The following is a 72089-nucleotide window of genomic DNA, read 5'->3' on the forward strand; positions in this document are numbered from 1 at the left end:
TCTAAACTCATCTTCGATATTCATTCTTGCCAAGATGAGATCAGGAAGCTAAAAGCAGAAAATCAGAAACTGAGGGAAAGACTCAATTATCTTGAAAAATCATCACCATGTATGTATGATTCAAGAGACAAGAAAGTGAGGCTAAACAATTCTCAAGGATCTAAATCCAGAAAAAGTAATATTTCTGTTGTCTGCTTCCGGTGCAAACAAAGTGGGCACTTTCAAAAGGAGTGTCCGAATACTAAACAGAGGGAGACACTGTATAAAACCAGAAAATCAAGATCAAAGCCTGGATCAAAGTTCTCTTAGAAACAAGAGAACAAGCCCTTCGAACATCATGATCTCACTTCGAGACTAAGAGATGAGTCTAAAAAATTATTTAAATTTTCAAGGGAAGAAAATTCAACAACCAAATTGTGACAACCTAACCGGTTATCATGAATCCTTACTTGTTATCCTTGATAGTATACAGTAAGGATATAGATGTAAATATTTGGGTAAAAATATTTTTAAAATTGATTTTTCAGTTATGAATTTAATTAAAATAATATTCTTAAATATACTTGAGAAAAAGTGCTAAGAGCTTATAAGAGGTAAGATATCTTACTTCATTTTCGTAGAGTTCTGACAGAGTGTCTACCTCTAGTTGCAGTTCTCACAAAACTGAAAATGTCTGGACTATATTGTTTCCTAACAAGAAACTTCGTCTTGAGTCTTCTGATGGCGATTCTGATTCATCTCCAGAGCTTCAACATGATGTTCCCAATGAAGAGATCTCTTCTCTCAATGATAATCTTCTCAAGAATCTCTCACTAAAGTTAGATCTAATTTTATGTGAAGTAAGGAACATGGAAAAAGATTTTAGGAAGGAAGTTAAAGAAGTCAATGACAATTTTGTGAGTATTGAATCAAGACTTGTGATTATTAAAGATGATTGGAATCCGGTAAAATCTGCTGATCCGGTTTCAGTCTTGGAGGAAAACTCTAAAAAGTCGAGCTTAGAGTTTCAAAAATGAGAATAATAGACATCAATTTTTTATTTCTTTCATTGATTGTATTGGTCCATTATGAATAAAATTATTTGATTGGTAATTTTTCTTGTGATAGTTTTCGGTTTACATAGCCTGTGCTTGAATGCTTTTATCTTATTGCTATGTATGTTTATGGGATATTTGATTTCGGTTTTATTACCTTAATATGCGATCTCATATATTGTAAACCCTTGTGGTTTGGGTGACTTTTTGATTTAGCAGGATTAAGTTCTATCCCATGTTGGTAGGCTTTATCAAAGAATCATGAGGGGTTCTGGTAGAAACAATATGTGAAAAAGTCACAATATGTTGAATCGGTTTTGGTTTAGTATAAAAGCATATGTGTTTCGACGGTTTCCAACTTTTGCTTCCAGTTGTTAAAACCGATTTTCAACCTTTCTCTGGTAAAGGTTGGTTGTTGTTATTCTTTTGTTTATGCATAAGGATGACAACATGATGATATTTCGATATCAATTCTACCTGGACGAAGATGCAAACATATTGGAGAAGTGGATGCGAAATTTGAGGTAACAATCTTGTTAGTTAATTGTTTTCCTGTTTAAGAAAAGCCTGAGTTTGTATCATATATATTTATTGCTTATGCTTAACAAAATTTCGGTAAAATTGATATTTGTTCCATGATGTGTGTGTGGATGTGTGTGATTCAATTGATTCCGGTTAAGAAAAACTATTGTTATCTTGCTTTATTGTGTGGTATCAATTGTTTAGGCTTACAAAATTTCGGTACAATTGATGTTGTTTGTGATTCAATTGGTTCCGGTTAAGAAAAACTATTGTTATTTTTTGTTTGTATGGTATCAATTGTTTAGGCTTACGAAATTTCGGTGCAATTGCGGTGCTTTTAATGTGTATGTTGTTTCAATTGCTTCTGGTTGAGGTGAATAATTATGCAAGTTGATTTATGTTAGTTTGTATGAATTATTTATGGCTTAACGAAATAAAAGGTGTACGGTATGAGTTGTTTAGTACAATTCGATTCCGGATAAGAGAAACTAAGTTAATTATGATCTAAGTTAGACTTATCGAAGTGAGGTTTCAGTTATTCAAGTCTAACCGAATGCCTTAGTATTAAGGAATACAATACGAGGTTTATTGCTTAACCATTAAACATTGTAGATAAGACATCGCCATAGTCATTTGAATGCTTATGTGATTATGTATGGGTATGAGGTGATTTCATCCTAGGGAACAATGTTTTACATGTGTTCTAAGTAAGTAAGTTCATAAACTTGTTTGTGAACCGAAAAGGAAACTGACAGGTGTTATTGGTTTTTTTATTCATTGCATATCTTATGAACAACCAATATGTGTGATTGAGTATAACCGCTCACAACTTGTTTGTGTTCTTGGTAGAACTATTCACAAAGGCCTGACTTATGTATCGGTATGACTTTTATTAGTGAAACCGATCTTAAGTAATCACCTGAGATGGTATGATCGGGTTTGTGTTATGTCTGACCAAATTTGGGAAATGGGAACCGATCCTAGTAAGAGGTGCAGTACATCACAAAGGGGAACCGATCCTTGTATGAGGTGCAACAAGGTTTATAGCAGAAAGGGAAACCGATCCTATGGACATGTGCAACACGTTTTTAGGAAAAGGGGATCCAATCCTATGGACATGTGCAACACATATAAGTCAGATACCATATATATGTGGGGAACCGATCCTAGTACCTATTCAACCGAATTTTGGAAAGCTAGTGTGACTATGCACAGTACTCACATGGAGGTAGACCTAAAATTGTTTTGGTAGAACCGTTAAACCCATGATTATGATTGAATGTTTTTTTGATCAATCAAATAGTTCTTGAAAGTCAGATGAACCAATTTTAAACTTGTTTGGAAGTCTGGAAAATCGGTTTCAAGGTTGTAAGTGTGAAAGAGAACTTACAAAGTAAGGATGTCGACATACTTTGAACACGTGTTGTGAATGTTATTTCTTTAATTTTAAGTTCTCTTTCACACTTACAACCTTTCTAGTAATGTGCACAAATTAATAGCCTTTCTAGCAAATTAATCCTTTGTAACAACAGACTTCCTTTTTTGTTGTTGTTACTGTTGTAGCCGCCTATTCGGAGATCAGAGTACCCTAATTAGGAGAAATCTCTTACGGCCACTCAGTTTAACGTCTTCTTTGGGATTGAGAAGCTCTAGCGTGTACCGTTGGTGGGAAACTAGATAATTGCGGTTTATCTTTTGTTTTCGATTGATATGATTGACTAACGGTGGTTAAAATATGATTGCACCTAGTTTGTTTATGCTTGAGGATCTTCTTTTCTGATATAAGATTCACTCAAACTAGTTCAGAGTTTCGACAAGGATCTTTAGACTGTTGTTAGTTCAAAAGACGATCTTGTGATAATCAATTGTTAACAGAATCCGTTCTGGGCGTGATTGATCACAAGAGATTCAAGTGATTGTGTGCAGGTTTTTATTGAAGATTCAAGAAGATTTGAAGACAAAAAAGATATTGAAGATCTGACTTGGGTTTATAATCTTTGGTGTGCACAATACTTGTTTTGGTAAAAGATGATCCAATTAATAATCGGTTTATCCTTGTGGTAGATTGGATTGATTAATTGAGTAGATCGGCATCAACACAATTCTTTGGATTAAGAGTGTTGTTGGCTTAATCTTAAACGAGTACTTAGGTAATTGAACATAAGATAGATCTAAGGACCTGACGAAAGAGTTTATGTTAAGATAAACGGAAGAGCCTTTGTCCAACTCATATCACTTGGTTGAATAGAGTTGATACCAAACAAATTTGTTGTTCCTTTACTTTTTGGAATACGAACCAAAGGAATTATTCCAAGTACTGACTTATTTATAAGTTGGGGGCGTGGGAATACATACGGAACTAGGTGAACTATCGGTTTAGTTGTTTGGTCGCAACTATACGAAGTTAGGGGTAATTTTGTGAAGAGGCTTAATCCTGAGAGTATTCAATTCTGGACAAGGTCCCGAGGTTTTTCTACATTTGCGGTTTCCTCGTTAACAAAATATTGTTGTGTCATTTACTTTATATTTCCGCATTATAATTGTTTTATTATAATTAAAGTAAATTACACAAACGTTAATTCATATTTACTTGATAAGCAATCCTATTGTGTTTGGTCAATTATGAACCTTTGTATCAAGTAAACATACTTCGTTGTTGTATTGTCTCGATATCATATCCATAGATGATCACACGAAGTGTGAACCGATTAGTTGTATTGTCTCGACTTAGTCCATAGACAATCACTTTTGGAGAAAGGACTTATAAGTAGAGGAATGTTTGGGTACCCTCTCCTTTTCAACTGTTATAACATTATAGAAGAATGTTTCAATGATTGAAATGTAGAGTTGAGATTACGTAACCAACTATGGATATAAGAATATATAGTGTGTTCGCACATTAGTGTATAAATCCATGTGCCAGAAACCAAGTGTGTGCATATGTGTGCATACGGTATTGGTGAAGGAGACAGGTTGTGTACGCGTACCAGCGGAAGTTTTCGAAGCGAAAATTTCTGCTGAGTTTGTAAGTTTGCAAATTGTTAAACCAGTCACCTTAGGTATGCATACCTGTACGCGTACCCACGAAAGTTTTCGACCGAAAATTTCTGCTGAGTTTCTAAACTCAAATCCGGTAGCTATGGTATATGTACCCTACGCGTACCCAAGCTGGTTATATTTCTCAAATCGGAAACTCATGAATTTAAAAAATGAATCAATAAGGAATGCAATCTTTGCAAACCGTGGCTATATTTTTCATGAGTTGATTCAAGTGAATCAAACCGATCGATTTTGTTTCAATTGTGTCTATTCATACAAACCTAAGCATTTGAACAACTCTGCAACTAGTTCTTCTGAGTCATTTGAACTAGTTATGTGAAGAAGATGAATATGGTTAATATGGAAGTACTCATATGGCTAACCATTGGTTAACTATTTGTGAACCAACTAAGTGTACACGTTTAGGTACAGTTACTCAAACCTAAATGAAATACATTTCATTTGTGTGTGACAAGCTAAGTTTTAATCTAACTGTTGAAAGATATTAGCTTGGTTAAACCAAGGTAACTTGGATTGCAAACCCTGATTTGAAAAATATACAAAGGAGACATTTAGCAACTGGAAAAACTAATCCCTACACCTCTTGTGTGATACTAGTTGGTTTTGCTAGACTCGATTCTCCTTTAACCTTAGGTTTCTTCTCGAGACCCTGTAGGTTAACGACTGAAAGACTTCATTGGGATTGTGAATCCAGACGAAACTACTTCTGTTGTAGTTGAGCGATCTGATCTTGACATTTTCTATCGTACGAGTTCATTTGAATAATTGACTTGAGATTATATCTCCGATAGGGAAAGATTAAGAAAATCACAAACACCTTCGTCTCATCGTTTGTGATTCCGCAATATCTAGTTTCACAACTGTTTGTGGGTGAAAACTGTTTTTGCTGATTTTGGTAATTTTGGGCGTGTATATGAGAAACAAATCTAAACCCAAAACAATGTACTGCACGGGAGTACTTTTGATTCGAGAGATCAATCTGTACAATCCTGGTCTAAACCAAGAAATGGCCGTTTCAGGATTGCTTCGGTCACAAAGTGAAGGAAAAGGGTTGGTCTTAGGGAGGGAATCGAAGAAAGTGTTGAGACCAGAATTGTTGATTCTGAAGGTGTGGTTATTTACGACTTGTATCAGAAAGTAGAACTAGCTAGCTGACTGAAAAGCTATCAGGTGATTTCTGGATGTTGTATTGTTCTCCTGACCAAAAACCTGTCCTTGGTGAAAATAGGTGAAGCCTTTTTATACAAGTCATATTGAAATGTACCCTGGTCTTGTAGGAAGTAGAAACGATTGAGTGGTGGAAGAATAGGGTAACGTGTAACTGTCAGACATTACGCTTCCACGATGAAGGAAGTGAATTCGTGTAACTGTCAGATATTATGCCTCCATAATGAAGGAAGTGAATTCGTTACACCGTTATTTTTCACCGCCACTAATTGTCCCGCTTCATGACACTTTCTTGTAACAGGCACATTGCACGCTGCACGATGTAAACCACCAAACCAATACCCTGATGAGCATCCCCCAGTTTGTGACATGTTTGATGTATCAAGTGTTTTCTTGGAAAACATGTAGCACCTTGATACGTGTGGCAAGTAAAAGTCAAGGGACTTACCGCGGGAAAATAACATGTGATGTTATTAGGATCGTTTTGGCTGGTCGCCTAAAACTTGCCACAGGCCTGTCAGTTCGGTAGCGAACTCGGACGGCCGAGATTACATCCTGTGAGGAAGGGTGTCCGTTGATTATGGCTACCTTCCGTTGGCGCATGATAAGGGCACGGTGATGATTTGATGTACGCCAGTGGTAATGTGGCACGGCTGGCATGCTCGTGCATGCCAGTGGCACGGTGGTGCAAGTGGCGCCTGGCGTAGCCATGGCCATTAGATATAGGCAGCTGGTCGTCTAAAACTTTCCACAAGTCTGTCAGTTCGGTGGCGAACTTGAATGGATGAGATTGCATTTCATGAGGAAGGATGGTCACTGATTATAGCTATTTTTTTTTGTATAGCAAAGTGGCGCCATTGGCATAGCGACATGCTAGTGGCCGTGGCATAGCGGCATGCCAGTGGCGTTTTGGCGTGGCCAAAGCTAAGATTTGGCTCCGTCGCCAAAGTTAGCTTGGCGGCATGGCCAAATATAGGGGTTGGCGTCGTGGCCAAGGCTAGGGTTTGGCGCCCTGGCCAAAGGTTAGGGTTTGGTAGCATGGCTGGCATAGTTAGCACATGCCAGTGGCACGAAGTAGCGTCTAGCGTAGCCATGAACGCTAGACTTTGGCACCTCGGTGTTGGACCCACATGTGGCGTGGCAAAATTGGCCATGTTGCCGCATCAATCTCAATGCTCCGGAAAACGTTATTTGGCTTTGGTTGGCGTAGCAACTTTGCCCAAATTATGGTCTGGCATGTCGAAACCCTAATTAGTGCGTGTGGCATGCGGCCGAGGCATGGCGATACTTTTGTGCAAATGGCTCCATAGTTATGCCAAAGGAGTTATGGCAAGGTTATAGTGTGGAAATGTCCACAAGAGTAGGGATTGTAGTGGGTGGCTATGATATGACGCCAACCCTAGGGCTTCCTGGGTCCCACACGGCTCGTGGCATGTTGTGGTGTCGAAGTGGCACAATTTGTTCCATGACTGGAAATTAGGGATTTGGTTAATGCATAGGCGTGCTTTTGACCAGAAAACCCTAATCTTAAGCCTTTTCATGGCGTTGGCCACGACCAGGAGGTAGGTTAGCACATATGACGCTATTTATGGCATGTTTCCATGAAGTGGCATGTTACTGCGGCAGAGTGGCATGCCGATCAATATGTTGTTGTGGCAGGGAGCGTTTGGGTTGCCAGTTAGTATGGTGGCGCGGCAGGGTGCGTTTGACCTTTAACGTATGGTGGCAAGTTTAGAGCGACTTGATTGGCCAAGAAAGGGGGCCGGCCAAACATAAGGTGTGGCCACACCTCTAGTGCTTGTAGCGCATTTAAAGTGACCCGATTGGTTGGTAGGAAGGAGAGGGGTCGGCAAGTATGGGCCCAGCCACAACTTATGTACGTGTGGCGAGTTTAAAGCCACCTAATTGGTCGAGGGAAATATGGAAGGTTTTAGGTTGGGGCGTGGCGAATGGTAAGTGGCGCCAAGGCATGGACACGCCTCCCCTTGTTGTTGCGGCTCCCTATTTTCTGGGCAAGGTTTTGCACCTACTAATCCACAGAGGATTAATTACCTAGTTTGCCTAGGCTTACTTTCGACAAGAAAGGTATGCGCAAGGCGCAAAAGTAATTGATTGAATCCTATGTGTTGACATAGAGTTCTTTAAGTTCATTTCCAGAGAGAAGCATGCTTTCTGATCGAATACTTTATGCAAAGACCTTATCCTTGATGTTTGGAAATTCATGCTACTCTGCTGCGAGTGAACACAAATTTTCATGTCATATCAACTTTAAGGGTTCAGTCGGGGAACATAGCATAGAAAGCATTCAAAGAAATTTATATTAAGAGAATATAGGAAACGCGCCGAAATTTACAGAACGTCTGGGATGGTTGCTACATCCGCCAGTCTGAATAGATTTCATGTAATTATATTGAACGACTCAATAAATATGCCAGTGGAGAGGTTAAGACTCATGGCTATGATTCCTTACAGAGTGACGTCACATCAGATGTAAGGTTTTATAATTTTAACCATAAGCTAAAAACCACCGTCAACATTAAGTCCCCTGCTTAGCACGTAACAGTGGCGTTGTTGCGGGGTAAGCATGAGATGGTGACAGACAAGACTAAAATCAAAAAGGCAAGACGTGAAGAGATTGCCAGGGAAATTCGACTAACCTTTGGTGGAAGGCATGAGGAATCCGTGATCCTTGTGGCTTGGAATGGTGAAGTGGCGCTGCTTTGAACGGCGGAGATGGCGCTGCTTTGGCTAGTGAAGATGGTGTTGCTTTGAACAGCGGAGATGGTGCTTCAATCTTGGACGTGCGGAAATGGCGCTGCGGAAAATGGCGTCGCTTGCTCGGAATGGTGGATGGCGCGACTATCTTGGAATGTCCAATGGCGCGGCTAGATTGGAATGGCTGATGGCGCGGCTACCTTGGAACGGTTAACGGTGCGGCTAGCTTGGAATGGCCGATGGCGCGACTACCTTGGTCGTACGGAGATGGTCCCACTTGCTTGGCTACGTTCGTGGCATGGTAGATGGCGTTGATCTGGTTGTGGAGTGGGCAGGGATGGCGTCGTCTAGGAGTGGTGAATATGCATCCATGGACTGCTGGCGTAGTGTTGGCTTGGCCGTGGATATTGGCGCCATGGAACGTCAACACCGTGGGCCCAGCTGCCTTTTTTTTCGTGTGCGTCCCAAAAGAGAAACCCTTCCTTAGTCGAACTCCAAAACACCATGCCTATAAAAGGCGTTTCCTATCTTCCTTACCTTCGTATTGTTGGCTTTGTTTCCACATCTTGGTGCTAGCGTCAAAGGCTTGGATCAGCGGAGAGAACAACAGCAAAAGTAGGCGAGCGCATTTTAGGTATGTTTCTCAACGTTTCTTTTTTTGTTCGCTCTTCTGTGTTGGTGTAAACCCTAGCCATAGGCATGACCTCCATGAATTTATAAAATACTTCAATATGAATGATTCCTCTTTGTTAGTGGTATTGTAGTAGCGTTAGTCACAACAACGAAACCAATTATTGTGTTAGGTAAGCATGTATGGGCATACGACTTCGTTTGCTCTTTACTCCATCAAAACCTAGATGTAGGGTTTACTTTTGTCCATGAGCACAATTCTCGTGGCCAAGCGTAATTTGGCCGAGGGTATGCTTCCTGCGGCTTTACATATTTCCCACGATATCATCTAGTTTCGGCCAAGAGCGCATCCCCCGCGACATCACATGTAACCTGTTGAGCAGGCATCACTCCCCATTCCTTTTAGCCGTAAGTTCCATGACATGTGGACAAACGAGGAATTTCCATAGGAAATGTGTTGTCGACTCTTGATTATTGTACCCAAATTTTGGCAAAATCTCTATGTATGTTTTTCTTCAAAGTAGTAATTTTTTGTCATGTTCCATTGCAGTTACTTCAAAAGCATAAGGAATTTTGCTAAGATGTCACCTGAAAGCAATTCTGCCGCCGCATCGAGAAATGCTAACAACTCCAAGCCGAACATGGATGATGAGTTCTTTACAAGGTCTGCTACAATTACAAGGACCCATCATAAATTCGTGGAAACTCTTCTGACTGATTCAGAGAATGATGGAGAAGTTCAATCAGTCTCTCCAAGGTGTATAATGAGGTTTTGCCTTCAGAAGAAAGAGTATCCGGCTTCTCCCATAGACTTCAAAATCTGTCGTAGTACATTGCACTCTTACGGAAAATGGATGAAGTTCATGATGAGTTGAGACCATGTAAGAGCTAATCTGACTGGGGCGCAAATCGTGAATGTTGTCATGGCTTCTGCGACACTTCAAATCAGAAAATACGTTGCAGGATTGATTACTTTCATCTCCAGATGGTGTCCGGAAACTCACACGCTATATGTAGATGGGGTGAGATGACTATTTCTTTGGAAAGCATAGAAGTTCTGCTTAGTCTTCCAATAATTGGGAAACTTGACGTTGTCTTGTCTTAGGAAGAATAAGAAATACATGCCGCTTTGGTCACGAAAGCAACAGGGTACGTTTGGAAGAATTATGAGGAAAAATTCTTCTATAACTGGTGGGTGTATGAGTGGTTCCTTGATGAGCCGGAGTCGGATCAAGTGTTGGATGATACACTCCATGTTGCTGCGTTTTTAGTTCTGTGGCTATCCAGAGATTTTTTGATGATGGTTCTGGCAAGAAGGAGGTAAGGCAGAAACTCATCAAATTTGCTATCAAAATAACGAAAGGCGTTGCTCTTCCCATCTGGATCGTTTGGTAGCGGACATGTACGTCTCTAATGGGTACATTAAAGTAGACTCGTATATCCATGTCGCCTTTATCCAAGCATGGTTGTGGGAGCATTTCAAACATTACACCCCTAACCCGAGAACCTCATTTCCTGATACATATGGCGGCTTTAGGATACTCCGTTGGTTGGAGAGGCGTCCCATACCTGGCGCAAAGCTCATTGATTTTCTCGATAACTCACATGCAGTTAACTTTCGTCCTTGGGCTCGGGCCCACGCCTCCGTAGTTCAACCAGACACCTTTGGTTCCGCACCGAACGTGATATTGCATTCTGCTGGAGAGAATATGAGTATTGGAGAAACCGTGTTCTTGCGAAGCTGCATACCCGGGTATTTGCCATCTTTTTTCAGAGGGTCTTGTGAAGTAGTCTCTTACAACATTGACAGGGTTTCTCGACATATGGGATTTGATCAGGGAGTCCCATTCTGTCTCCCATCGATAACTCCAGATGAATTGCTACCCTTCATTCTTGATTACAATGTCTTTGCACCGGATAAAAGCATTCCCTTCTTGCTCCTAGAACTAAAACCTGTGACGACTCCCAAATATAATATATTCTGGCAAGATGAGTTTTTCACCATTCATCAGTTCGTGCAGGATGTTGTGATGTACACGTGAAAAACCTTCCTCTGCAGTTCTAGCTAAGCATAAATTGTTGAAACAACGTCCTTCGGGCAAGCGAAAGTCCTCTAGCTCGGATGCACACAGTCCCCAGGGAAAGGAGCGAAGGTCGAAAAGTCGTGCAGGTGGTTTCCAAACGGATTCGACGATGCTTGTGACTTTTAGTTCTTTCAACACGCAGGTGTGTATAATTCCCTTACTGACTTGGCCGAATTACACAAATTTTCCATTTCGTCACTGACTTCTCTCTTTTTTTTTTTTTTTTTTTTTTTTGACTCAGGGTACAACTAGAATATCTTTGCCAGGCTTTCCAAGGAAAAAATACGACACCTATTGAGGAAGGAGATGACAAGAATGAATCTCTTGAAGAAGAATCCGAAGAGGAAGAAAGTTCGAGATCCGGTGGTGAGAGGAGCACTTCTGAATACAACAGCGAGTCTTCTTCTAGTGGGCCCATAAATGAGTCGGTGATTTTTCCATACCCTTTTTATTTTAGGCCATTTATTAGGACTAAATACTCAATCGGTGTCATCACAAGAAGAAGTCGTCGAAGATAACCCTGAGATGGAGATTCATCGCGATGAAGATGTGGTTTTGTCTCCGAACATGGAAGTCGTGCCTGCTAGCAATCCGTAGATGGAGATTGGTCGTCGTGAAGGTGTTGTCATGCTTAGGAATCCCGAAAACGCTCCCGTGGCTGTAAGTGTAATTGTTGTCAAGGAATCCCTTCCGGTTGTGGGATCAGTTGCAGGTGCCATTTTCGACCCTCCATTTTTGAATTCTTATGAAGGTCATGTTCTGATCGGAGGCTTTAGTGTACCAGCTAAGTATTAGGAGTTGTATACCAGAATATGGGAAAGGTATGTACATATTGCAACAACCAAAAAGATCACCAGCCGGTTTGCGTTGGTTAATCGGGTGGAAGAAACATTATCCTCAATTCATGATATGTGCAACGTGACTGGTTACACTGTTTCGGGAGATGTAATCTCAAGCTGGAAGTTCCACCGAGATATGTGTGTGAACTTTGAGTTTAACATTTCCTGGTTCTTTGATGGATTTTCCGGTATCCAAAGGCTGCAGGCTGAAGCGGTTGATGGTCCTTCCACGGATTCATCTATACTTCCATCGCTGCTTCATTCTTTTCAGTTCTCTAACATCCAATAAACTTATCGTGTCCCTGCAATGATTCAATCTAACACAAACACATTCAATTTCTATCTTGAGCCCTAAATTCTTCTCTGCAACCCATAACTCAAACTCAAACACATTCACAGCACAATCATCTCACAACACTACTAGGACCATGCCTATGAATCACTACCTCAACTCAAAACCCCTCTTTATCACAGACCCATTCATTCCATGGAAGTGAGCTTAATGTCCATTCGATCAGTCAACAACAACAGAAGCTTCAAATTTGTCTTTCCTTCTGTTAAATCTCAATTCCACCAGTGCTTCCATCTGCATAGACAACACCAACAACATACATTCAAACCCTAAATTCTAAACTGTAATCATGGCTTCATGTCATAACCACCATACTCATCTTATCCATCTCAATTCACTGTCTATAGATACGTCCATAAATTCAACAACAAAACTGCATAACTTAAACAAAATTCATAGAGAAGAACAATTACCTCAAACTCATTTACTCAAGCACCAGCCAGTTCATCCCAGATAACTTCATAATTCATCTGAGTTCCAAATACAAACTCTAACTATTGAACTTAAGCTAGTCTCCAACCGTAACTCTCAATTCAGATCAAACCCACCTCCAATTAATCATCTAAACCCTCAATTCAGTTCATCCATCAACATCAGTTCTTAACCAACCCTAATTCAATTCCCAAATATTCTATTCTCTCAATCAAACTCAATTCATCCATCAAAATCTTCCAATCTATTCAACCCATCCTTTAATTCCTTCTTATTCACCCTTAATTGAATCTCGAAATTCATTTCAGGAACCCTAATTTCTTCACAATTTCATTAACATCTCAATTCTTCTTCAAGACAATACTACAACTTCAATTTAGCAATAACCCTTTGATATTCATCTGTTAACATCCCGTTTAGCTTATCAATTCCAAATAAACTCAACATCAAACTCTAACCTTCACAGAAACACTTCGCTTCAACTTAATCGTGGATTCTAACCAAACCCAACTATGAACTCATCAGCACCACACTCGGTTGATTGGTTTCACTAATTTTCTGCAAGGTTTTCTCAACAGAGATTTCATCTCTGGAACGCCGGAGAAAAAGAAGAAGGAGAAGGAAGAGAAGAAAGGAAAGGAAAGAGAAAGAGAATTCAAGTGTAGTTAGGTAATGCTGCTTCTTGTGACTGATTCAAATCGACCTAATAGTGTGAGTCATTGTCGAGTTTGGACCAACACGAATTCAAGGGTAGTTAGGTAATGTTGACAGGTTGTATTGACTTTTTCAATGATTATAGACCGAGTTAGTGGGCCCTGACGGAATATCTAACGGTTGTGGCATTTAATAAACTCTGAAAAAAACGGTGGCATTTTCTTGAATCGGGATTTGCAAGTGTGGCAGTTTGTTAAAAATCCCTTTTTTTTTTTTAAAAGGAAAAAGAGACGCCTAGTTTATGGTTTGATTTTCTGGTTTTTGGATTGATGAATGATTGTTTCTTATAAGATTTTTTGGATTATTTTGGAATAATGACCCTTTGATCAATCGATATGTCGAAATCCGAATTGTGAATATAAGTAGAAAACTCATTTGGGAAGATTGTGGAACCGTGAATGTTGCGTGAGAAGGGAAAAAATATTGGATGATATGAAATCTTGGTATGATTGGGTTGTGAAAACCCAAACAATAGACCGCGTAAAACTTACTCGCTTTAGGGTCCTTCACCAAAACTGAATCTTCAGGAGTAAATACGAGTCTTTATGTGATGCCCTCATTTCCACGAGAAGTCCCCAGTCATTCTTTATTGTCTGTGGAACATCTTTATGTCGATCCGTCATAAGGCGGAGAATCTCTAGTCCCCGGACGCAATTCTCCTGAATCCTTCTTTTCTTGGACGATGCGCTTCAAAGCATTGCGTTCACTGCTAGGATGATGGAATTTGAGAGTTGAATTTACAACCGAGAGATTAATCTCCCACTGTGGTCACCAATTGTTTGTGGGTGAAAACTGTTTTTGTTGATTTTGGTAATTTTGGGTGTGTGGATAAGAAATAAATCTAAACCCAAAACAATGTACTGCACGGGAGTACTTTTTATTCGAGAGATCAATCTGTACAATCCTGGCCTAAACCAAGAAATGGCCATTCCAGGCTTGATTCGGTCACAAAGTGAAGGAAAAGGGTTGGTCTTAGGGAGGGAAGCGAAGAAATTGTTGAGACCAGAATCGTTGATTCTGAAGGTGTGGTTGTTTACGACTTGTATCAGAAAGTAGAACTAGCTAGCTGACTGAAAAGCTATCAGGTGATTTCTGGATGTTGTATTGTTCTCCTGACCAAAAACCTGTCCTTGGTGAAAATATGTGAAGCCTTTTTATACAAGTCATATTGAAACGTACCCTGGTCTCGTAGGAAGTAGAAACGATTGAGTAGTGGAAGAATAGGGTAACGTGTAATCGTCAAACATTATGCTTCCATGATGAAGGAAGTGAATTCGTGTAACTGTCAGACATTATGCCTCCATGATGAAGGAAGTGAATTCGTTACACCGTTACTTTTCACCGCCACTAATTTTCCCGCTTCATGACACTTTCTTGTAACGGGCGCATTGCACGCCGCACGCTGTAAACCGCCATATCAATACCCTGATGAGCATCCCCCAGTTTTTGGCATGTTTGATGTATCGAGTGTTTTCGTGGAAAACATGTAGCACCTTGATACGTGTGGCAAGTCAAAGTCAAGGGACTTACCGCGGGAAAATAGCATGTGATGTTATTAGGCTCGTTTTGGCTGGTGGCCTAAAACTTTCCACAGGCCTGTCAGTTCGGTAGCGAACTCGGACGGCCGAGATTACATCCTGTGAAAAAGGGTGGTCGTTCATTATGGCTACCTTCCGTTGGCGCCTGATAAGGGCGTAGTGATGATTTGATGTACGCCAGTGGCAATGTGGCACGGCTGGCATGGCTCGCGCATGCCAGTGGCACGTTGGTGCAAGTGGCGCCTGGCGTAGCCATGGCCATTAGATCTAGGCAACTGGTCGTATGAAACTTTCCACAAGTCTGTCAGTTAGGTGGTGAACTTGAATGGCTGATATTGCATTTCATGAAGAAGGATGGCCATTGATTATGGATATATCTTGTTTTATAGAAAAGTGGCGCCATTGGCATAGCGGCGCCTGGCGTAGCCATGGCGTAGCGGCATGCTGGTAGCCGTGGCATAGCGGCATGCCAGTGGCGTTGTGGCGTGGCCAAAGCTAAGATTTGGCTCCGTGGCCAAAGTTAGGGCTTGGCGGCATGGCCAAGGATAGGGTTTGGCGTCGTGGCCGAAGGTTAGGGTTTGGCGGCATAGCCAAGGCTAGGGTTTGGCGTCGTGGCCAAAGTTAGGGTTTGGTGGCATGGTTGGCATAGTTAGCACATGCAAGTGGCACGAAGTAGCGTCTGGCGTAGCCATGGATGCTAGACTTTGGAACCTCAGTGTTGGACCCACATGTGGCATGGCAACATTGGCCATGTTTCCGCATCAATCCCAACGCTCTGGGAAACATTATTTGGCTTCGGTTGGCGTAGCAACTTTGCCCAAATTAGGGTTTGGCATGTCGAAACCCTAATTAGTGCGTGTGGCATGCTTCCGCGGCATGACGGTACTTTTGTGTAAATGGCGCCATAGTTATGCCAAAGGAGTTGTGGCAAGGTCATAGTGTGGAAACGGACACAAGAGTAGGGATTATCGTGGGTGGCTATGATATGGCGCCAACCCTAGGGCTTCCGGGGTCCCACACGGCTCGTGGCATGTTGTGGGGTCGAAGTGGCACAATTTGTTCCACGTACTGGAAATTAGGGCTTTGGTTAATGCATATGCATGCTTTTGACCAGAAAACCCTAATCTTAAGCCATTTCATGGCGTTGGCCACGAACATGAGGTAGGTTAGCACATAGCGCGCTATTTATGGCATGTTGCCATGAAGTGGCATGTTTGGCATGTTACTGCGGCAGAGTGGCATGTTGGCATGCCGATCAATATGTTGTTGTGGCAGGGCGCATTTGGCTTTCCAGTTAGTATGGTGGCGCTTCAAGGTGCGTTTGGCCTTTAATGTATGGTGGCAAGTTTAGAGCGACTTAATTGGACAAGAAAGGGGGCCGGCCAAACATAAGGCGTGGCCACACCTCTAGTGTTTGTGGCGCATTTAAAGTGACCTGATTGGTTGTAGGAAGGAGAGGGGTCGGCAAGTATGGGCCCAACCGCAACTTATGTGTGTGTGGGGATTTTAAAGCAACCTGATTGGTCGAGGGAAATACGGCCGGTTTTAGGATTGGGCGTGGCCAATGGAAAGTGGCGCCAAGGCATGTCCATGCCTCCCTTTGCTGCTGCAGCTCCCTATTTTCTGGGCAAGGTTTTGCACCTACTAATCCTCGAGGGATTAATTACCTAGTTTGCCTAGGCTTACTTTCGACAAGCAAGGTCTGCGCAAGGAGCAAAAGTAATTGATTGAATCCTATGTGTTGACATAGAGTTCTTTAAGTTCATTGCCAGATAGCAGCATGCTTTCTGATCGAATACTTTATGCAAAGACCTTATCCTTGATATTTGGAAATTCGTGCTACTCTGCTGCGAGTGAACATAAATTGTCATGCCATATAAACATTAAGGGTTCAGGTGGGGAACATAGCATAGAAAGCATGCAAACAAACTTATATTAAGCGAATATAGGCAAGGCTACGAAATTTACAGATCGTCTGGGATGGTTGCTACATCCTCCAGTCTGGATAGATTTCATGTAAGTATATTGAACGACTCAATAAATATGTCAGTGGAGAGGTTAACACTCATGGATCCATTTCCTTACAGAGTGACGTCACATCAGATACATCATATGTAAGGTTTTACAATTTTAACCCTAAGCTAAAAACCACCATCAACAGCTACCATATGATTTAGATCATTGTGAGGTGATTGATAATTCTAGGTTGTTCTTCGGGATTATAAGTCCGGGTTATCAATTGGTTCCTGTTCACCTTGATTTTATCAAAAAAGGAAACAAAACTCTTAGGTTTATCTGTGGGAAACAGATTTATCAATCATCGTAGACTTTTTTGTGTGATACAGATTTGTTTATTAAAGTCTTTGATTTTGGGTCGTAGCAACTCTTGGTTGTGGGTGAGATCAGCTAAGGGAATCAAGTGTGTAGTATCTTGCTGGGATCAGAGACGTAAGGAGCGCAACTGTACTTTGAATCAGTGTGATATTAATTAGGGTTCAACTACAGTCCAGACCGAAGTTAGTTTGTAGTAGGCTAGTGTCTGTAGCGGCTTAATACAGTATAGTGTTCAATCTGGACTAGGTCCCGGGGTTTTTCTGCATTTGCGGTTTCCTCGTTAACAAAATTTCTGGTGTCTGTGTTATTTCTATTCCGCATTATATTTTGTTATATAATTGAAATATCACATGTTGTTTGTCAAGATCAATCAATTAGAATATCCAACCTTGGTTGTTGATTTAAATTGATTGACCCTTGGATATTGGTCTTTGGTACCATCCAAGTTTATCTCTCTAGTATTTGATAAAGAATCATAGATTTCCATTTGCTTGAGTAAAGATCAAATCGAGAGATTGAGATATTAACTCTTTGGTATACTTTTATCTAGATTGAGTCTGACTGTCTAGTTGATTCTCTAGAAAGTATATTGGAGTTAGTCCATACAGATTTTTAATCGAAATATTGGGTGAGGTTGTTGGACCCCCGCTTTTTCAGACGTATGTACTAAGATTGAACATGTACAACTTGCATAAATCCAATTATAAAGATAAAAAATATAATGTGGTAAAGAAAAAAAATAAGACACCATAAGTTTTGTTTACGAGGAAACTGCAAATGTAGATAAACCTCGGGACCTCATTCAGATTTGAACACCAAACTGTATTAAGCAGCTACAGACACTAGCTTGTTATTATACTTCGGATTGGAATGTAGTTGAAACCGAATCCACTCTCCAAGCAATTTAGTTACAGTCGCGCTCCTTATGTCACTTGAACATCGCAAGGCTCTATACAATTGATTCCCTTAGATGACGTCCTTTATAGCTTAAGAGTTACTTAACCTCAGAGACTACTTTTGATACCAATCTTCCTCTAACAGATAAGCCTATTTGATTTCCATTTAGATCAACGATCAAGTATCGGAAATATGTTTGCAATAGACAAAGTTATCAAACCTCACAATCCGGAACACTTACACTCACTTAGATGAGAATCCTGGATCATTTACCACCTCTCAATAATAATCTTCAAAAAATTGCTAAAGATAATTTTCAGATATCTATATTAAAGAATCACAAAGTATGAGACGGCGAGAACTTTTCGATTTCTATCTATCTTTCCTGAAAGAGATTACGAAAACTTAGATAAAGGAAAAGAAATATCAGGATACACGAACTATCAAGGTAAACATAGTCATGAATCCCCAAATAGAAGTATTTCAGTCGTAAACCTAATTATGTTTCTCGGAGGAAACCTAGGTTCATAGAGGACGACTCTAACTATCAACTAGGAAAAAAAGTGTCAGTGATCTAATTTCCCATATGAAAGAGCATCTTTATTTATAGTTTTTCAAGAATGAGAGTTGTTTAATAATTCAATCTAAGATAACTTTAGAATAAAGAAAAAACTTTTGGTCTTGAAAATGCAATAAAAGAATATGGACAGTGGTACGGTTACGGAACAGTGTATAATGACTGCTCGGTTTTGGAAAATATGCCATGTGAACAATGAGAAAATTGATGTTAATTAAAACACCTAAGATTTTAATCATGATGCACACACATAAGTGTTTAAGTGATCAATGAATTTAAAAGAGTCATAGCAATGCTAAATATATTTAGAAAATAATTCTTTGAGAATCTATTAGATTCTACTAGGACCGTTGGTGAAACGGTTCGTGAACCATAAGGCTAAATTTCATGAGTCAGGGTGCTACCATTCGTGAACAGGGTTCGCCAACTGTACTCGGCTCGAGAACTCAGATATACATTATTCGTGAAGTGGGTTTTCCAACCTTAAGCCTTTTATACCAACAACAAAAATTTAGATCACCACGGTTCGTGAACTGTTCCTAACTGAACTTGCGGTTCGCAAACTGGTTCACCAACCTTCATTGTATTTTTGAAACTTAGATATCTATGGTTTTCAAACTGGTTTGATCCATAAATTAATTCCCAACTAATCCGCAAATTAATTCTCAAACAATAAATTGTTTCGAAATAATATTGTTAAGGACCTTTGAACATCTATGCTAGAATCATATTTCGAGATTTTTAACAAGACAAGATCGACTTGAAATTTCTTATTTCTAAATCTATTATAAGTCATACAACATAGTCTCAATAGATAAAACGGTAAGATAGTAAGTAAATAGAATGGCTCAGTGTTCACATACCAGATACAGAAGTTCTCCAAATGTCTACGTTGATCTTCAGTCTTCGAGGATGATGTCTGATACTCAACTACCTAATTCTCACCTAGTCCGAGACTTGAATTAGTAGACTAGAAATGAATATATAGTTTTGATCATCTAACATGAATTGACAACAACCTTGAGATAGAAAAACTTGTGGGTAAAACCGAGCATTGCTCTAATAATCTCCCTATTTGTCAATTTTAGTGACAAAGCTATTCAATTCATATGGATTCAAAATAATTAAACTTTTCAGCTCAAAATCCACTATGCTGGATTTCCTTGGTTTTTCTACAAACATCTTGAACTTTTCGGACTTCATGTTCTTCTATGGTTTTGCATGTATTCATTCATCACCTTTGTTGTTGAAACTCCGCAGCGATACAACTTATGAGAATACTCGAAAAGAGCTTTGTTAGAATAAAAAATCACTCTACTTGTTGGTTGCTATACAGAAACATAGTATTGATACCTTTCTCAAAGTTCAATTGCACCACAACTTGAAAGAAATAAAATTGTGATATGTTCTCCCCTTTAGTCAATACTTACATCTTTTGCAAAATAGGTAAAATCTATAGATAATAATTCACTCCCCTTACATAATGATCCGAAAAGCCATATGTTATAGTAACATATTACATAATAATTCTCCCCCTTTTTGTCAAAAAAATTGGCAAAAGCGAAAAATATGGATTATGATGAGTTAAACAAAAGAATATTCAAGACTAGAAAACACATATCAGCTTTTAGTTTAGACGATTCCACCAAAAAAACTTAGTTTTTGCGTCTATGAGACATATAGGTACAAGTATCTCGTACAATTCCATATCCACTCTCCCCAAAAAGACATTAAGTAAAGATATAGAAGACAAAAAAAAGTCGCCCCCATTTGATGTTATTCCCGAAAGAACAACATGATTGACCATGACTCTAATTACAAGAGAAGGATTTTCTTGGGAATTAACAAATTTGCTCGCCATCTACGAACAAAGTAGATTTTAATCCCAATATTTTTCTATTTTCTTACAAGTTATGAACATAGAAGTTGAAAATAACGATCTTAATGTTGCAGCCACTAAGATACAAGATTTTCGTGAAAAAAATAATCATCGACAAAAACTATTCTCTACGCCAGTTACGAACAAGAGAACAATTAATGCGATATGACTCAGCATAATAATTATAACTTCTCTCTCCATGAACGAACATAGAAATTAAATTTCACCATTTAATCCCTGGAGATTATGCAATCAAGGAAGTAAGTAGCTTCCCAGAAAACATCTTACGGAATCCTGCAGTAATATATTCACAGAAATTATAATCGTGGAGAGATCAATATTGTCCTTCTAAAAATAATTTACTCCTCTTTTGCTAGAGTTAATATCTTAATCTATGAGAAAGATTTTCTAATGACCAGAATATGATATCAAAGAACAAATCTCACAAAATAAGCAATATATATATATATAATCCATGAAGAGTAGGTATCGCAAGTCATTTTACAAAATAAATTTTAATTAAATAAACTTTAAACATGCAATATGAAGGTATTTGGAATAGCTAATGTAACACATAAAAACTACTCCAAAATCTAGTATTCCTCCTTAAACGATAAAAATAAAATTCTTACAAGGAGTTAACTAGAAAAAAAAGTATATATGTATAAAGGAAGGAAACATCTAATTAGATATTTTCATTCACCAGATATTTCAGGTAAGCAAGATCTTCATAAGCCTTTTTCAAGTATGATTTCCGGAGATCAATATTCGTCCTAGCAATGGAAAGATGATCAAACACAACTTTAAAATCTCTCGTAATATTTCCTACCAAGCCGGGGGACATCTAAACAGTTTAGACTGATTTGACTCAAAGTTTAGACCGTTTACAATACATGCTTATTAGGTCTACCAATGTTTCTCCGCTCTGCTACAAATTTAAAAAAAGAGGGTACCAAGTACACCACCAATTTTTTTGTTCGCAAACATGTAGGGAAAAAACCTAATACAATTTCAAGCAGACCAACTTAATGATCCTTGATAGTATGTATATAGAGTTTATTTCTGTATCTCCTCTCAATCACTACTTATAGACTATGAAGTCCGTGAAACTGATTGTTAAGAATATGTAGCACCCCGAAATTAAGCTACTTACTAATCTAAAATATCAACTACATAATAAGGAATTAAGGATCTAAGTCATATACTTAAGCTTCAAATTAGAAAATATGATACAAAACTTAACCCATTACTCGAATAATTGTAATAAAAAATCTCTCAAGTTATATAAATAAATTAATGTATTTTTTGTTACAACAATGTACATACCTAAATGATTCATATGCTTCGCAAGATCTCAAAAATTTTAACTAAGAAAACGACTATCTTCTTGAGCACCAACTCTTCTGATAACTGAAAAACTGAAGTGGGAACGAGTAAGCACTGAGCACATCATCCCAAAAAGGGGGCTCAGTGGATACCTTTATGACTTTCAAGGAATCACTAACCTAGATCGCAGTTCTACAAGAGAAATGATAAAACATCTTTTATACACAACACAAAGCAGAAGATAACTCCAAATCACCTTCCCAGATATTGTGTCCACAAACAATATCTATGAAAGATCTACCAACGGATGGATCTACACAAAAATGACTTAGAGCAACCTAAACATATGTTATCCTAACATCGTCTCACTCAATGGAGAAAAAAATGCTAGAATAACTCCAGTCTCAAATGATAGCATGAATCCAGGTACCATATGATATTTTTGTGAAATGCATACACCTCATAAATTCTGATGCCACCACCTAAATCTAAAATATAAGAATGTTTTTGATTACTATGACTTGGCCCCGTAAAGTAGGTTCACAAATGTCCCAATCATTATTCATAAAATTGGAATCTCTAAATAATGACCCTATCCAATCATGAACCTAGAAGTTCTTCCTAAGTCAAGATCATAGCAACCAAATCATACTACTAAGACTGAAGAATCAAGCATAATATGCATACGGTCAATCTCCCCAGATAAAAAGATAATTATATAAGATTTGTCGCTTTTACGCCCCTATTAATTGCATAAAATAAATATAAAATATAATATTCAACCCAAACTTCCACCAGACAGCCTCGAGGGTCTAATAAAATCTATAGTTTGCGTTTACACCTCTTATGGTATAATTGGACTCCTCGGTCGCCACTTAAGGAACCCTACGGACCTATACAAGATAATATTGGATGCTTTTACGCCCATATTTAATTAACAAGGAGTTATGGGAAAAACCAAAGACTCTCCTTGCAGGTAAATTGATAACGCATATCATGAAACATACTCATTCAATTGCACTCAAACATAATTAAATACAAACATGGTCGCAAAATAGTAAAGACTCATAATGCTCACGAATAGAAAATAAAGTTTAATGATTACAAGAAGGTTACAAGAGTTCCCACCTATTTTGAAGGCAAACGACTCTAACTTCAAGATTCTCAATCTATAATTTCCTATTCGTGGTCATCATCATCATTGTCATCATCTTAATGTGTAATTACCATCTAAATCAACATGACAATGATATGTAAATGGTCTTTCAGAATCCCCATCAATATCCTTTGTTTTATTTCACAACATCTTTTCTTTGAGTGTGGTTTTGTAAGGGAAGTTTGGAACTTGCCACCAATGCCTGCAGATGGAGTATCTTCAAACCCTGTTTGTGTTACTGATAATTCTGTTTTACCTAATTATAATGCATGGAGGGAAGCTAATGAAAACTCTATATTTATAGCTTTGGCTTCAACTGAATGTTGGTTCATATGGAAAGATAGATGTCTCAGAATCTTTGAAGACAAAACAGAACTTTCCAACTCAAGTGGCTATGTCTATTGCTAAACATTTTGCATATTGACATCTTGGTAATGTCAATATTTCGAAACTAGTCATAACTAGAACTCTGCATATAGACATAGATTGTGTTTCACCATGCTTGAATACTTTTAAAATAAATTTGTGATGCTCTTGGATATCAGCAATTACTAATGTAGTTTTCGGAATCATTTTTTGGAATTGGACGGGCCCTTTCAAAGGAGTAGAAATGTGTATCTTCATAATCTCTTCAACAGAAGAAGCAAATGCAGTAGTTTTGCAAGCAATCAAATGGGAAGAAAAAAAATAGAAATATAATTAATTTGGTCATTAAATGAGATAATCAAGCAACTATTAACAATGTGCAACAGAGAAACAACTAAATCAATAGATAACGCTCAACAATTTTAGATGAAGCAAAAGATTTAGCAAGCCAGACTCTCTTTTGGGTTTCCGGTTTGCGGATAAAAAGGAAAATGGAATTGTTGATGTTGAGTTTTTTTGAGTGGAAGGAAAATGGAGTTGTTGACTTGGTAGAAAAAGGAAGAAGTTCTTCAACTTCTGTCTCATGGGAAGACACATGACGGACGTTTTCTTAAAATATCGATCTTTTGACTTTGTCAAAGCATATGGTGTAAATATTCTAAATAACCATGTTGTTTCTATCACAAATGAGGTTAATCAAAGAATCCTATTATTGGGATGTAGGAGAGAGAGATTTAGACGGTTTAAAATACTAAGTGGAACCCAAATGATATAGGGGGATCAGATTTATGCAAAAGTTCACAAATACCCTCACTAATTTTAACTTATTCTCGTTTTACCCTCTCATTAACTACCTAATCTAATAAAAAAAAACGAAAAATCATTAAAACAGAGAACCCCCACCCCCCTCACTCACTTATTTCTTCTCATTCTTCTCCTTCTTTCTGTTTTCTTTCTTCTTTTTTTCTTCTTCCATTGTTCGTTGTTTAACGATTAATCGTCGATTCCAAAAAAAAAAAATCTTCGTCGATTAAACTCATTCTATAAAACCATGAAACCTAAGGAAAACTTAGGTCAATCTTCGTCGAATCAAACTCCCTCTGAAGCAGAGAAACCAACTTCATCAAATGAAGATGAAACTGAAGATCAAGAAGAAGTGAATGAAAGAGATGCACCAGCCGCCGCGAGTCTTGATATGACAGAAATAAGGTATGAATTTCAAAATCCCCTCTTTATCTACAAACAGCTTCTGAAACTGCTTACGGCTGGGAGTTCTTGTATTCCCAGCCGTAAATATGTCTTACAGTTGGGATTGTTTGTTTTCCCAGCCATTTATATGTTACACGGTTGGGATATGGTAGAACTCCCAGCCGTTTGTATGATTTACGGTTGGGATATCTTAGAACTCCCAACCGTAAATAAGTCTCCTTCTTCTAGCGATGACTCGGACCCCCCCCCCCCCCCCCCCCCCCCCCCCCGTGACCAAGTTCAATCTAAGGAAGGTCGAGGTGGTAGAGGTGAAAAAGTTTGAGGTGGTCGAGGTGCAAAAGGTGGCCGTGCTGGAACAAGTGCAAAAGTTAGCCATGCTGGAACAAGTGCAAAAGGTAGCCGTGCTGGAACAAGTGCTCGAGGTGAACGTGGTGGAGGTAAAAAGACTCCAATTCAAGGTGGAAGCGGTTAAGGTAAAAAATATAGAGTTATAGAACAAGTTGTGGAACCTGAGCAACAAGACAATTTGGATGAGTTTATGCGCACTTCGGAGGAGGGATCAAGTGAAAGTGGATGACTATTTACTCGCTTTTTATTATATTACTTCATGGATCTTTTATTATCTAAGACTTTGTCTATTTACTATTTTGTTGTTTGGTTATGGATTTGGATGGATGAATTTTTATAACTTTGCATTGATGAATGAATGTTAGTCTTTCTATTTGTCAAATCTAAAAAAACTGAGGAAAAAATCAAGTACAACAATTTTTTGTGCACTTTTGGTTAGGTCGATCCTTCACATAACCTAGACGAAAGTGCATATAATTCTTTTCAAATAAACTTGTACAAAATTTTGGTTGGAAAGTCCCGGCCGTTATACGGAAACGGCTAGGAAAACGAACCGTAGCCATGTTACAGTCAGGAAATATGCAGCCGCGTATTGCATTGGAGACTCAAAAATTAAATGAGTCTTGGTTACGGCTACGTTTCCGCGCCGTGTATCTTTTCCGCGGTTAGAACTCCTAACTGTAATTCTGACATAAATTTGTAACTCCAATTTACGGCTTGGTCGACATTTGAAGTTCCTGGCCGTAAATATTTATACGACGGGGATTTCCTATCCGTATGTCACTCTGATAACCCAAAAAAAACAATGGATCCTTGTTGCGGCTATATATCCAGGCCGTAATCCTGATAAAAATTAACAACTATTATTTACGGACCGAAATACCTAGCCATAAATATGACACACCACAAAACCTGCAGGTTTATACATAATTACGGCTCGGTTACCATGCGTTTTCCTAGCCGTAAATACCTATAATTTTGAATACCACATCATATCGGCTAGTTTTTTGAATTTTGAAAAAATAGATCCGTTTGAAGACTGATCTATAAAAGGTTCTAGCTGTTTAACCACTTATTTAAACTTGAAATAACTCCACCTCCATATAACCACCCATTCCAAAACAAAATCACACCTTCTACATCAATAATCTCTACTAAAACTCCTACAAACTCAATGCAATGCACTCAAAGGATAAACCCGAATTTACTTTGGATGAAGACTTATCTCTTTGCCAAAATTTTGTGCTATGCTATCCAAAGAAGGGAGAAGAACGAAGGAATGGTGGTGTACCAAGTCAATCTTATTAGAAAAAGATTTTCACTTTGTAGTGAAACAGGCAACACTAACAACCGCGATGGGATTAAATTATATCTTCAATTCTCAAACGTACGCAAAAAGTGGAAGAGTATATGGCTTTACTTCGTATGTGCAAGCAACTTCGACTTAGAGGTGAGACTGATGAAGAAGTCGTAGCTCAAGCTAACAAGGAATGGAGAAAATGGAAAGGTTATAATTTCAACTTCGAAGCTCAAATGACCATCATCAAAGATTTCTTGATACATCGGAAGGGATGTTATTAAAACCAACTTTGTAATGGGGATATATTAAGCATGTAATGAATTTTATTGTGGTCTAGTTAATGAATGTATTAGTAATTTTCAATCGTATTAGGAATTCATGTTGAATCAAAAAAATTCTCAACTTTCAAATCGAATTACGGACGGGAAATTTATGTATACCCAGCCGTAATTCAGAATCAGGTTATATTGGGAAGAATAACGGCCAGAAGTTCATAAATTCCCATCAGTTTTATTTGTTCACATCTGGGAGTTCCTAATATCCCAATAGTTTTATCTAATTTCGGTCGGGTCAACACATTTACCCAGCCGTAATTACCAAAAATTCCAGAATAACCTCTGATTTTTGACGGATTTGAATTGATTAATTGATGTTGGGAGTTGATTATAAGGTTATCTTGAATTTTGTGATGAAGGATTTCATCATTTTTCTTCAAAAATTTTCAAAAAAAAATTCACCAAGATCACCATTTTTCCTTCTTCAAAACTCAAAAAAATCAATTTTTGATTTGCAAAAGATTAATGTTTTGATTAGTCTAATCGATTCACTAACACTGATTAGTTAGCTTAATCAATTTAATTAGCACTAATCAAATTAAGGGTAGATTAGACATTACAAAAAAAGGATAGATAAGGGGTCCTATAGGTTGTTATTTCATGACCCCATTTAGCCCCCAAAAACCCACCCTTTTTAAGCCCCAATAATAGGATTCTAATCAAATGGATTCAGTCACTGTAAGGAAAACTCAGTTGAAGTCTGTCACAAAAGAGTCCCAAACCGTCGATTAGATGATTTTATTTTTTTTCTTGTTTCAGTATATTTATCATATTTCTGAAAGGAAAAAAAAAGTAAACTAGAAGAGAATAAGTATAAATATATTATTTCTGAACTATGTTGTAATAGGCGCACTAAAAGTAGGACCAACACCTAACAATAAAATGCACCAAGGCCCGGTGACATGATTTTTTTTCTTCTCTGGACGCTCAGGGAGCAGTTAAGTGCTAGGCGAGGCGATGGGCTTGGCACGTCGCCTCGCCGAGCGCCTTTTACAACATAGCTTCAAGAATACATCTTCATGTGCCGAATCGAAATCCATAAACTATTGGAGTATTACTTTGCGAGCTGCATACTTGTTACCAAAACTCTTTCCTCCGGTAAGATCCATATAATAGCTATTATGGGCCGTAACCTGTATGTGCCATATAGGACGAGCCAAACATGCTAGTCTTACGGTGTATACAGAAATTAAGAATTTCAATTTATGGCCAACAACTCTATCTTCTACTGAGGAGTCCATAAGAAGAAGAGATGAGTTCACTACAGTTCTTCCCTTCTACTTCTACTTCTTCATTGAAAAACCCTATTTCCATATCAACCCAAATTACATCTTCCATTCAAACCCATAACTTCAATCTTCCAATCTCAAAACCCCCAATTTTCACTACCTCTTCACTTAAAACCCCTAATTTCTCAAACCTCAAGCAATTTCAAAACCCTAGAGTTCTTAAAAGAGTTAAATGCAATGGAGTTAAAGACACTGGTGAAGAAACAAAACTGAAATTGGATGGTGGTGATGATAGTGGTGGGGGTGGTGGTAATGGTGGAGATGGTGATAATGGAGATGGAGGAGAAAAGAAAAATGGGTTTTTACCAGATTGGTTGAATTTAACTTCAGATGATGCAAAAACAGTTTTTGCTGCATTTGCTGTTTCACTTGCATTTAGATCATTTATTGCTGAACCTAGATTTATTCCTTCTTTATCAATGTATCCTACTTTTGATGTTGGTGATAGACTTGTTGCTGAAAAGGTTTCATATTACTTTAGAAAACCATGTCCTAATGATGTTGTCATTTTCAAGAGTCCACCAGTTTTGCAGGTAATACACCTCATAGACTGTTTGTGTAAATGCTGGAATGGTTTAGACTCATTGTTTTAATAAGTTATAGTTTCTGAATTTGGGTTTTTTTTTAATTTGCAGCAAGTTGGATATACTGACAGTGATGTCTTTATTAAGCGGATCGTCGCTAAGGAAGGTGATGTTGTTGAGGTTAGATCACTCAAACCTACTAAGATGGGTCTGTAATGGTGAAATCTTATATGTTTCGGAATTTAATCTATAGCAGGTTAAACCTGTTAGCAAGTATGATTTGTAGAAAAGTAAACTTCCAACTTTAAGTGAATGTTAATTAGTTTGAATTGACTTCAATATTTTTGTATGATGCGGCATAGTTCCACTAGTATTTATCAACCAAAACATGACTTTTAGTTCAGCAACTAGAGCAAAAATTTGGACTTGGGGTTGGCCAGTTCAGTTGTTTACGATAAACCAGCTTGTATGAATGTATAATGAGGCATAGCTCCACTTGTATCCAGTCCCATTCCAATTTATCAAGTTATTGGTGTCTACAAAAAAAACAACCAGGGCAAAAAATTTGTATTATCTTGCACTAGTTGAGATCTGGTTACATGCTTACACTTACCAGAGTTGAAGTGTTTAGTAATTTATATGCAAGTTCCTGGGATTTATCTATTTTGAACTTAAACAACTTGAAAGGATGTGTTTTGATGACTAGACCTTCTCCGTTATTATTCTTCATATGGTTCCGGTTGCGATGGTTGATTGTCCTGACCTTCTCTAGTCAGTTATTTATTATAGATTAGTGTGTATTACCTTGAGATAGTTGAGCTCTGTTTACGCACTTGCACTTACTAGAAGTAAATTTATCATGTAATCTTACTGCAAGTTCCTTCGGTTTTAGCTATTAGGAACTCTCTAACGACTCCAAAGGATGTCTTTATGACAACTGACCTTCTCCGTTATTCGCACTAGAAATAGTTCCGTTGATTGATTACCTGAGGTGAAGCAGTGTGTCTTGCTTTTAAGTGCTTTAAAAAAATAGGGTTATACTTTGCATTGGAGAGCTGTCTCATAGTAAACCAATCTTTGTGTATTGCAGGTTCATGATGGAAAGCTGATAGTAAACGGAGTAGCAAGAGATGAAGAATTCATTCTCGAGCCACCTTCTTATGACATGTCCCCAGTTGTATGTATTATTTGACCTCATGTTTTATCATATTTAGAATATGCTAATTTCCCCAACCATAGTATGCATTTCTTCCTTCCCCTGTGGTCGGCACTTTGCAGAATTTAATTTTCTTGAATTCCGTGTTTAAACTATACTGCAGACAGTACCAGAGAACTCTGTCTTTGTTATGGGTGACAACCGCAACAACAGCTACGACTCACATGTTTGGTAAATAAATTTGTAGTTATTACATTTCATACCTCAGCTTTGCACGTTATTATACCTGTATCTTGAATCTTCATTTTGGTTTTTGTTGTAGGGGTCCTTTACCTGAAAAGAACATAATTGGAAGATCGGTATTTAGGTACTGGCCACCAACAAGGATCGGTGGCACAATTCTGAAAGATGGTTGTCCCATATCACCACCACTTACAGACACATCTAAGAAAATTGCCCCAATAACAACGACATCTCAGCGTGCAGATGACACCCAAAAGGTACCCGAGAAAGCTATGTAGATTATATTTATACCATGTTTTTTGTCTCAGTTCTTCTAGGTAAGGCTGACTGATCGTAGGTTATATTTATCTTTGTAATTCTTTGTGAATGCTTCTGAAACCCCTCCCTATTGATTACAAGTGTAATGGTTGTACATTTATTTAAGGCATATACAATGATAGAAGATCTGCTACATTGTAATGCCTTCTGTAACTTTAGAACAGTTCCATTATGAACAAAGATTTTGTTGTTCCTTCCTCTGAAACTGTTTTGTTCTGTTTTTCATCGCTAGATTTCCTTGGATGTAAATTTTTATGATTAGATAATGGCAAAATGAATCATGTTTCACTGTAATGTTAGTGATAATTCCTATTAAGGGTTCAGGGAACTCGGGTCAGGATGGACTACTTCAAGGATAGGGAACTGAAATAGGCTTTGAAGGATGTTATCTACCATGTACAGATTTATGAGTCATGGGCTAAATTCTTTTGAAGAGTAAGTATTCTTGAACCAACAACCTGCAGACAATCTATCTGAATCCTGTATAACTACAACAGAGAAGCAAGGAAGAATCGCCAGGGACCTTAGATTTTTGCTTTCCTCTTTTAAGTTTTCTGACCTACCGACATTCTCCATTGCCAAAAAGATGTACAGATGAAAATATTTATTGACTTGCAAACAACTCACCACCTATATTTTGACCAACTTTATTCATCAATACTACTACCAAATTATGGTTCTCAATAAATCCCATTGCTACACTATACATGGTTGAATTGCACCCACCAGCATAAGAAAACAAAGAAGATAAAATCTGTAGAAGAAGAAAAAAACATAATTTGAGAGAAACAATGGAATCACTGGAGGATGAGATAAAGAACTTAATCAAGGTATGGATAACCGTTATGTTATGTTTAACCTATTGTTATTTTATCTCAAGAAACATTCCAAAAGGAATTCTTAGATTTATTTCGGTTCTTCCGATAATTCCCATTTTCATCATCCTCCCACTATATCTTTCATGGGTTCAATTATCTGGAACTACAGGTTTCTTTATTACTTGGCTTGCTAATTTCAAACTTATTCTCTTCTCATTCAATCATGGCCCTTTATCATCACCAACAATTTCATTCCAACATTTCATTTCTATTGCTTGTTTTCCCATCAATTTTAAGCAAACCCCATCTCACAAAATCAAGTCTGAACAACACCCAAGTACCCAAATTCACAAACCAAGCTCTCAGAAACATCAATCATATCTAGTATATGCTCCAAAGGGTTTAATACTTGTCCTGATAATTTATACCTATAGTTATAAACAATATCTACACCCAAATTTTGCGATTTTGCTATATTGTATGCATATTTACTTGCAACTAGAACTCATGCTAATTGTAATTGCGGAATCAGTTCAGTTCTTTTTAGGATTAGAATTAGAACCCCAGTTCAACCAACCATTCCTCTCAACATCATTGCAAGATTTTTGGGGCAAAAGATGGAATCTGATGGTCACAGGAATTTTACGGCCAACGGTTTACCAACCAGTGCAGTCCATTTTTATGCGTATTGTTGGGAAGAGGTGTGCCAAACTCATTGCTTTACTTGCCACATTTGTTGTGTCTGGTTTGATGCATGAGTTGATCGTTTACTATTTGGGGAGTGTGGCCGACTTGGGAGATTTCTTATTTCTTTGTATTACATGGGGTGGCTCTGGCAGTGGAGATTGAACTTAAGAGGTGTTTTAGTGGTAAATGTCATTTACCACAGTTGGTTTCAGGTCCTTTGACGGCTGGTTTTGTGTTGGTCACTGGTTCTTGGCTGTTTTTTCCACAATTTTTAAGGTGTGGTGCTGATGTTAGGGCAATTAGGGAGTATGCCATCATTTGGGAATCTATCATGGATTTAGTGAAAAAATGTTGGGATACTTTCCTGGGTCATTGATGTTCTAACTTGAGCTGTGAAAGACTAATTCCAATTTTCTGCTTCTTTTTCCCAACATTGCTAATGGGTGTACCAGTTTAACTTACCCTGCTTATAATCAGACAACGCCAAAAAAGTTAGCTATGTTGATATGTTTTCTGTAATGTAAATATGTCAATGATCACAACTTTTTTACTAATAATGGGGGCACAGGTTAACTTCAACTTTGGATAGATTTTGATGAAACAGCACAAAACCTATATCACGAATGATAGACAGAAGTTTTAACCACCGTACAACAAAATGTTATACCACTTTACAATGCCATCCAATATTCTAGTCTTCAGACTTGCACTACTGGAGACTGGAGTCATTTGATAACATTTCCTTTTTACAGTGACTCCATTTTGCTAGTTTATCCGCCTCCCCTGTTAGTCTTCCTTACAGACTGCTTTTATCTTGATGTTGCTTAGCCTATTGCACTGCTCTTTATACTGCTAATGCTTCAGCTGCAGCCAACCCCATTAGTTACATCCACTTCATCGTAAGAGACATCTACAAACAATATATCATCAAGAACTCTAAACAACAAATCACATAAAATATTATCAAAAGAAGCCAATCATGCTTGAAGAATACATGAAGTGAAGTTTGTAAAGATGTTTCAGACATCCAAGTAAGGAACAAAGCAGCATTAGCTCTCAAGCCAAAGAAAGCTCTTAGGCGGCAACAGCGTATGTTCTTGAGAAACAAGCCTTAGATTTATCATCATTAACAATAAACAACAAACCAATTTTTCAAGAAACAATTAGTATAAAAAAGGCTTTTGTAAAGATGGATCAGAGTACTGGCTTGGAAAACCTCTTCTGTTGAAAAAGAGATTTAAACAAAACGCACATTATAATCTTAGTCGATCAGCTGGGGAAAGGATCATCACTTCCATCTTAATTATTCACACAAAAGACAAAATAGCAAGGACATATTTCTATTTAGAATCACTGTGTTGTAACAGAGATAGAAGCCATAAATCTCTGATCTCTGTGTTGCATCTCTACTAGTTTAAATCTATATCTGGGAGAAAATTATCTGGAAGCAAGTTCTGATAGTAGATTCAGGCTTCAGTGTGTGTAACATTCAGATCATTGATAAAATCTCACTGAAATCCGCTAAGATATAAAATTTATCATCATTAGCCTCTTAATCTAATCATTTGATATAGACTCAAGTTAAACCAGAACGAACACATGACATTGATTAGTAAATGAACTGAATAAGAATAAGCAACTTCTAACACTACTCTCTAAGACAAAGATAATAAGGAATGTGGCAGTTATTTTGACACAAATAAGCTGTTGAAGAACTAAGCGAACCTGCAACACTACAACGGCATAAATTTAGCATGAGCATTGGGGCTTTTTTCGTCATGATAAGCCCGGGGTGCAACATGCAAATAGCAAGCTATAAATGAAGAATATAAACCTCCAAACCTCTAGATGTGGAATAATAATAAATGCCTCAGCCCCTTAGATGTTCAAATTGTGCGGTCATCTCCGCAATCATTACAGGTCTATGTGTAGTCATCATCGGCATTTTATCAGTGATTCTATATGGAAAAATGGTTCCAAACCACACCAAAACCATCCCTCTCACAGAAAGTGGGACCTGCCTTTCTGGAACCTAGCAGGGGGGCCTTCATGGGCGCATTGGATCCCACTTTCTGTGAAAGGACAATTTTAGAGTGGTTTAGAACCAGGGTCTGTTCTAATTTAAATACTTGGAAGAATATAATTTTGAAGCAAGTTATTGAAGTATATCAATTTGAAAAGATCCAGGCTTCAGTGTGTGTAACATTCAGATCATTGATAAAATCTCACTGAAATCCACTAAGATATAAAATTTATCATCATTAGCCTGTTAATCTGATCTGTTGATACTTGCATTTGATATAAAATCAAATCAAACCAAAACATGACTACGACAGAACCTTAACAAAGAACTGGATAAGCAACTTTTAATACCAACACAATAAAGAAATGTGGCAGTTATTTTGACACAAATAAGCTGTTGAAAAACTAAGCGAACTTGCAACACTAAACGGCACCAATTTAGCATGAGCATTGGGGCTTTTTTCTTCATTGTGTATTTCAGAGAAGCCCGGGGTGCAACATGCAGCTAATACATGGAAAATCATACTTTAAAGGGAGGCACTAAGTAAATGAAACATAATTGGGTCTGAAAATGTAGCCAGATATTGTGGCTAGCAACATATGAGTGAGTAACAAGCAATCTTACTCTGGTAAAGTTAATTTTGGCTCTAAGCGGCAGTCAGGTTTTGACATTGAAAGACACCTGCTGTTGACTCAGATATAGAGCCATTTTGAATCAGTTTCTGTTCCAAAATATTATCAAAAAGAACAATTCTAAGTTGATTATTTTTAAAGAAGAATTGTATACTTCAAGGAAGAGAAAAGGGATGCTCAGTGGAAGGAGAAGTCGTTTTTGTTAAAGGCTCACGGGAAAGATTTTTAGATATTCCCCACTGCCCTAAACACACTCCCGTGTGCTTCAACTCATCATTGCATCAAAATCAGAACTCAAGTTCTAACTAAAAATTAAAAAACATTGAAGCACAAACCATACCTATATAATCTTTAAAGTTAAAGAAGTAGTCAATAAGAACAGATTTAGGCTTCAGTGTGTGTAACATTCAGATCATTGATAAATCTCACTGAAATCCGCTAAGATAAAAAGTTTATCATCATTAGCCATTCTAATCTGAATTATTGACTTGAATAAATCAATAATTAACTATTTAGTTCTAACATTACCATATGATCCTGAAAACCTATTTCCATTCTCATAAATCTAATGAAACAAGCTAGAAAATCTGAATAAGTTCTAGTCCTAGACCAAACCACACAGCAGGTCTAGCAGTGAACAAATAGAACATGAGTGATTCATCTTGTGCTTTGAACTGTACATAAAGCAATATTCTAAATTGAAGTTCTGGATTGGAAAACACCAATTCAGCGTTTCAGTCCATTTCAGTGTTAATTTGGACCAGAAAATCTTTGAAAAAAAATTTAATGGCTAGAGTTGCTGATACTCATAAGACAGCACAAAATTCAATATTCCACATAAAGAAGCAAGAGAACTTAGAGAGGCTTTTGTCTTGGAAGATAATACCCGGGGATAAATTAGTTTCTTATTAACAAAACAGAACTTAATTATGCTCAGTTGAATAAAGTTCGCTAAAGTACAGATCTACGGGTAAAATTTTCTTTAACAGCAACAGAGAAGAAGCAGGCCAAAAATCCATAGAGAACCAAAAATCCAGAATTTCTGAGTAAAATGAGAACATTGATTAGGGTTTATATGGCACACAGAACCAGCTTCTTTTCTTAACCCTAATTTTTTTTGCTTCTCTATGGGTTTCAGTCATTTTGTCAAATAGTTCAGTTTCAGGGATCTATATAAACTGAACGAGTGAAAAAAAATACAAATATACAGAAATATATTTCAAAAAGATTAATGAATTGATAATAGATAAGGAAAGAGTGATCAGATAGGAGCGAAAGACTAATTTCTGTTTAAACTAATCAGAGACGTATCTCATCTGAACTATGCAACAATCATCACTTCAATCATCCTCCTTAATCAAATTCATTCACAAAAAAAAATATTAGCAAAATCAACAAATTGAAAATAGGCTTCATAGAGAAGATTAGATTTATCAACATAGAATAGATTCAGCCATATGCTTGTCTATAATTTCTTTAATCATAAGCCAATTCAGAAAATTTCAAAACTAAATCTAATACTTGAAAGAAAAAAAATTAAATCAAACACTAAGAGATACCCTAAATCAAATACTTGAAAAACAAGGAAATCAAACAGTAACAAAACAGAAAGAGTCGATTTGGGGATGAAACTCAGAATATGGGTGGTGATATATAGAGTGGTCGGCAAGGCCGTGATTAACAGCCATTACGACGAACGAGACCATTACAGTATCGTCATTGTTAAATCCCCGATTTACTTCTTTTTACAGTACAAAATCCATAAATATTTTGAAGAAAGATTTAAAACCCTAATTTTCCTAATCTATAACGAAAGATGAGAAACCCTAATTGAGACGGAGAGAAAGAGAAATAGATTCGTTTCCTGGCTTCTCCAATGAGTGATATTTATAAGGCGGACAGATGGGATTTCGGATCTATCAAATCGATGATTATTAGCAAGCTGGGCCTGTCATGGGCCACTAATAGGAGATGCTATCAAGGCTGAGCAACAGATGGTAGGTTGCCGATTTGGTACAACCCGCATCCGAATAGTTGCATCCCAGTCCAGTCCGTAATCCGGGAAAATTTAACACTTATGGTTATGGTTTTTGTTTTTGAAGCGATATTTTATTGAACTACTAATGGGCCATTACAAGAGGGTTTCAGTACCCGGAGATTCGAATACAAAGATTACAATAACATGATAGAGAAGCAAAATATGAAAATCAATTCCAGGATTAGACTTGTATCGGGGGTATGAGTTGAAAATGTAGGGGTGGATCTGGATGAGGTTGTCAAGGCTTCGTAGGACTTTGACGAATACTTTCCACAAGAAAAGTTGTACTTTTGATGGACATGTCTGAGTCCATAGAAATTTGGATGTTGGTGGTGGGTTTCGATGCAGATAATACGAGATAATAGACTGTTTGTTTTCTAGTTCTCCAGCGTCATTCATATCTTCAACCAGAGATTTTATTCTTGAATATATGTTGATGTAGTGCCCAATCTTCTGATCCTGTGAGTTTAGTTCTAAAAGCTATTAGCTCTATTACAATTGATATTATACTATACTAAAACCAAGATACAAACAGAAATACAACTGACAAGCTACTACTACCAAGTAGTTACTAGAAGTAGTTAAACTGACAACGGATAGAAAGGAAATACAGACTAGGCTTACACTTGACATTTATGGATGGCAGATGATATTGGATGCGGGTGGATTTGTGGATTTGCAATAAACTCTATGTAAGATTCCATCATTAATTATGTCTTATTAACCCATTCGCCATAGGTTATTCATCTAACTAAACCACCCGAAAAAGTAAATAATTTACTGAATCGAGTAAATAAACTCAATTAACAAATGTTACTACTCAATTTCATCTCAGTTATGTATAAGAATCAAACAAACGAAATTCAGGTTTCGGCAAATTACATTCATCATCATAATTGTCATTTTTTTTACAGTTGAAACATCACCGGTTTTAACAAGGGATGGATATTTGGTGCAATTATTGTTTTTTACTTTCCAATGTAAAACACGTCTTCGAGAATTACTAATTCATCTCACTTTCCAATAACCTTGGTTAATATAATCAAGCTTGTAGATATTCATTTAATTTTGGTTTTTGACCTTTCTTACTATTTTCAATTTAAGCTAAACTGTTATATAGATGGTAAAATGCAACGAAGACGGAGGTAGAAAACATGAATGGATAAAAGAATCAAGTCATGTTGTATAAACTTTTTCATATAAGTTTTAAGTTTGAATGTTCAAATAAAAATAAAACAAAGTGATTTTCTGGGTGGACTAGTCGGGTGTCCAAGGTATGGATGATGTCCCACTCACGTCAAATTCGCCAAAATACACATCTTAGGCTAGGTTTGGTAATGTTATTTTTTTCTTTCAAGAAACACTTCCTTTGTGGTAATAATTTTTGATATTGGTGTTTCGTAAAAAATTAGAAATAATCTATGCCGTAACGGCACGTCATGAGACTAACATAAAATTCTAGTAAATGTCAAATAAAACATATATTAAAAGAGTAGTTCGATATGTATCTGTAGATGGTGAAATTTGGACAAGGGACAAAAGTGTCATTTCAAGACCATAGACAAAATATAACTCTCATGGGAGAGATTAAGCCCTTGGTCCTCAAGGCATCCATAGCCACGATTTCTAGTATTACGTCCCCGCAAGCCACTGCTGGTCGTGATGCCGTGACTCCTAGCGCACATCCCTGCGAGATATTGCTGGTCACGTAGGTTCTGTAGAGCGTAAAACGTCCCCGACAGACTTATGAACCTGAACGACCAAAATTCCAGCATGTCTTCGCGAGACGCAGCTGATTGTGATGCCATGATTCCTAGTATACATCCTCGACGAGATACTGCTGGTTATGTAGGCTTTGTAGATGCGTAAAAACTTCTCTGGCGGACTTATGACCCAGATCAGAGATATGCATCATGTCTCCTGTAAGAACGACTCATCCTATTTGAGATCAAGGACTGATTCCTAGTACATCATCGCGAGATACACTGGTCATGTCTACTCTAGGCTCTGACTCGACTTACTGAGGTTTCCGAATAATTCTTAGGACATCCCCGTGGGATATACTGGTTATTCTACGTCTGGGCCCTTACGAAAAATTCCTAGAACATCCTTTTGAGATACACTGGTCATGTCTGCCCGACAAATACGTACACAATTGATTCCTAGAACATCTCTGCAAGATACGCTGGTCAAAGACAAGCGAGCCAAAGTCTCGCGGTGACATTAATCGGGCATACAAAGCCTTTTCTCTCTCTTCAGGACGAGGGATTCAGATCTGTTAAGAAAATCTTCAAAGATATTTTGGTCTGTCCTCAAAATCTCGGAGAGATTCACATCTCTCCTCAAAATATCAAAGAGATTAAATCTCCTTGCAAAGTCTCAGAGAGATCACATCTCTCCTCAAAATCTCGGAGAGATTCACATCTATCCTCAAAATCTCAGAGAGATTCAAATCTCTCGGGAAAACCTCACACAAGGCTGAATATTCCTAATGATAGGCACGAGCCTCATGTAGGAGTCGAGTCTCCTTTTCAGACTCTTCACACGAATTCTAAGGCATCTCATGCCTTTTCACGTGACTCATCCTTGTCATTCTTACAGATCAAAGAATATCTCTCTATCTTGGCCAACTCGGCTAAAGAGAATATTTCTCTCTCAACACATCATCACAAAGGGTGACTCAGCTTCAGACAAATAGGGGGATATAAATTAGGGTTTTTATATGGCGGTCTATGACACGTGTGAGAAATAACCGGCCCATTTCTCACAGCAGAAGAGAGTAGGGTGGTGGAATAATGAGATAAACTCAACCTAGTTTATCTCAATTTCTGATGAGACGGGAGAATTGATCCGCACGACACGAAAAATAATCATCATCTTCAACGACCTGAGATTAGAGAATTCATTTATAAATAGGTCCTCTAATTCTCCAAGCAATCATCATCTTTCTCATAACCTCTCAGAGCAATTCTTCTTCAAATCCTAGAATTCTCTGATCTCTCTCTTCGTCTGCTTCCGTCCCTAAGACCAGCCCTAAATCTCTTCCATGTGACTGAATCATTCTTTGAACGACCACTGTACATAGTTTAACAAAGACTGTTCGTGCTCAACCTCCCGTAACTCACTTTCAGAAATCCTAAAATCCCACTTCTAACCTCTCTCAGATTTTAGGTAACTACAATATCTAATTAACGATTATATTTAATTAGGTTTTGAAATCTTGTTAGGCTGAAATTCACATATAAGAACTTATGAACCTAGAAGTTTGATATAATAATTTTTTAAAGTTGTCTTAAAGTGCAATTGATTTATGAGTAATTACTGAAATTATATCTTGCTAGTCAAATTGTTATATTATATTATTTTATTTTATTTTTGATGACCAAAACCAAAACAAAGTAAGCTCGGTCAAACTTGGATTAATATATAATATCTTTAAGATTGTATCATCAATCCATTTAACAACCTTTTGGATTTTAATACCAATTCATTTTACTAAATAAAATAACATGTAAATAGTTGTTATCTAGTTTATTTGATAAAGAATTCTTTCGTTTTATTAATTTTATCTTGTAAAATAACTTTTTGATCCACCTATGGATTCTTCCTATAAACATATAAAATGAGGCATGATTAATACGAAAATCCCTACCGAAGTATTTTTTTTCAATTCTACTTGACTGACAAAACTGGACTGACTTTTGTAAAAAAAAAATAATAATAATAAATTGTATTGTGTTTATAACCGTAAAAGATATAAAGAATATTTTTAAAAAATTACGTATTATATTTATTTTATTTAAATGTACATTCATAATGCGTATTATGAAGTTTATGACCATAATTATGAGGGAACCAATCAATTTAAATTCATAACAAAAATAGGTTGCAACTTTTATATCCGTCGGATGTCTTTAGCTAGGATGAGACTGGAATGGTCGGATACAATGTTTGTCTCTCAAAATGTTATCCATCCGTCTAAACTCAAAAATCCCCTTTGTTTTGTATTATCGATTTATAAAGTGCTTTTTATCCAAAACCGATGAGCTTTTGAAATCTACAAAAGCATAAGTTTTGCCCTCTCCTAATTTTAATGTTCGATTTATCTTTTCTATCCCTATTTTATTTTATAAATGACAAAAGTTACCCTTAAATTTAGCATTCAATTTTTAGTCCCTATATTTTATTCTTTAAAGATTATTATCTTTCTTTTTCAAACTATTTTATATACCATTTTATCGAACATTTTGTTTAATTGTAGTAAATGAATAACTACATACTAAAAGTAAATGAAATTTCTAGGACTAATTTTGAATCACATGTATTAGACTAGAGTATTGACAGACTAAGAGCTCTTTCTTGATTCTATGGGTGGTGGTGCATGGTAGTTGTTAGTTGATGGAGCAATTTGTCTGGTTGATTCCGTTAACGAATGAGACCTCAGCCTACTAACTAGCTATGCAGAGGATTCCCTCTGCGACCATCTTCTTAAAGGAACTACGGTCGTTTATGACACGGAAGTTTGAGGCAATAACATGTCTATGATGCCCGTAGATGTTATGGGTCGCATGCACGCTACACTGAAGTATATAGCCTTGGCCGACATGCTAGGGTAATCTTCGAAAATTTCATCGTGATGGGGATTGATCGTTGCATGCCCAGCGTGTCCACCTAGAACATCAGCGCTCTAGTGTTCGTGCTACCCCTCCTTAATTGGCTCGAGTTGCTAGTTCTACTATACACAGCGTTGTCTGGAGGACAATACATGTTGGCGCATGAGCGGTGTTTGGGTAATCAAGTGCTTTTTGGCTCTCTGCATCTAGAGGCGAACGATAAGCCAGATTTACCCCCTATCCTCCCCAGGATATTGAGCGTTAAGGCCATTTAGACGTAGCATCTGACGAAGCCAGTTGTCTGCCTCAATTTGAGTTAGGGTCAAACTCTCTCGAGGGACCAATCTTCGTGATGTAGCATCTGACACCATGCCATCCTGGGCATACATGCGTTTGCTTGTATGTGTCAGTGTAAAACTCTTCGATAACCCTCGTGATGTAGCATCTAACCGAAATCCCTTCCGAGTATTCAGGTATAGACCTACATTCTCCAGGGTCACACTCTCTCGATGCATATACCCTCAACACGCGAACATGTTAAACCATCCCCTAACAAGTATGCAACCCTGGTAGGTGTCTGAACTCACCAGGAAATTGACTAACACATTTCTTAAGTCGTTTTTGACGTATCCGACGATATGGTAGGATGGGATATGATCATGGATACGCCTAGTAAGAATTTTTCGATCTCGGTTCAAAGAGAACCAACCCATGTTACCCCCTTTTTTGTACCCCCCACACAAGACTAGGACTAAAGGACGGACCTCTGAACTCGCTAAGGAATTGACTAACACCTTCCCTTTGTCGGGTAACGCGAACCCAGTAAGGTGATAAGAGGGGATACTTGTCACCGTTACGTCCTGGAAAGCGATCTTCGATTTCGTTGCGGAAGCGCCAGTTCACTCTGCTCCGCCAGTGTGTTCTCCCCGTATAACCTATACCCAAGCCAGAATAAAAGGAGCGGGTTTTTGGCAATAACGAAGCCAATGTCAAAGCAGTCAAACCTCGTATGAATATGGAAAATTATGAATTTAACGTGGGCGCGTACGGGTAGAAGCGACACGCTGAGCCAGATCTCCGGCGAGGTGATAAGTATAAAGCTAGGGCTGGGTCGTCACCCTGTACTCAAATTTTCGAAAATCTTAGTGACGCGACGACTTGTCCGAGTTCGGTGCCAAATACATAAGGGTCGCTACGTCGACGCCCCGATGTAGTGTCAAGTATACAAGGGTCCCCGCATGCACATAGACGGATGCGGGGGGCAACAAAGTTAGTCACAAAGACTAGGATTCGTATAGGTAGCTGAACGTTGGATCTTTGACGACAAGGCTTAGGGAACTGGCATATGCGGCGTCCAGAAGACATGTTGACATCATGTACGTCCAAGAAACTAAATGGAAAGGCACGAAGGTCCAAGAATTAGGGAACTCAGGTTTTAGGCTCTGGTTCTCAGGAATAGAGAATGTGAAGAATGGTGTTGGAATCCTAATCAACAAGAAACTGGCAGATAAAGTCGTAGAAGTCCGTAGGCAAGGAGACAGATTAATCCTTGTCAGACTTCTGCTAGGCAAAGTGGCATTGAATGTTGTTAATGCGTATGCCCCTCATGAATGGTCCAACCCAGATGACAAGTTGAATTTCTGGGAAGCTCTAGATGGCATGGTAAACGGTGTACCTCCGAGCGAAAAGTTGTTCATTGGAGGAGACTTCAATGGACATGTTGGATTGGATCGAGCGATAGGGGATATGACAGGGTACATCGAGGATTTGGTGTCGGAATAGGAACTAAGCGGGAGAAGACATCCTGAACTTCGTAGTGGCTTTTGATCTCATGATTGGAAATACATTCTTCAAGAAAAACGAAAGGCATCTGCTCACCTATAAGCGTGCACAATGCACGACCCAGGTCGACTATATCCTCGCAAGGAGAGAGTATAAACAAAATTGCTCGGACTGCAAGGTCATACTGGGTGAGTGTGTGGTCACCCAACATAGACTCATGCTAGCCGACTTCTACACCCAGACGCATTGCGATTGGAAGAGAACTACAAACCCACCAAGAAATAGGTGGGGGAACCTCAAGGAAGGCCCTGCATGGGTCTTCAGAGATAAAGATCTGTTAGAAAGTATACTCTGTGAAGAAGGCGAAGCGGACCACATGTCGAAAGAAACTGCTAGTCGGGTCCGACAACTAGTGGAGGAAGTATTGGGAGAATCAAAAGATAATGGAAAACGTGACACGAAAGAAACCTGGTGGTGTTCCGTAGAGGTGCATCAGGCCATCAAGGATAAGAAATACCGCTACAAATAGGCGCAGGACCTCGAGAGCGAAGAAAACCTCCAGAATTATAAGGATGCCAAAAAACTTGCAAAGAAAATGGTGGCAGGGGAGAAAGGAAGGGCCTCTGAGACTTCTAGCGAAAACTAGGCACGGAAGAGGGTGAGAAGGGAATCTACAAGATTGCTCAGATGAGGGAATAGAAAACACGAGACATAATCCAAGTCAAATGCGTTAAGGCTGCTGACGGTCGAGTTTTGGTGGAAGATGCGGAGATAAAGGTACGATGGGAGGAATATTTTGACGAACTCTTCAATGTAGGGGGTGACAACCCATTTGTAAACCTGGTGGACTCTGGTGAACCCGTAGACCCGTCCGAAAAGGCCATCTGTACCATTTATGAAAGTGAAATCAAAGAGGCCCTAAAAGGAACAAAGAGGGGGAAGGCACTGGGACCTGATGCCATACCTATCGAGTGTGGAAGTGCCTGGGTGATTAATGGATATCTTGGTTGACCAAAATCTTTAATAGTATCCTCAGGTTAAACCGGATGCCGGAAGAGTGGCGAAGAAACGTCATTGTTCCGATCTTTAAGAACAAAGGGGATATCCAGAACGGTACAAACTACAGGGGTATGAAACTAATGATCCACACAATGAACCTTTGGGAACGTGTCATTGATCACCGGCTTCGAGGTGAAACTAGCGTAACGAAAAACCAATTTGGTTTTATGCCTGGAAGATCGACGACGGAAGCGATTTTCCTGGTTAGACAATTGATGGAACGCTACAGGGAAAAAAAGCGTGACTTGCGCATCGTATTTATTGACCTTGAGAAAGAATATGACAAAGTTCCATGCAAGGTAATGTGATGGGCACTCCAACAAAAAAGGGTATCCCCAAAGTACATAACCCTAATCAATGATATGTATGAGGGAGCAGTCACAGGTATCCGGACGTGCGATGAAGTACCGAACGACTTCCCTATCAAGATAGTACTACGCCAGGGACCTACCTTGAGTCCTTACTTATTTGCGCTAGTAATGGACCAAGTTACGAAGGATATACAGGGTGAAATTCCATGGTGTATGCTCGTCGCAGACGATGTGGAATTGGGGAATCAAAGATAGAGATAGATGAGAAACTAGAGTGGTGGCGGCAACTCTGGAATCGAAGGGCTTCAGAATTAGTAGGACTAAGACGGCATATTTTACCAAGGAAATAATCCTTCCATTATCTGGGATCTGTGATCCAGAGTGATGGTGATATCAGCAAGGACATCCGGCACGTAACCCAGGTAAGGTGGGAAAAATGGAGATTGGCAACGGGAGTCTTGTGTCCGTAAGGTCCCAGCTAAACTAAAAGGAAAGTTCTATAAAACGACGACCCGACATGCGATGCTGTACGAAGCATAATTTTGGGCGACAAGAATCCCACACATCAGATAAATTGATGCAACAGAGATGTGGATGCTGGGGTGGGCTTGTGGACACACAAGGCATGACAAAATCAGAAATAAGTGTATTCGCAACAAGCTTAGGGTAGCACCAATCGAGGGTATGCTCATCCAACATCGGCTGCGTTGGTTTGGGAATCTCCAACGAAGACCACCAGATGCCCCAGTTTGCTTAGAACACATCCAACGTGCAGAAGGAAGGATGAAGCGCAGAGGCCGTTTGAAACTGACCTGGGATGAAGCCATTATACGAGATTTGATTGGAAGGGGCTTGGAGAAAGAGTTGGTGCTTGACAGAAATGCGTGGAGAGAAACAATCCACGTGATGACCGAGGTATGTGAACTGACCATATTATCTTTTGATTGTCTCTTTCACAAGATGAAGGAGAATCTCGAAGCTGGCCCTTTACGACCTCAACAGACGAAACCTAGAGAAAGAGCTGACAATCGACGGAATTGCTTGAGGTATATACACGAGGTACGTGATCCGACCATATTACTTTCGATTACCGCTCTAGTACGAATATGTGAATCGCGAACATGTAAACCACCATGGCAGAATTATGAAGGGGGACTCCTCCCGAAGCTCTGCAACTCTCAAGATTGTGAAGGGGGAACTAACCCTATAACCCTGCAGCCGGGACAAAGAGTAAGTAGATGCATTGTTTTAATGGTTATGAATGTGTAATCCCATTGAAATGATGACTACTGCACCCTATGTACCGAAAACGAACAAGACACGGAATGTGTCAAAGATTTTTCTTGTCTTTGGACAAGTTGTGTCTAGGCCAGAAGACGACGTAAAACTTTTTGTAACACTTTTATGGGATGATTCTTTACGAGATAGTCCCTAACTAACCCTGGATTTGTTTCGGGAAAAATGGCTTTTAGTTCTGGTTATGGGGAAGAAATACATGGAATATAAGGCGATCTCTAATAACCTGAGAAAAGACATACGTGCCGAAAAGTATATACCTAAGACTTTTCTTATTATCAACCGGAAAAAATCAACTACCTGCCAATTATAGCACAGTCTCAAATAAAAATGGGATAGCTAGCTTAGCTGGTCATCTCCGTTCTTCAAAGGTTTGATGCGTTCCACGAGGTCCCAGGTTCGAGTTCTTGATGGCACAATATTGCAGAATTTGACATGAACAGTAGAGTTAGCTTTCCCCCCTTACGGCATAATCAACCCTCTATCTGCTTCGGCTGCTTCCTCATGAGGCTCGCTGGTAGGCTATCATGACAACCTATTTAACTAATATAGTATGTAGTACACTGTTGGAGCTTAACTTATTAGGTTTCCGGCTAGTTTCTTGTAATAATACTAATAAACAAAAATTATTTGCTAGTTATAAGAAAAATCTACAAATGTTAGACTTACATCCTATCGAAAACTTTCGAATTATTTTTAGGTCATAATCATTAATTTTAATTCTCTAACTAAAGTATAATGTTTATCCTAAGTTAACTAAACCAAATAATTCTCTAACTAAAGTATAATGTATATCTTAACTTAAATAAACTAAATAATTCTCCAACAAAAGTATAATGTATATCTTAACTAGGATATACGGCACGAGCATTGGTTAATTGTCGTCATGAGTATTACCGGTTAATGTGATGTTATTAACTCATTTGGTGTTTCCTCCTACGATATTTCATGTGAAATGTATTTGTTTTTATATTTTTTGTAGGTGTGGTTGACAATTTTTAGTGAAGATAACATATCCAACTACTGAACTTCTTTTTTTTTTTTTTTCTTTTTTTTTGTAAAAGAGGTCGTTAAATTCTTGATCGCCAAACCATTATCGTCCCCATCTTTTCTTCAGTTACCTCCTCTCTGGCATCAAATTGGTATCTGGACATAGTTAATAGAACAGGAGGAAGTGGCGTTAGACTATCAGTCATTACGTTGATTTTGGCGTAGAAGACGGAGGATTATTGGATCTTTTGGAAGACCTGCAAATCGCAATGGTGTCGAGAACAAAGAAGTGCAACACAAAAATGCATCACTCATTCGTTTGCTATGGCGTCTTTGTGACATCTATCTGGAAGTGTAAAAACTTGGCTAAACAAAAAGAATTATCCTAACTAATCGTAGTTCATATCAGCCACCAAAGTAGTCTGTCATCTCTCTTTTTTCCTTGGTTTTAATTACAAAATTTATGTCATTCCCCAATAAAAAGGGCCTTCTTAAGATTGTAAAATTTGAAACACCGAATACGTGAGTTTTCAAATGTGACGTGTTGTTACGAACAATAGAAAAACCTAAACCTCACTGGCTCACTCAATTCCATGGAGTAAACTTCTCATATTCAATTATGTTCGATACTATAACAGAACTTTGTGAAACAGAATGTAAAACCGCTAATGGTTTCACCATTCTATACCCAATTCCCTTGAAAATGATAAGCTTGTCGACGTACTAAAAGACATAGTTGATGTGTCAACAAAATTTTTCAAATAATTCTTGTTGAGGCCTCTTTTAGAGAAAACATACGTTAAGAGAGAACATAATATATTCGCATCGACATAATTCTCTTTACATGCACATCATGGCTTACATGTGATTAAGAAAACAAATTTCAAAGCTACGATATACGTATAAGAGATTATTCTCAAAGCTAAGATACATGTCTGAGCAATTGTTTACAATATATAGGAGTTCAACATACTTTGTACACCTTCGAGAATTGTACCTTTTATGAAAGGGTATACATCCATGTATACATGTAGTCATGTACAACTTTCCTTAAGGCCCATCCATGATAAGAGCAAGAGTCTCATCATAATCCTCATCTCATATCCTAAATATCCAAGTCACGGAGGCTGATATTGTGTTAATCCAAAATCACCATTACATACTCGAAAATGTCCATTTTTTTCCAATGCACATGCAATAACCCCGTATTTTATTGTTATTGGAATATGATGTTTGTTCTTACAATATATCCTGTCAAATCATGAATGCTTATCAGTTTTCTATAAGAGGACATACCCATTTTATGTAGTTAAAATCAGCTTGAAGAAAGACTAAATGCATACTGGATAATGTCATAAAATACTTTGAAGTTCCAGCTAGATCAACAACCTGGAAGTGGATCCATAACTTACCAAGTATGGCTCACCCGTTCAAAGGAATGGAATCTGAGTACAACATCTGCAAGATTACCTAGAAAGAATCAAGAGAGAGATTGAATTAGTTCAATTCTTCTAAACTTGAATACAATAAGAGAAAGAGGTTTAGGTCTGGACTTGAAATTTATATTCATTTCACGTCAATATTTGGGGGGTTGTGGCGGTTGTGATAGAGAGAAGAAAATATGAAAATATAGCTTAAGCAATATTTTATATGAGAAGATCCATTTCTACTCTGTTTCCACGCAGCAAACGAATAGAGAAACAAAAAGAATCTATGGCTAATCACCAGAAAGTAATTTAACCATGCCAGTCAACATATCAATCCATGGAAGAACTATCACATGTCTCTTTGAAGATGAAGACGAATTGAATCATAAAAACCAATAAAACAAAAAAGACTGTTCTAGACTCATTTGCCTCAATTGTGGTTCAAACCCAGAAGACAATGCAAAATGCAAGGGAAGCAATAAAAACCATAATCGCGTGATAAAATTTCAATGAGACCATTTACATTGAATAATAGCAGTCATTTTAGTGACGGACTGATATATTATTCGAATTTTTTAAGTGGAGGTCGAGTATTTATTCCCCAATGGGCGTATACGAAAAACTACTATAGGATGACATTTCTAGCAAAATTGCAGGTAAAATAAAATCTATTACTATTGTGATAAACCATTTACTGAGTGTCACTTACTTGTTTGTGTTCTCTTTTTCTTCTTTTACCACAGTTTGTCAGCCATTTTCTTCCTCATGATTTTCACCCTCAGCACTCTTTTGGCCTCTTTTCTTTTCTGTCTTTTGCTTCACCTCGCCATTATCTCGATCAACAGGGTAACCCTGCACATAAATATTCCACCAGCCTAATTATTTTCAGTAGGTACAGAGAGTTCAAAAATAGGAGTACTACCATATGCAACAACAAAGAGATTACAAAAATACCGCTGAAGACAAAAACGTGTCAGGACATGTTAATGATGACATAAAAGTAAATTTGAAATCCTAATTTGAACAGATCGGGTCTCACTTGTTGTCTGGCTGCTTTTTTCTTGGGGTTCATTTCAACAGGATCCTGGTCCATATTTTCAGTCTTTGCATTCATATCCTCACCTCATTGTATCAAATCGCCAAGCATCATCCTGTCACAAAAAGTAGACATGTCAGAACAGTGACATTGATAATAACTTACAGTTGACAATTTGTAGGTGTCCACCACCAGGATTCGTATTATCATTTGGATTTGTGGCCAATCCCATAAAGGGAGTTCTGGCAACATCTTCAATATCTTCAGTGATATACAAAAACATGTATCTCACCCTAACTTAAGATCCACAAATTGCAAAGGCAGGGAGTTAAACAACAGGGAGTAATAAATGATACACGAAAGCACATAAAAGACTCGTAATCATGAATGCAAAACACAACCAAGCAGTGAAACTATCCCACTAAACCTTACATAATCATGAAAATATTGGATAAACTCATCGAGGGTAAAAGGTCAAAGCTCAAGAACGTTCACAAAAGTAATTAGATATCCTAAAACCCGCACAAAACCCACAAAAACTTACTTTACTCGAGAAAGTAGCTACCAAGTCAGTTAGAAGAAAACAATGCCCGTAGATAAACCAAAAGGCATGTGACTGTTTCTGCTAAAGATCACTACAAATAGTAATTTTAAGAAAAAAAATTGGGAAAAAAATATGCAAATCAATTTTCACCAGGACATACCATGAGATGGTTCCGTAAAGCATTTTTATTCTTATGTATAAGATACTCTCTTTTTAGTGATCTATTGAGTTGTTTTGAACCTTCAAAACACACCATAATCACTATTATGAACAACAAAGAATTAAAGAATCCTACTTCACTTTAAAACCAAACAAAAGAACACTTCACCGGGAATTAAACAAGAAAAAACTGAAAACATGGTCATGAAATATCAGCAAGCATTTTTGAAAATTCAACAAATTTCGAATCTAACCCGAAAATTTCATAATCCACATAACGAAATTCTCAATGTTATATCACCAATCTAAATCATGGATCAAGATAGTTGGCTGGTTCATACAATTCAACCTAAAAAGAATCTAGTGTTCCAGGAAAAAAAGTTCGGTTCGTCCCGTTTACCTGCAAAAAGGTTGAAAGAAGTGAATTGCATATAATGATTAGTTACTATTCATCCACGGGATAAAAGAATTATACACAAAACTGCGATTTCATTTTGAAAAAATACAATATCTTAATACACTCTTAAGATTTTATTACCACTGTTTGTCAAATTTATGGTTAAAGATCAAAATGAGATCCAAACTAATGTAAACACGTAATGGAAAACACATAATGAAGAACGAACAAAGAAAAACTAACCATTTTATATAAATCCCCATAAAGAGATAACAAAAATTATGTATTGAATACCTTATCTGAAACCCTCATAACAATTGACAATCCTGGAGATGAAAATCGATCTCAAATCGACGAACGCCAAACCTTCTTCTATACAATCAAAATTCATTCATCTAATGATCAATCAATAAATTGAACTTGAGCAAAAAAAAAAAAAAAAAAAAAGGAAAGGAAATTCTTCACCTCGAGGACAGATTGCTTTGGCCTCCTACAAAAACAACCTTGAGAATAGAATCGCAATTGGCAGGTCTGAACAACCCGAGCTCTGGTGAAATCCCAGTGGTACAGTAGAAATATTGTATGAAATTGGAGAAGAAAGTCTATGAGATGGTCTAAATAGGAAGGAGAAGAGAAACGCTTGTCCCTGAATCATGTCTTGACTCTTGATTTACATTAATTGCTATGGAGAAGAAAAACGCTTGAAGAAGCATATGAGTCAAAAGAGTAAAGACGAAATTGGTTGACTAAGATTTACTACCCAATATGTTGGAATGGTAAGATCGGTAGCTCAATCTGACCGTCCTTTATGCACTTAAATTGTAGACCTCAATCCATTGGGTAAAAAGAACTTGTCTGTTTTTATCGAGTCCATCCGGACCGTCTTTTATATGTCCAAACTGCAGAGAACTGTCGCTGTAGGAAAACACCATTGTCCCTTATAATATAGATTTAGCTAAACTAAATATAGTTAACCACTGCCTAGTTCGAAGGATTTATTGAGGGATACCCGAAGTAATCGGGGATATTTCATTGTTTATGCCGGCATGGTTTTGTATTTTCGGTATTGAGAAATCATGCCAATATGAATAGTAAAATATCCCCCAATTATTTCTGATATATCCCAATTAAACATTCCTAATTATTGACAGATTAGTTTTTTTTTTAATCGCCATTTTAGATAATAAAGAACGCGCAATTAGAGGATATCAAAACTAATTGGGGGATAAAGGAAAAAGACAAAAACTGGATCCAAATACCAAATCAGGGTCACCCCTTATCTAATTATTTTTATAATTCATAATCTACGCCTCACTAATTAGGTTTAATGGTTAATTAAAATTAGTAAAAATCTTAAGTATTTGGGGGATAGAATAGTGTGTATTTTTATTTGTGTTTGGGTGAGTGAGGTGAGGGTAGAAGGAGGAGAAAAAATATTTGAGAGGGAATTTTTTTTTGTGAAAATGGAGGATGATTGTGAAGAGAGAATTGCTGCTAAGAGGTTGGAAATTTGATTTTTTTTCTTTGAATCCACCATTTTTGCAGCTGAAAAAGCTCGGTGCCGGCATAGTATTCAACCAAAAAACCATGCCGGCATTTGTTGGAAATTTTTATAAATGTCTGCCACTACGCAGAGTTTTCGTCTAGGGGGAAACACCTCCTAGCAGAGTGCGAGACAACGTCTCGTAGAAATGTTTTCTGGTTTTCAGTCCACTGCCGGCACAGTTTCATAATTATCGAGCATGCCAGTACTGCTACCGGCATGGTATGATGCTTAAATTTCTATGCCGACACATGATGTAAAGTATCCAGAAACTTGTTTTTTTTCCACTTGAATACCGACATTGATAGATTTCTATCGAGCATGCCGGCATTAAGTTACAGCGTGCCGGCACCATTTTCCGGCATGGTCTTCATCAATTCCGGCATGATGTTCATCATTTCCGGCAATGTAAATTTTATTTCCGGCATGGTCTTCATCACTACCGGCATGGTCTTCATCACTGCCGACATGGTCTTCATCACTTCCGGCATGGTCTTCATCACTTCCGGCATGGTCTTCATCACTTCCGAATGTTAAAAAAAAATCGTTTTCAAAGTGAGGAGCTGGAAGAGAATTTGAAAGGGAGTGGGGAAAATCTAGAATTTGAAAGGGAGTGGAGAATATTTAGGTTTCAAAACCCCAATCCTAAAATAGATTAATAAGAGGTGAAGATGGAAATGGGGATATATATTTTTTTTTTTATTTTAAGCTTTTTAATTTTTTTTTTTGAGGGAAGGGTGTTTTAATATTTTCGCCCAAAAAAACACCCGTTAGCAGACACCTTTGGTTGGGGAAAATAATTCATATCCCCGGTTAGTTTTGATATCTGCCGATTGTGGATTCATAATAAATGGATTATTAAATTTACTGGGAAATAACCCATTGTCTTATTTGTTTTTGGAGTACCCAATTTCGCCAAAGAGGTATTGATGCTTTTTCTCTTTTTAATTGTGCATCTCCTTTTAGAATTCGAGTCCAACAAAAACTCTCTTTTCTAAAATCCGATTCCAGTAAAGAACAGGAAATTGCGCACTAGCATAAATACATCGATCCTCGTTCGAAGATTTTACAAACTTCTCCAGTGTTGCTCCTCTCTCTTTAGCCGTTTAGACTCTTTAGGGTTTAGCAACAAAAATTGTGCACCTCCTTGTAAATTCGAGTCCAACAAAAAATCTCCTTTTCTGGAATCCGATTCCAGTAAAGAACAGGAAATTACACACTACTATGAATACATCGATCGGCATTCAGAAAAAAAAAACAAACAAAAATACTTCTCCAGTGTTTCCTCCTCTACCTTCAGCCATATAGATTCGTTAGGGTTCAGCAAGAAAAAAAAGATGGAGGGTTTAATCGGTTTAGTAAACAGAATACAAAGAGCTTGTACTGTTCTTGGGGATTACGGTGGTGATAACGCTTTACCAACACTTTGGGAAGCTCTTCCTTCTGTTGTTGTTGTTGGCGGACAAAGTTCTGGAAAATCGTCAGTTCTCGAGAGCATTGTTGGACGTGATTTTCTACCAAGAGGATCTGGGGTTGTTACGCGAAGGCCATTAGTTTTGCAGCTACACAAAATCGACGATGAAACCGAGTATGCAGAATTTCTTCATATACCTAACAAGAGGTTCACCGACTTTGCCATGGTGCGAAAAGAAATCCAAGACGAAACTGATAGAATTGCAGGGAAATCTAATAAGATATCATCTGTTCCTATTCATCTTAGTATTTACTCCCAGAATGTTGTGAATTTGACCATGATAGATCTACCTGGTCTCACTAAGGTTGCCATAGATGGACAACCACAATCCGTTGTCCAAGATATTGAAAACATGGTTTGGTCATACGTAGAGAAGCCGAACAGTATCATACTAGCAATATCTCCAGCAAATCAGGATATAGCAACATCTGATGCTATCAAGCTCGCTAAAGAAGTTGATCCACAAGGTGAGAGAACGTTCGGTGTGTTGACCAAGCTGGATTTAATGGACAAGGGAACAGATGCAGTCGAAGTTCTCGAAGGACGAGCGTATCGGCTGAAGCATCCTTGGGTTGGAGTTGTGAACCGTTCTCAAGCTGATATTAATAGTAATGTTGATATGATTGTTGCACGACGTAAAGAGCGTGAATATTTTGCAACTAGTGCTGATTATGGACATCTAATGCATAAGATGGGTTCAGAATATCTTGCGAAACTACTCTCAAAGCACTTGGAGTCTTTTATCAGAATGCGGATACCAAGTATTGCATCATTGATTAACAAATCTATGGAGGAACTTGAACGGGAGATGAACCAGCTTGGTAGGCCTGTTGCTGATGCAGGTGCGCAGTTGTTCACCATCTTAGAACTTTGCCGTGCGTTTGACCGTGTCTTGAAAGAGCATCTGGATGGAGGGAGACCTGGTGGAGATCGGATATACGGAGTATTCGACAATCAGCTTCCTGCTGCACTGAAGAAGCTTCCGTTCGATCAGCATCTCTCCTTGGAAAATGTGAAGAAAGTTGTTTCGCAGGCAGATGGTTATCAACCCCATCTGGTTGCTCCTGAGCTAGGTTACAGGCGTCTCATTGAAGAGGCTCTCAGTTATTTTAGAGGGCCAGCTAAAGCATCTGCAGATGCTATACATAACATACTAAAGGACCTTGTCAGACTTTCAATTGGAGAAACGCATGAGTTGAGGCGTTTCCCAAGACTTCAATCTGAAATAGCTGCCGCATCATATGAAGCCTTGGAAAGGTTCCGCGAGGAGGGTAGGAAGACAACCTTGCGACTGGTGGATATGGAGTCTTCCTATCTGTCTGTGGATTTCTTTAGGAGACTTCCTCAAGACGTGGAGAAGGTGGAGAACCCAGCTGCGTCCGCTAAGGATAGGTACACAGAGGGTCACTATAGGAGGATAGGATCAAATGTCCTCTCATACGTGAGAATGGTGTCTGATACTCTAAAGAACAATATCCCAAAAGCAGTTGTTCATTGTCAAGTAAGGGAGGCGAAGATGTGTTTACTTAATCACTTCTATACACAATTGGGCAAAAAAGAGGGTAACCAGCTAGCAGAACTGCTGAATGAAGACCCTGCTTTGGCGGAAAGGAGGCACCAGTGTGCCAAGAGGCTTGAACTATATAAGTCGGCAAGGGACGAGATGGATTCCATGGCATGGGCACGATGAGATCATGTTAGGGAATTATAGTTTTGGATTATCTATTTTTATTTTTTATTTCTTAGTATTTTTTTATTTTTATGTCAGTTGTCATGTCAATATCAGTATTCAGAGATTGTTTAACATATGCATCAGTAATTTTGATTCTAAGATATACAAATTGCTGTTCTGAAAGGTAGTGGGAATACTGAAAAAAAGATGTTTTCAATTCCCTATCCATACTGATACAAAAGTACAAACGCACTTTCTTAGCTTCAACATTAACAGCCATGTTGGCCGCACCAGTGAAGACAGTTGCTTTGAAGAGTTCCGATGTTCCATTGCATAAGCAGGCAGTATCTTGGCGAAGGCAGTTGACTACTGCAACAAATACGCAGATTTGGAATGGAATGATTCTGGCTCTGAATTCCCTTTAAGATAAAGGGATTATTAGATGGACTCATAGAAAAAGTGGAGTGATTTGTATTTAACTTTCAAAACAATTTCGCCCCCGAACAAGTGATTTGTGTGGAGCAGCAGGCGATTACAGATTTAGTGCATAGGATTTTTATGTTTTTGTCATTCAGTTTTAGTGCCAGAACGGGCCAGGGGCCCAACAAGGATTTTTCCGTTCCTTTTTTCTCTTTTCTACTGCTAGGTTTCCTCCCCCGGTGTATGAATGTAAACTTTTTTTTTATAATAATCAGCTAATAACAAAGTCAGCTTTCTGGGTAACTTTTTAGATTCACATTTTACAATTCGTCTTTCATGAGTAAATGAAACCAAAGCTACTTGCAACAAAATGAAGAGTAAATGGCATGTGCACCAGAATGCCCAACAAAGCTACATCACATATACAGTGCTAAAATCAAGTCGAACATCATTACTACATGATTCGGTTTAATTTGAGCTAGAAAATCAGTCGACTGAGAACAGAACAAAAGGCACCAAAATGTATTACAACAGCAATGAATGGTGCATTTCCTACCATATTGGCTTTGGGTTTTAACATAGTGTAGGATTTTAAGATCGCCAACAGGCTACAATACTGTTACCAGTCGCACATAATTCATAAATGCATTTTGTCAAAAACAGTTAAAATTAATCAGAGACGGATCTCATCTGAACTATGCAACAATCATCACTTCAATCCTCCTCCAACATCAAATTCATTCACAACTAAAATTTGAACAGTAACCAAATCCAAAATTACAAAACTAATCGATTGATTAAAAGAGGCTTCATAGAGAAGATTAGATTTATCAACATATAATAGATTCAGCCATATGCTTGTCTATAATTTCTTTAATCATAAGCCACTTCTGAAATTTTTTAAACAAGTATAAATCAATACCCTAAATCAAATCAAATACTTGAAAAACAATGAAACCAAATAGTAACAAAGCAGAAAGAGAATTGGGGATTCAACTCAGAATATGGGTGGTGATATTTAGAGTGGTCGGCAAGGCCATGATTAACACCCATTACGACGAACGAGACCATTACAATATCGTCATTGTCAAAACCCCGGTTTATTTCTATCGACCGAGAAAAAAGAAAACCTTAAAAATTTGAAGAACAAAATTACAAACCCTAACTTCTTTTAGAAACCCTAACTGAGAGACGGTGAGAAAGCAAACATGATTGATATTGGTGGCCTCTCCGAAGAGTGTTATTTTTATAGGGTAAACAGATAGGATGGCCGGGCCTGTATGAGTTACGTTAACTTAGTCACGGGATTCTATCAGGGAACTTTAGATCATGGAGACATGTACACAAGGAAAAATGGAACTTGAGTGGTCGTGATTGAGATTGAGGGTTGGTTTAGCCAACATTACATATGTGAATATAAATCATAATTTATTTATTTTATTTTTTTTCTGAAGCATGAAATTTATTAACTACTAAGGGACTATTATGTTAGGGTTGATAATATTTGAGGATTTATCAAATACATTGGTAAGCCACCGATCCATATCATGATATAGGAGGAGAATATTGATTGTCAAACGGGAGAGGATGTTGGAACCGAAGGTCGAAACGCCTTCGGTCAATGCTTTTCACAGAAAAAATTGTAATTTTGGTGGACACAAGTTTATTTGGAGGTAAAGGTGTCCGATGCAGGTGATTGAAGATGCTAGTCAAGTCTGTGTATCTTGTTGCTAGTCAGGGTAGAATTAAAGGTACCTTTGGATCAGCGCCGCTAGATGACTTCCTGCAACAGTTTGGCATTTTTCTACGTGGAATATCCGGTGCTTCTGAGGAACTCAATTACTAAGGAATATATGGTATTCTGAGAGCCCGAGATCAAAGAAAATGATATGGTTATCGCATGCGCAGATTTGGATTTGATGCAACAAATAATGATCAAAGTGGTAAAATTATTACAAAATTGGTTTAAAAGACCAAAATCAACAATTCCTGGGTGAAAGGGACATATTTGGACAAATGACCCATTTTCCGTAAAATTATTTGAACGTTTTTTTGATTCCCCTGTGAAGTGTGAGGTCAAAGTTTTAGGAACCACCATGTCATGGAGGCGGATTCAATGCCAAGACAAATTTCTTCTTGAGTGCAGACAATTTAATACAGATACGGTATTTGTGGAAGGATCAATATATTAGTGCAATGGCACATGCATTTTTTTTCGGACGTTGCATCCGAGAGGTTCAAATTGATTCCGACCCCTGATATGAAGCAACTGCGCCTAAAGTTTGTTAGAGCATTGCTTGTTCGAACTCACAAGTGTTGTTATCTCAAGATTGTTGTCAAAACTATATCTTGATTTCTAGTATACATTTAGTCAGGTCTACATATGTCAATGCGTTCTACCGTTTGAAGGCGAAGATCAACATGAGCTTTGGAAAACTTCAACATCAAAAGATAAGTGAAGACCGAATTTTTCACCTTCCTATCTATGAGACATTGTCGCATGACTAAATTAGACAGTACATGCATAACAGAAATTTCGAGTCAAGTTTATCATGAATAGTGTTCTCGAAATATGACCATTTATGCTTAAAGAACACTTGTTCATACTCGATGAATTTGGTTAAGAACAACTTATTTTTCATGACTTAAATTATCATTCAAGATTTAATCATTTGAAAATAGCCTGGAACAGTGATATGTGTCATTAATGTTATTCAGGAATGTTTCGAATTGTTTATTAGAGAGATATATAACTATTGTTAATATGGATACAGAACAGTACGCATACCAGTTCACATACTAGGAGACCTGTTATAAGTCCGGAGCCACTATGCACGTATCGGCATAGCTATAGTTTGGCAACGACTTTGTGGTACGCATATCGGGTATCCATACCACTAAAATTCTATGAATCGTAAACCATGAACGGTAAGCATACCAAATATGCAAATCGGAAATGATCTGTTGGTTTTAATACCAAAAACGGTACGCATACCCGGTATGCAAACCATAAAAGATTTGTGAGTTCCTAAACTCGGTTTTTATCTTAAGGGTATCCACACCTGATACACGTTCCATGACAGAGTCGTTCACGAACAAGTACAATACACGTATTTACCATGTCGAATATTTTTCAAATGCATCAGAATTATTTTTATGAGATAATCGGCTTTTGAACAAATCTAGACATTTTTTGATCATATGTGTGATTCATGGAAAAATATTAAAGTATTATATGAAAATGGTTAAGCATGTAGTTCGAATGCATCGTAACGTCGGTGAAAACGATCTCAAGTTCTTTAGTTTCTGCATCATAACAAGTCGGTCCTTTCTTCGAATGCATATTGGATTAATTGGAAATTTTGGATTATAAAATACAATCCAGATTAATAGTGTATGACTTGACATATGGAGTTTTCATGTCAGCGTTGTCTTTTTGCATCATCATATATCCATCAGTCCATGAGTCATGCAGTGTTTCACAAAACAAAGATTCGTATACTCCCCCATTTCTAAAAAATAGGTTTGTTTTGTTTTCACAAAAATTAAGAAAGCTAATCATTATAGCCACTTTTTCATGTTTCTTCCTAATCTATCCTTTGGTCTCCACTTATTTGATATTAGAGAAGAGAGAGAACGAACTGGTCCCCTTTTTGTATTAAGAGAAAAAAGGGAGAGAGGTAAGTGGTCCCCTCTATGGATATATTCGTAAAATCATAACGTTTGACTTTCCATATATGGAAACATGCCTATTTTTTTGACATACCCAAATAAGGAAACAAGCCTATTTTTTAGAAACGGAGGGAGTACATACATTATGATGTAATCGTACATGTCCTCTATTTAAGTTTTGGTGTCAAAATAACTTTGAATATCTCAGTTGAAACATCAAAAACACAAAATACTTTGGTTACCCACCGATAGATGAATCCTCCTACATTTTTTTGTAAAATCTGAAAAACAAAGTTTGTACTACATTAATCTGCATTTGTCTTTGGTGTTCATCTAAGTGCTATTGAAAAACACCAAAGGTATTTTTGAATGTTGGATACATATGTCATTTCATGTATCCCTAGCTAGCTAGGGAAGGGCATTAAATGTCTTGAGTAAAGAGATTACTCGCCTCAATACATACTGTTTTGTTTGTGTAATTGTTTGTTCAATTATTCTTTTTCTCTCCTTCTTTAATTTTCAATTCAAAGATCATCAAATCATCTTTACAAGTTTGTTAAGAATTGTGGTTTACTAATCCTGATTTGGAATCAGTGATTTGGTAAAGTAATAATACGATTTGAATCATAGTTAGGTGAATTGGTAACAAGATTTCCATCATTTTATCAGTTGGCTGATTATTAGTCGTTGACAATTGAAATGTCCCTCTCCAGGTTATAAGATGCACTTCTTAGATTGCAGGTCTTAAAATATAATTTTTTTTCACTAAATTTAGAAATAATTCTTTTTTGTATGTGCAATAAATTTTTTTCATTCCGCTCCATAACTCGTTTGATTCAAGATTATTTGATAACATTTTTCATTTTTCTAAAAAGGCCTTGAAGGTGAAACTTCTTTCCTCGAATGAGTTCTTTTTTCTTTTAATCTAATTTTTTGAGCAAGTGAAAACAACAACAATACTTAGAGGTGAATCTATGAAGCATCACCATTTCAGTTTCCAATTTTTAATTGTATTGTTTTTTTTACGAGTTTCTTATGTGGATCAGAATTATATAATTACTAAGGGATTGTTATGTTGATTTTGTCTAACAAAATGACCTAGCTCGTCAATGGTGGGAATCCACCAAATAACCGAAATTATACAACTCCTCCTTGGATGACCATCATGTTGAATTAATTTGCCTTATTAAGTAAGACCCAGTGGAGAAAAATTTGTATGAAGGAAAAAGAGCACAAATATCAACCAGAATTTGATTTAAAAACACAAAAGAAAAGAAAAGAAAAGAAAAAATGTTAAGTTATTTTATTATTTATATACAACCAAACTAACGATACACATAAGTATTCGTATTTGGTTGATCTCGTATAAACTCCGATCTAAACAAGAACGAAAAATAACAAACCCCCTCCCCCAACCCCACCAAAAAAATAAATAGAACTAGGTTTTTCATTAAAATACTATTAAAGAAAAATAAAATAAAATAAAAAACTGATTGATAAAAGAAAATATCAATCATTATTAATAGCTTAGCTTAGTGATAAGAGCCACGTTCCTGATGACGTGTTGTGAAACTAGAATTAGAGAAGAAGCGAACACAAAATATGGATAAGAGGTAGAGAGAAACTCTATTAAATGTGTAAAATACAAGAGATTAGGCATCTATTTAAATAGATATAAGAAACCCTAATGTTTGACACCACGGTATATTAATAAATGAACAATGGTTATGACATTTTTTTTTGTTGTTTGTTAATAGCGCGTTTGAATACTAGAAGCAGAAATCGATCTCAGAAATTAAAACACAAGAATAATTTGCTTCACAAAAAGTTAACTTTTTTGCTTCTAAAAGTTATTTTGATGTTGAAAAATTAACTTTTGGCTTTTCGATTTTTAGAAGTCGACACACAACTTTTCTAATGCTATCCAAACATATCATAAAGTTTCTCAACAACACACAAACACCCCTATTAGCCAAGTAGGTGTACGCGGGAGAACAAATATGACTTTGTTATTGAATTTCACTTACAATTATATAATATTTTGATTTATTTTAAATAACTCAATTCTCTTTACCTTCATAAATTATTGGATTCCTAATCAACTTTCAGCATCAAATCAACGTAATCCATCATATAAATATAAGATAATTAAGTACTAATATTTTAGTGAAAATATTGCAAAATTTAGCTGCACATAAATTCACTTTCCACCCAAGTTATTAATTTAAAATTTTCAAATAAATTAATAATTATGATAATACTAGTAAAAAATATTTTTTTTATCGGTTAAGTGACCACATGATTTTCAGAGGATGTTGTTTGGATATTATATTTATCCGGAGGCACATGTGCTTCTACTTCTCCAGAAACAAAATCTAGTTCCAAAAATCAGAAGTAAAAGTAGATTGTTTCAGAAAAAGTTATATTGCAATAAGTTACCGAAATCAAGAGAAAAGACAAGTCATGACTAAACCTTCCCATCATCTCGTAGAATATGTGGAGGGATTACCACTTTAGGACTTGGGGCACATATACATGGTATATATAACTACTATTGACCCAACCGAATCCCTTATATTTGGATCATTCAGAAGGAGATACTCCATCCACTTTACCATAAGAGTTCAAATACCGTTAGAGTGAAACTTCCTTCCTATTCGTTCAAAGGGGCAAGTCACAGACCGCTCCCGACTATGCAGTATTTTATAAGAAATGAGCGAAAATTTGGTATGCGTATCATAATATGCTTTACGCGTAGTTATACTGACTTTTACCCGCTCTCGTTTAAAACATCAAAAGTTAGGACAGGAACGCGTACATGACTTTTACATACTGAATAAATAAATGATCTAATTTTCTCTACAATCATTTAGAAGATTAATTCATATGTTTTTTTTTTATCTAAAATAAGAACAAACTTAAAAGATTTTGATTCAAGAGACAGATAGCTAGAACCATATGTGGGAGAAAAACCATCTGGAATGATCAATAACCTCAACTTGGATCAAGATGATATGTATATGGAGTTAAAGAAGCCTTATTTATAGACGCACAAGAACATATTACTGGATAAACATCAATAGCAGAATCTACAAATATTCATCATACTAACTTGTATAAAAGAGAGAATTCCATATGCTTATACGCCAAAAATGATATCCATTGGTCCATACCACTATGGTCAACCTCACTTGATGAAAATGTAAGTACGCAAGAAAAGAGCCCTACTTCACTTCCTCGAGAGATCGCGGGCACGTGCAACTAAAAAAGTTATATATCCAAACTGATGCTAGTTGTGGATCAGTTAAGGAAAAGTTAAGAGAAAGACGTCGTGCATCCGGAGAGGTGGAAAAATGATGATGATGGCTTCGTTAAACTCATGATAGTCGATGGAATTTTTCTTATTGAATTCATGTCCGTCATGAAGGGTAATCAAAATAATCGCGATTGCGCTAATATTGACCTTATTTTTGGTCATCGCGGACATAACTTGAATTATAACTATGTGATGCAAGACTTGTTGTTATTGGAGAACCAATTACCTTACATAGCGCTATCTACGTTGCTTTCTGTTTCTAAAGGCCATTCTGAAGAGGTAAGAAAACATTAAAAAAAGTACTGCTTAATTTGCAATACACTCAATAAGTATGCATGTAGTATGTATTATATATAGTTTGGATTTCTTGGATGCAGAACACACACACAATTATCTCGAAAATTATGTTTTCCCCACCGAGATTCCAAGGCCATCACTTGTTAGACACATATATGAAGGTATATTGGTAGAAGGAAGCCATCATCAATGGGGAGACGAGGAAAGAGACATTCGAATTTCTGCTTCAAAGATCTGTAAGTACGGAGTCCAATTCAAGACGGTTGCGAGCTACAACAAGATAAAGTTTGACAAGCACACTACAATGCTAAGTATTCCTTCCATCATCATCAACAAGCATATGATAAATATATTTTTTGACTCGAAAGTCTATGAGCGTCTGATTAAAGATTTTTCGTGGGGTTGTAGTAATGAGGTTCAAACTCTCATACTTGTGAAGGTGAAGGATTTTTAGATTTATAAAAATTATATACAAAAATATTGACAAATTGGTAGAGAGATACTGGAACTAATGATTCGGCCAATCTTCATAACATAGGGCTCAATGATTTATTCTCAACAATAATCTCTCAAAACATAAATTATATGGACTCTTATTTTGCCAAAGTAGATTCTCAAAACATTGATTGTAAATGTTAAGCATGGAACATCAAATCACCTAAGCTAAGCATGACCCATCTAATCAAATAACAACCAATTTAATTAAATCATATTTCAATTAATTTTTAATGCAAAAGTCTTAAAAAGAATTAACAAAATTACCCATGTATGAAGCTCGGCCTCCTCCGTCGTCCCAGTGATGGGTTCTAACTCCGCATATTGGAAACACGCTCAAAGGAATTTTTCATTGCTCAAAAGAGGTGTACAAATGATGAAATGGAGATAATAATGAAAATCGGGTGTTTGCAACGTTTATAATTGTTGCAAACACCGTTACAAAGAACGATAAATGAAAAGTGCTGTAGTATACAAAATACTACGACCCTCAGCTGACAGTCGTTGTTACTGTAGTATGAACGACTGTCTCTGGTTGTCTAATGTTCTTCGTGTTCTTGAGTTGCAGCAGCAGAAATGGTGGCTCTGCAACTCGATTTTTCTTCACTCTGTAGCCTCCAAAGCTTCCCCAAACTCTCGACACCCCTTCTAGGACTCATGTATCTCCTATTTGTACATTCCAGGCGCATCAAATCTCGCCATTAATTCCTCAAAATTTTCATAGTAAAGGAAAATTATTCTTGGAAATAATTTCTTATTTTCTTTCTCTGCATGCGTTAATTGTCTTGATAATTTCCAAAATCTGTTGATATGCAACCTAGGAGAATATCTGCACTTAAAATCTACAACCCATGAAGCATCTTTACGTAATTTTCTTTCCAAGTTTAACCGATATCTCTTCTTTCCTGCTTTAATCGAGAATCGATTATATGGCAAAATTTGATTGATCCCAACCACCACAATATCTTCTTATATCCATATCACATATACCCATTAAGTTTCAGCGATTTAATCTCCTTATAACACCTTCAAAAGTCGATTGGAAAATCTACCAGTGTATAAAGAAAATTTCCCGCCAAAATTTATTTTTGAATTTGAGAAGAAGGGTGCCCCTTAACCAGAGCTGGGGTACGAATAACAATTGGGGTGGAAATAGTAATTTTTCTGGGTTCCTCAAGCACATTTATGGGTGCGTTTCTGGTGCATTTCTGGGGTGCCTTTAGTAATTTTCTCCGGGGTGTAAAACACCACTTTTTGAGCCCATTTCGCCGCAAGGGCTTATTTCTCTAAAAGCATCTACAAAACACACAAAATAACACAATAAGTACTTAATCGAGTCTAACAATACAGAATATTGAGAACAAAATAGACACATAAATGCGTCTATCAAATACCCCCAAACTTATTATTTGCTAGTCCTCGAGCAAAACTAAAAAATAAAACCGAGTTAATCTCGGGTGGGTTTAACAGAGGTGTACCCACAAAAACCAAGACTTCTAATTGGTCACAAGTATTCAAAGAGCTACGAGGACATACATATTCTCAACCTATCTCCAAGTAACTAGAATGCCAGAGAAATTAAAGGTGTCAGCTTTAAAGCTGACTGAAGAAAAGGGGAGACACATCCGCACGACTGCTAGATAAAGAGATATCCGCTACACAGCTAGATAAGCATTGTAAGATGCGTCCGCTGCTTTACAGCTGGATAAGATTAGGAGAGAGATAAAGATGAGAGGGACATCTGCTACACAGCTGGACTAATTACGTGTGATGAGTTAAACCAGTGCTAGAAAGATCTTGTGCCAGATTGAAAGCAGACTAACAAAGCAACCAAAATGCATCTTTCTTCGACTCTCTCACAGTGCTCAGTAGAAATAACGTCTTCTTCGGTCTTCAACTGTTGATGATAAACTCTCGAACCTCATAGAACCTTGACAATTAACTCTTCTCTTCGATTTCTTGCTTGACTTATAAATTTATTCTTCCCTATGGCCTTATTGAACAAAAAGAACGTAATGATGTTTTTTTTTTACAAGATAAAAATTTACATGGCCATGAGAGAAGGACTTTAGAACTTGGATCTTCACAACTTGTGATGTCTTGGTATCATGAACTTCAACAACTTATATCATTTGCTCTTGTAACTTCTTGTAACTAAGTCTTCAACTTTGATTTTTGAATTATTGTTTTCTATTGTTGCTTCTAAACCTTAAACGTCTTCAACTTTTTCATAAATGTTGATGTCACTCCGCTTGTTGATGATGATAAGTTTCTACTGAGAGAGAGTCGTAATCCAGTAACTAAGACTACATTGTGAGGTTGCTCTGTCTTTCTGGCATTTCCTTCTGACCTACTTGCCTTTCCATCATGGATGGTTAGGTCCATCACGGTTACCCTCTAAAAGGAACAGGTTCTCTCCTGAATTTCAAGGATCTCAATGTCTTTTTCTCTAATGTCTCAATAGGTTGTTATCTCTAGCATTCCAATTTCTATCTTTTCGGTGAGAAACAGTATGTAAACTTAGCTAACCGGGTACTATGTGACGCTAGAAGTTTCAAAAATGCGACTAAAATGTTTCTCCCATACCCCCAAACTTAAATATAACATTGTCCTCGATGTTCTAAAGATAAAATTAAAAGCATGAACAAGGAGAAATTGTTATCAATGAAGCAAAAGAGATAAGGAAAGATATTACCATGTCGCATGAATATTGGGTTACCTCCCAAGAAGTGCTAAGTTTAAAGTCTTCAGCCAAACTAAGCAAGGATTAGTCACCACGTAGAATCATATAGTAGTAGCCGGAATAACTGTGGGTCATCTGGATCAAAAAGTGTTACCCACAAGAAGAGGAAACTGCAACAGACCAAGAAGATACCGAACATACCCTTGCTTAAGACAACTACATCTAGTTGTGGTTCAGGTTCAGGCTCTATAAAAGGGTCTAAATAAAAGGTTTTAATCGGTTGGATTTCCTCAAAGCTAAGATCCGGTTCAGGTATTAGAGTCTGGAAAAACTCAACTAAGAACTTATAAGCACATAACAACAACCTGAATAACTGGGGATCCTCTAAGTCAATTAGATTTGACTCACATAACTGACCACAATGAAAGAGGTGGTCTTCCTTAAGAAAATGTGTCGACCCTAATATCCTAAAGTGATTAGGTTTAGTCTCAAAACTTAATAACCGACACATCTTAAAATCAAAAGTTCCCAAAATTGGTAGAAACGTTTTTGGTGGGAAAACAAAGTCAATCTTGGTATTATTGCCTGGGTTAACCACATCAACCAGAGGATGGGTTTCTAACAGTTGAGACTCGTGTTGAATATTATTAAGTTCGGGAAAACGAGTACAAAGATAGTCTCGTAAGATGGGTGAGGCATTGATGTCAAGTCCCAAGTGAGGGATATTTTTAAGAGTTAAAGAACATGGAGAATGATAATCACCGCCAAACTTAGAGTTTTCGGCGTCTCTAGGTAGACTGGTCATAATCTCCCTAATTTCTAGGTCATCAGATTCCTGAAAGTGGGCGATTGATTTTTATAAGTCAGGTTCATCCCCGCTAATCTCAACGAGTTCTTCTAAGACTATTGTTTCTAAAACGTTTGACTCGAAAACAGTACTCTCAAGATAAACTGGTTCCTCTAAACCATCATCGGTTTCGTAATCATCGTCTAAAACGGGGGTATTTCTAGTCAAATCCTCGTCCTTTTGAATAGGTAAATAATTATTAAAATTATTTGGATTTGAAATATAAATATCATTATAATCATCATCGCCATCCTCCTCCTCATCATCATCACAATATAATTTTTGATATTCACGAATTCTCAAGCTTTGTTCCCAACTACATGGTCTATGTTTATAATATTTCTCATAGATCGTTAGAGGTGATTCCTCAATAAAAGTTGGAGTATCCATATATCGCTTCCCACGCATATATTCACCAAGAGTCATTTCCGAAGACGTCTCTTGATAACGAGAATTTCTAGAGATATATTCTCGCAACGTCATCGCAGGTGGCGTCTCCTCAAAAGGATTCATCACCGAAGAAATATAAACTACAGAGGGATTCTATAAAATCACAAACAAGGCCGACTCGACTCCACCAAAGCAAACCTAAAGATTTCTAGCAAACAAAAAGCATGATGGATCCACTTAGATTGTTTCTAGACCAGCTTCTATCTCTCGAAGGGGAATTCGTTACAGTTTGAGCAACCCCTCTGGATCAATCCGAGCTAATGTGAGATGAAACTGAGGCGAGGGAAGCTCATTGGAGCTTTGATACCCAAGGCCTCACCGGCGTTACAAGGCGGCTTGTTTCAACTCCCAGAAGTCATCATGAACTTTGAAGTTGCTTAAAAGGTAACCAATATCCTTCGAAAATTTTTCCTAACAAGCTCGATACCCTATAGGTCTCTTTCTAATCAGATTTTAAAGCTTGGGTTCGCGTTAGGTTTTGTTTTCCTAAAACGGGCAAGAAGGGAACGGTGATGAAATCCGAACCCTTATCTTGTTTAGGCCAGGCCTTGCCCTTTACTAGGAAAATAAAGACAGTCCGGTTCGTCCTCAAACAATTATCACCTTAAGGCATACAGTAACTCGCTTGCAGGGGATTCACGAGTGTTTCGATTGGACTTACCTCCCGTACCAGACGGGGGATGAACCGTTGTCGTCGACTCGGGCCACGACTCCTATGCCGTGTACGAACCCGAGGGGCCGAGACGATATAGTAATCGTTGTCCTTCCCTGCACACAGTTTATATAATTTTTTTTTAATAATAATACCCTTCCGTAGGGTTAAAAAAAGAATAAAGTCCAATTGTCCAGAATAAAGTCCAAATAAAAAGTCCAAAAATTACAAAAATTATGAAAGATAAAGCCTATTTACAAATCCTAAAAAAAAATTATGTCTTTTTTTTCTTCTCTTTTAGCTTTTAGCTTTAAGCTTTTTGTTCCCAAGTCCTTAGTATTCCACTTCGAACCTGTAAATCAAAGACACAAAAAGAAACGTAAAAAGGAAAAAATAATAGTAAAAAAAATAATAAAAACCTCAAAATTCTACCTAAACACAAATCCGCGTCGGCGGCGCCAAAATGATTAAAGATTTTTCGTGGGGTTGTAGTAATGAGGTTCAAACTCTCAGACTTGTGAAGGTGAAGGATTTTTAGATTTATAAAATTATATACAAAAATATTGACAAATTGGTAGAGAGGTACTGGGACTAATGATTCGACCAATCTTCATAACATAGGGCTCAATGATTTATTCTCAACAATAATTGCTCAAAACATAAATTATCTGGACTCTTATTTTGCCAAAGTAGATTCTCAAAACATTGATTGTAAATGTTAAGCATGGAACATCAAATCACCTAAGCTAAGCATGACCCATCTAATCAAATAACAACCAATTTAATTAAATCATATTTCAATTAATTTTTAATGCAAAAGTCTTAAAAAGAATTAACAAAATTACCCATGTATGAAGCTCGGCCTCCTCCGTCGTCCCAGTGATGGGTTCTAACTCCGCATATTGGAAACACGCTCAAAGGAATTTTTCATTGCTCAAAAGAGTGTACAAATGATGAAATGGAGATAATAATGAAAATCGGGTGTTTGCATCGTTTATAATTGTTGCAAACACCGTTACAAAGAACGATAAATGAAAAGTGTTGTAGTATACAGAATACTACGACCCTCAGCTGACAGTCGTTGTTACTGTAGTATGAACGACTGTCTCTGGTTGTCTAATGTTCTTCGTGTTCTTGAGTTGCAGCAGCAGAAATGGTGGCTCTGCAACTCGATTTTTCTTCACTCTGTAGCCTCCAAAGCTTCCCCAAACTCTCGAAACCCCTTCTAGGACTCATGTATCTCCTATTTATACATTCCAGGCGCATCAAATCTCGCCATTAATTCCTCAAAATTTTCACAGTAAAGGAAAATTATTCTTGGGAATAATTTCTTATTTTCTTTCTCTGCATGCGTTAATTGTCTTGATAATTTCCAAAATCTGTTGATATGCAACCTAGGAGAATATCTGCACTTAACTTCCACAACCCATGCAACATCTTTACGTAATTTTCTTTCCAAGTTTAACCGATATCTCTTCTTTCCTGCTTTAATCGAGAATCGATTATCTGGCAAATTTTGATCGATCCCAACCACCACAATATCTTCTTATATCCATATCACATATACCCATTAAGTTTCAGCGATTTAATCTCCTTATAACACCTTCAAAAATCGATTGGAAAATCTACCAGTGTATAAAGAAAATTTCCCGCCAAAATTTATTTTTGAATTTGAGAAGAAGGGTGCCCCTTAACCAGAGATGGGGTGCGAATAGCAATTGGGGTGGAAATAGTAATTTTTCTGGGTACCTCAAGCACATTTCTGGGGCGTTTCCGGTGCATTTCTGGGGTGCCTTTAGTAATTTTCTCCGGGGTGTAAAACACCACTTTTTGAGCCCATTTCGCCGCAAGGGCTTATTTCTCTAAAAACATCTACAAAAACACAAAATAACACAATAAGTACTTAATCGAGTCTAACAATACAGAATATTGAGAACAAAATAGACACATAAATGCGTCTATCAGCGTCGTATGGGTACGAACTGAAAAAGAGGGTGTCTAACAACCACACCCAATATTTAGTTTGGTAATCTGAGAGGACTTACTCCAATAATATTCCAATAGTGAAAACTCAATCAAAGAATAATACTAAAGATTTTATCTCTTTTTCTCAAATCAATCAACAAATCAAACAGATAGAAATCCATGAGCCTAATTGATCTGAGAAATACTTTGATGGTACCAAAGACCAATATCCAAGATCAATCAAAATCCTATCCAACAAACAAGGTCGGATTTATCAATAATGATTGATTAACGAACAACCTGTGATATTTCAATTATAAATATAAACAATATAATGCGAAAAAGAAATAACACAAACACCAGAATTTTTGTTAACGAGGAAACCGCAAATGCAGAAAAACCTCGGGACCTAGTCCAGATTAAACACACACTGATTATAAGTTGTTACACCAATTTCCTACTACCTATTCAGACTAGATGCAATACCTAGCAGAAAATAAATTCTATTTAGAAGTTATTCTCGAAAATCTTCTAGCAGAACGTTAGTTCTCTTTAGAAGATGCACCAACATGATTGATTCTTTTCGATCTTTTATTTTCACAAAATACCGAATCAATTTCCCTTTAATGTAAATCAAGGTTTTGGAAATTTTGTGTTTGTTTTGAGAAAAGACAATTACTAGGTAAAATTAATATCAAAACAAACTTGTAGATTAGGGATTATTATTCAAAGATGGAAGAGAAACCTAATTATTCTACCACAAGAACAACTAGAATAAATCTAGAGATATCTTGTTTAAAATTTCTTAAGGATTTTTACGAGATGCCTTAATCGAAGTTTTCTTTCTAGCTTCCGATTTCGACTAACAAGTGTTGGTATGCGATAGGAAACTGAAATCTATCAAAACCAAGGGTTTATGATCAACAACTCTTGAATGGTTTTATAAAAGAAGAGAAAACCTTAGAATAGACAAGAAGTGAAAAACCTAGATTACAAGTTGTAAAATCAATCACAAAGATTAAATCCAACTCGGCTTTGTGATCCCCAATACAAATACTTTTATCTCATTCTTGTTCACGAAGAACAGAAGACATGGAACACAACCTTATGAAGCTTACATAAATTTTCCAAGGGGGATGAAAAACGTGTAGCACTCACGAACCTTTTATTTATAATGTACAAGGTAGCTTGAAAACTAAGCAAAGCTATTTTCCTTTTTAAAGACTCTCCTAATTTTGGGAGTCTTTTCTAAGTTACAACTCTTGCCAAAATAATTAAATAAATAATTAATTTAGTAAATATTGTATTTATGTGAATAAATCACAATTTATATTAGGAAGGAATCACAAACACTTTAATATGGTAATCAAATATGTTTGGAGTAATAGCTATCTTGCCTAGATAAGAAAACATCAAAAACTTGACTAAAAAAGGCTATTAGTCACGTAATTGGTCTCAAGTCCGTGAACTTACAACAGTTCGTGGATTGTTTCCTACTAACGAACTGTAACAGTTTCAACAACGCTTAAAACTGTTACTTTAATAAATCACTCATAACTTCATCATTATAACTCGGAATTGAGTGATTCTTGGCTCGTTGAATTCGTAAGCTCATTCATATAACATAATAACCTTTTCAGGGATAAAGGTTATTGTCACAAAAGTCGTGGCTCAAATAACCTCGAGTATATGTACATAAATATACCTTTGCCGTCATAGGAATTGTTCCATAGAGTGAGCATTTGTTTCGATAGATTAGAAAGGTAGAATTGAACAAGAATCTAAATGAAATCAATTACCACATACCTTTGTTGATGAATTCCTTTTTGATGTCTTCTTGTAGTCTTCAAACTTCATCCTTCAAGGATAGCTTCGATTCTACTTCTTATACTTAATTCTAATCCAAAACTATCTTTAGTATACTAAATCAAGAAGGCATTTTGGAAACTAAAATTGACAACTAACTTGACATACCAATGCTAGTGGGTTCAACCGAGCAATGTTCTAATACGAATAAATATCCCAAACATCCATCTCACAGCCGTCTCACAGTTCCCGAAGGCTCTAGGCAGACCCCGAATTTAGACTTTTTATATGTCGTAAAAAAATAGTATTTCAAACCCTTTAAGATATGACTTTCCATCAAACAACATTTTACCTTTACCCTCCTATGAATGTTTATCTATATCTTATATAAAAAAAGTATTTTAAGATCTTCGTTTCTTGGTTTTAGAGAAAGTAATAATTAACATTTCAAACAAATATTTGTCTAACTTCATAATGGTATTATATGTGACAAAAAATTTATACTAAAAGAAAATAAAGTCGACATAAGGTGTATATATTAACATGTATTTAGAATCTCGTTCAAAAAGGTGTGTTAGAGTGAATACTCAGTTGAACCCACATACCTTGGTATGTCAAATTTAAAGTTCACGCAATTTTTT

At 37.3% G+C, this 72089-nt stretch overlaps 3 protein-coding genes, 10 non-coding genes and 3 pseudogenes across 13 annotated transcripts; 4 read left to right on the plus strand and 12 right to left on the minus strand.

The window, feature by feature from the left end:
* Window positions 1-27989: 27989 nt before the first annotated feature.
* Window positions 27990-30549, plus strand: LOC113303889 (chloroplast processing peptidase-like). Its single transcript, XM_026552965.1, has 5 exons — window positions 27990-28636; window positions 28739-28807; window positions 29718-29804; window positions 29947-30014; window positions 30106-30549. Exons 1-5 carry the CDS (start codon window positions 28067-28069, stop codon window positions 30302-30304), a joined length of 993 nt encoding a protein of 330 aa, XP_026408750.1. The 5' UTR covers window positions 27990-28066; the 3' UTR covers window positions 30305-30549.
* A 511-nt stretch (window positions 30550-31060) lies between these two features.
* Window positions 31061-32568, plus strand: LOC113303890 (annotated as a pseudogene).
* A 296-nt stretch (window positions 32569-32864) lies between these two features.
* On the minus strand, window positions 32865-32981 carry LOC113307004 (annotated as a pseudogene).
* A 57-nt stretch (window positions 32982-33038) lies between these two features.
* Window positions 33039-33147, minus strand: LOC113307286. Its single transcript, XR_003339079.1, has one exon. It is a non-coding gene; the product is annotated as a small nucleolar RNA Z103 (small nucleolar RNA).
* Window positions 33148-33317: 170 nt separating this feature from the next.
* On the minus strand, window positions 33318-33400 carry LOC113307307. Its single transcript, XR_003339097.1, has one exon. It is a non-coding gene; the product is annotated as a small nucleolar RNA R11/Z151 (small nucleolar RNA).
* Window positions 33401-33523: 123 nt separating this feature from the next.
* On the minus strand, window positions 33524-33654 carry LOC113307371 (annotated as a pseudogene).
* Window positions 33655-33713: 59 nt separating this feature from the next.
* LOC113307046 lies at window positions 33714-33795 on the minus strand. The gene has a single exon (XR_003339012.1). It is a non-coding gene; the product is annotated as a small nucleolar RNA SNORD25 (small nucleolar RNA).
* Window positions 33796-34034: 239 nt separating this feature from the next.
* On the minus strand, window positions 34035-34117 carry LOC113307308. The gene has a single exon (XR_003339098.1). It is a non-coding gene; the product is annotated as a small nucleolar RNA R11/Z151 (small nucleolar RNA).
* A 118-nt stretch (window positions 34118-34235) lies between these two features.
* On the minus strand, window positions 34236-34376 carry LOC113307370. The gene has a single exon (XR_003339148.1). It is a non-coding gene; the product is annotated as a small nucleolar RNA snoR134 (small nucleolar RNA).
* Window positions 34377-34676: 300 nt separating this feature from the next.
* Window positions 34677-34787, minus strand: LOC113307313. Its single transcript, XR_003339102.1, has one exon. It is a non-coding gene; the product is annotated as a small nucleolar RNA Z152/R70/R12 (small nucleolar RNA).
* Window positions 34788-34890: 103 nt separating this feature from the next.
* LOC113307309 lies at window positions 34891-34972 on the minus strand. Its single transcript, XR_003339099.1, has one exon. It is a non-coding gene; the product is annotated as a small nucleolar RNA R11/Z151 (small nucleolar RNA).
* Window positions 34973-35757: 785 nt separating this feature from the next.
* LOC113307296 lies at window positions 35758-35852 on the minus strand. The gene has a single exon (XR_003339088.1). It is a non-coding gene; the product is annotated as a small nucleolar RNA snR60/Z15/Z230/Z193/J17 (small nucleolar RNA).
* A 280-nt stretch (window positions 35853-36132) lies between these two features.
* LOC113307304 lies at window positions 36133-36229 on the minus strand. Its single transcript, XR_003339094.1, has one exon. It is a non-coding gene; the product is annotated as a small nucleolar RNA Z43 (small nucleolar RNA).
* A 6300-nt stretch (window positions 36230-42529) lies between these two features.
* Window positions 42530-42937, plus strand: LOC113306410 (craniofacial development protein 2-like). Its single transcript, XM_026555352.1, has one exon. The coding sequence runs from the start codon at window positions 42530-42532 to the stop codon at window positions 42935-42937; it is 408 nt and encodes a 135-aa protein (XP_026411137.1).
* A 10099-nt stretch (window positions 42938-53036) lies between these two features.
* Window positions 53037-54863, plus strand: LOC113301642 (dynamin-related protein 1E-like). The gene has a single exon (XM_026550431.1). The coding sequence runs from the start codon at window positions 53037-53039 to the stop codon at window positions 54861-54863; it is 1827 nt and encodes a 608-aa protein (XP_026406216.1).
* A 1395-nt stretch (window positions 54864-56258) lies between these two features.
* On the minus strand, window positions 56259-56355 carry LOC113307305. The gene has a single exon (XR_003339095.1). It is a non-coding gene; the product is annotated as a small nucleolar RNA Z43 (small nucleolar RNA).
* Window positions 56356-72089: the final 15734 nt, after the last annotated feature.

The sequence above is a fragment of the Papaver somniferum genome, chromosome 8 (genome assembly GCF_003573695.1).
Source record: "Papaver somniferum cultivar HN1 chromosome 8, ASM357369v1, whole genome shotgun sequence".
In the NCBI taxonomy this organism is placed as follows: domain Eukaryota; kingdom Viridiplantae; phylum Streptophyta; class Magnoliopsida; order Ranunculales; family Papaveraceae; genus Papaver; species Papaver somniferum.

Bases quoted from the DNA above. Each gene is read 5' to 3' on its own strand.
- LOC113303889 (XM_026552965.1), top strand. From the start codon at position 28,067: ATGAGTTCACTACAGTTCTTCCCTTCTACTTCTACTTCTTCATTGAAA. The intron at 28,637-28,738 runs GTAATACACCTC...TTTAATTTGCAG, and splicing joins AGAGTCCACCAGTTTTGCAG to CAAGTTGGATATACTGACAG. The intron at 28,808-29,717 runs GTTAGATCACTC...TGTGTATTGCAG, and splicing joins AGGAAGGTGATGTTGTTGAG to GTTCATGATGGAAAGCTGAT.
- LOC113306410 (XM_026555352.1), top strand. From the start codon at position 42,530: ATGTACGTCCAAGAAACTAAATGGAAAGGCACGAAGGTCCAAGAATTA.
- LOC113301642 (XM_026550431.1), top strand. From the start codon at position 53,037: ATGGAGGGTTTAATCGGTTTAGTAAACAGAATACAAAGAGCTTGTACT.